A 60,948-nucleotide genomic window follows, 5' to 3' on the forward strand; every position below is an offset into this window, starting at 1 on the left:
TAATAGGGAACTTAAATATAATTGAGGGAAAATTATTTTAACACAATGCAGTTATTCAGCATTGCTTGTTCTTTTGTTTTTCTTTGTGCCGCAAATCCAAATCATTTTTTTCTTTTCCACCAAGTGAAGTTTCTTTTCCACCTAAATGATGCGGTGTAAATCCAGCATAAGAGTACATGCGCGAGAAGTCCTAAAGTGGACTTGAAGAGGCTTTCTTCCGATGGCATCATGATGTTGTGGCAGTGACCACAAAGGGGAAAAGTTCTTCTGGCTGCCGTTGCATCCTGGTTTTAATGACACACAACCAGGAGGCGACTCAGAGACGCACCAAACCTAAAGTTGAGCCAAATAACTGACCCGTCTAGAAACCCAACCCACTCTTTCATGTGTCCAAAACGGAACCGTGACGGCACAATTTCCATTCCAGATGCCACCCTGCGCTCAGATAATTAGATGACATCAGCGTCTGGTGTGATGTAAAATATACTTCGCTCTTGAAAGTGACAATTGCATTCAACGCAACGTAGCCAAACAATATCATGTGTTGAACTCGATAACCCTGTCCTGGCCTTACACGTCCACCTCCAAGTTTGTCATGTGCAATCGGAAGTTTGGACGAGGTCAATGTTCAGAGGTGGAAAGGCTATCGAGGTTTGGGGTTTCATTTCATTCTGGAAAGTTCAGCCAAAAGCCAAATATCCTTAGCTTTTTAAGACCAGTGGAGGCTAATCCAAACAGTCGCTTAACTTCACACGAGTGTACACGCGCACATGATCGCGGGCGAGTGCAATGGTAAGAATAGAAGCGCTCTCTGAGCGTAACGTGCAATTATACGCTGATGCCGCCAGACTTGTTTACTGCATTCGGTGGAGACGACAACAAAAAATGGACATTGCCTTTGGCTGCATTTTGGAGAAGTTTAGTTCGAGTAGGTGCGGTCGTACCCGTGATACCTGCCATGCCCCACTGCCAATGACTCCGTGTGTGCGTGTGTGTCACCTTATTCCATGCGACATAGAATGCAGTGGACTCTTTTGTGGATTACAGTATTTTTATTTTTTCTGTTTATTTCTATTCTGCAAAGTGGCACTAGTGATTTTAACTACCGTACGAAAGAAGTGATCATATTTATTATAACGATGCTTTAGTGACACGACCAAGCATGCTGTGGGCTCTTTTTTTTTTTGTTGTTTTTTTACTTTCTGGATCATTTCTAGCCATTATTTCTATTGCTTCTCAACCGTAACTGGCTAGAGAAACAATCGCATGATTTATTCGCCATTTCTTTTGCATGAAACAACTGAGTGCAACGTGAAATATCTCTATTATTTTATTCTTTACTATTTCAAGCTGTTCTTTTCATTTCTATTGGGTAAATTGGTGGTTATTGTGAAGGGAGAGAAACCTCTGCATTCGTCACACGTACACGGTGGTACAATGCGCTTTGAACATTCTACTTTTACTCTGTGGATTAATTGTAGTTTGTACATGTTCTGTTCATCTTTCTTTTGTGCAAGCGGTAGTTTGAATTACTAAATCGTGGCAGCAGCAATCGCATTTATTCTGACAAACAAATGATTGTAACCAAGAGCGCCAACTTGGAGGGGTGGCTTTTTTGAGTTAGTGGGTCACTTCTAGCCATTCTGTTGAATTTTAGTGTGCACTGATCTTGAATAAATGGTGAAGAGATCAACGCCATTGATCATGTGATGGGTTCACTGTGAGGCTTTTTTAGATGTCACCAAATTTGGACTGTGGATTAATTCTATTTCTCCCGTTTATTTCCGTCGTATTGTGTAAAATGGATGAGTTAAGGGGGCGACGACACATTTCCTTGTGCCATTAATTTTTTTTGGAGGTGATTGTGCCATGGACTTTTTTTTTTTTTTTGTCCTTAATTCTATTGTACAAGATAGTATTTATCGTCAACAACTGCCGGGAGGAGCAATCAGATTAATTATGTGAATTGTATCTTGCAAGACCTTTTGAGATATGACTCAGCATTGCATGGACTTTTTTTTTTTTAAACACTGTGGATTACTGCAGGTCTTTGTGTTTATTTCGATTGTGCAAGGTGGCGGTTGTCATAACTAATTGGAAAGTGTCATGATTCGGTTTGGGACCAACAGGTGGCACTGTAGGGCTCCACCTGCAGCTGCACACCCGTTGGTCATTCGCTAATTAGTGCTTTAAAAGGACTCCCAGCCCGACCACTCATTGTTGGGTCATTGTTGCTGTTTGCTCTTGGCTACTGTCATGTTTGTTTGTTCCTGTCAGGTTTGTTTCGGTCATGTTTCTGTTATTGAGGTTTTAGCTTCCGCCATGGATTTGTTTGTTACTTTGGATTCGTTTTGTTCTTGGGACTTTGTTTTGGATTTCGTTTTCTCTATATTTTAATACAATTCATCCAGTGCAACTTGCTCCTCCCTCCTGCCTGCTCTTTGGGGTCCACCACCACCTTGCATACGTGACAGAAAGAGGACAGATTGCAAGAAGAATGCATTCATTCTGTCATGTACTGTACATTGCACAACCCTTTGAGACGTAAGGGCGCTGAGGTTCATTTTTGTGGATTATTTCGACTCTTTGTTTATTTCGAATGCTTTTGCTCACTTTTGCGCACTGAGCGAGCGAGTTAATCATAGCAGATGCAAATGGGAATAAAAATGGATTTATTCTTTCGCTTTGAGTATTATTTCTAATTGTTGTGTTTATTTCTAATGTACGAGGTGGTGCTCATCGTGACTCATGTGGTCTATGTGTTATGACCCCTTTATTTACATGAGTGAAAAAAGATGTCATGCCAAAATTCAGCAACATCAGCTGCAAAAATCATCAAGTCAAATCTCCGAAGCACCCTGGCCAAAACTCAACTATGTCATTAAAAAAAAAGTCAAGTGTAAACAAAATAATCCACCTTGGATGTCATGTGACATCTCATCTCGATAATTGTCTTCCTGCATCAGAGAAGATCGTTGTTTCTTCTTCACCGTTCTCCATCTGTCCCCGGGCACCGTCACGCCTACCCCTTTGATTCAATGAACACACGGCGTGTGTGTGTGTGTGAGAGAGACACAGAGAGAGGGAGAGAGAAGGGTTTTATCCTGAGATGAACTCTGCAGCAGTGGAGCTGAAGTCTGCCTGAGAGACAGGAAGGAAGAGAAAGAGTCCACATAAACAAAAACATCAGAAAAGTAGCACAAAAAAAAAATGTTATGAGTGAGCTCCAAAGACAGGAAAGTGACGGACGTGATGAATGAGGGAAAGGAGGACGGAAAGGATGGAGAGATCCATCAACATCAAGGCCAGGACAGGAAATAGCAAAGTATTTTAGGGGTCTCGAAACCCCCGCCCCTCCAAATTCACTCAGTAGCACCTCCTGGAAATTTTGAATTCGGCTGGAAGTCAGCCATTTTGGTTTGAAGGACCAAAAGTCATTTCTCACTCCGTAGCATCCTTAGAAAATTGAAAAAAATATAGATACACCTGACACAAGTTTGTCCAATTGACACAAAATTGGGTTGTTTAGTATCAGTGGCCCGGTGGCCCAGTGGTTAGCGCATCAACCTCACAGGGCAGAAGTCGTGGGTTCGATCCCCGCTCCGGCCTTCCTGTGGAGTTTGCATGTTCTCCCTGGGCCTGCGTGGGTTTTCTGCGGGTAATCTGGCTTCCTCCCACATTCCAAAAACATGCATGGCAGCTGATTGAACACTCGAAATTGTCCTTTAGGTGTGAGTGTGTGCGTGGATGGTTGTTCGTCTCTGTGTGCCCTGCGATTGGCTGGCAACCGGTTCGGGGTGTCCGCCGCCTACTGCCCGAATACGGCTGGGATCGGCTCCGGCACACCCCGCGGCCCTTGTGAGGATAAAGCGGATCATGAAAGATGTTTATCATCACAGAAGCACAAAAAAAGTCTTGAGGACACATGCACGGAATTTGACAGCAAGTCAGCCATCTGCAGTTGAAGTGGCATTTTCTCACTCAGTGGTACCTCCAAGAAAATTTGGAAAAAAAAATAAATAAATCAGTCCCCAGAACCAGTTTGATTCCTATGATAACATGGCACATGAAAACATCTTAAAAACTAACGCAGAAAATTGAACAGCAAGTTGAAATAGGCAATCGTCACTCAGTAGCGGCACCGAAACTTTTTTCTTTTTTTAATCAGCATTTCACCAAGTGACATAAAATTGGGTGGACGCGCCTTTCATGCACCCTGTAACCCGATAACACGAAAAGCTGTAGTAACCGCTGTCCCTGAAAGGGTGAAGAGGACAAATAGAAAAAGTCTCAAGGAATCACAGCTCCGAATGTGCACAAAGAGTGAAATGAATACATTCGAAATGAACCCCGAAAGCTCATCTGTGATCTCAATTGACAAAGATAAAAACAAAGATTTTGCCTGGAGTTATTCGTTATTTTTATAAACACAAGATGCCATTTCAGTTACTTTTGGATCTTCCAAACGCTTTTTGTTTCATTAACGAAAAGGTTTTTGTAATTTTATTTGATTAGTTTTCATCAACCTTGACTCCAACTAAAGAATCCAGCCAAATGATCTCAAACCTGTCAGTTTATGACCCTAACTCAACAATGGTTTGGATACCAGAAATTCAGGCTCAGACAAAATGCGATAACAAAAACATTTACAACAGAAAACCGCACCGACAAAGCACAAACTGAAAACTCCGGTCACAAAGGAGCCAGGAAAAAATAACTCGTTAAACAAAAAGCACTTGCAAAGGCAAGGGACGAGAGAACACAGAATACGCAAGCAAAAGAAGTCTAATAACACGAAACCAAAGATCAAGATTGATAAAAAGGAAGAATGAAAAGACTTATAAAGTTCAATGACAAAACGAGAGCACCTATGAAAGCTGTCGAGAGGTCTAGAAAACAACACTTGAAGCACGACAGCGAGCAAGGTCAATAATCTGCCAAGAGACTTGGCAACTTGGCAGTCCTTAAATATTTGGCAAGGCTAGATGGGGAAACGCAAAACAGGTGCGCCTGCTGAAGAGAAAAGCTCTTCACTCCAGCTGGAGCTGAAACAATCAAAACAGACAGCACATGACAAATCCGGTATCCTTGACTTGTGTTGTTCTCTTAACAGCTCTTGCTGAGGCTGTTCCTTCTTTTGGAATAAATGACATTTGGGGGGGGGGAACGTTTTTGTGCTCCTTTAGTGGTGGGGCCATGGTACGCAAAGTGCTAGGAACTCATTCGGTATCCACAACAACAACACGAGCAATAAGGGCATACTGGGTGGAGAAGAAGCAGATGTGGCCGCTGGCACCAAACGGAAGACATGACATCACTTCCAGATGGTTTACATGTTAATAGCGCCACAATGCAAAAAATATATATAAAAAAAATACAGTGCTGAAAATTCTGACAAAATGACTTTCGCAGTCACATGGACGGCAACGCCACAATGCCTGATTTTATTCGCCAATTTGAATTTTATTGGGTGTACGGTGGTAAAATTAACTCATTCACTCCCAAAGACGTTTTTAAACGTCTTTTCAGACTTGGTCTAGAATTGGCTGGTACTGAATGAGTTAAGCACCAAAAGTGTCACGATTCGGGTTTGCGCAGCAATAAAAATGGAGGGAAAAGCGTTTCTTTGTGAGTGTTCAGAGTGAATGAAATCACTAATCGAATTCATCCAAATTACCCATGACGGCGTTCATTCTGTTGGCATGTATGACTCTTGGCTTTGTGATTTTGCTGTCATTGGTTGGCTTTTTGGTGACGCTCGACATGTACTTGGATGAAACAAGAATCGGTCAGTTTAGAACATCCACCCGGTTTGGAATTCTGTTTGACACACATCATGTCGGTTAAGATTAGATTTTTTTAGCCAGTAACTGATGATTTTGAACTATGATTTTTTTTTTTTTTACCTCTGACGTGATACAGACAAAGAGTGTGTTTAATATGGTGCAAAATATTCCAAATTAATAAAACAAATAAAATTAAAAAATCTATTTAATAAAATAAAATTATACTACATCTAAGTTAGCTGGAAAAATACTGAAATTAAGAGCAAATAAATTATGTTGGAATTATTCATTACTATACTCATATACTAATCATATTAAAATGACTTTAAATTACATGATGTTGAAATTACTCAACTAAAGTTACATTCATATTAAATTCAGTTGTCAAATGCCATGAATAATATTAAATTTACTGAAATTATATGAACTAAATAATATGAATTACCCCATATTGAAATGTAAAATGCCATTGTTACATGGAATTGCAAAAATTAAATCAATTTTGTTAAAATTCCTTCACCAAAACCACATTGATTATATGAAATCACTTCAATGACATGATATTCCAATTATTGACTAGAATGAAATTGTTTTATACCATTTCATATTAAATGAAGTAACAATTACATTAGTCATATGAAAAATGCTTGACTAAAATGGCATTGTATGAAATGTATTAACTAAAAGTGAATGCTATTAATATGCTCAGAATTTTTAATGGCACTTGGGCATTGTTGTCTTTTTAAAGGCCATCAGAGGATTGGAGTACAGTTGAGTAGAATTTTATTTTATTTTTTTACATTTTACCTTTGTACTCAAAGGTACATTTCAGTTCAATGCAGTTCAGTTCTAGTACTTTTACCCATCTGTTTTAAAATACAACTACCTTCTACCTTAGGTGTTGCACGTGAGGTCTTCTTCCACCTCTGTTGCTAAGTACCTTGCAGCAAAGAGTCCTGCAGCGCTGGAGCTTAATCCACTCTTAGCGGTTGGCCAAGGTGGAACAAAAAGTGCCGCATGACGCATCGTTTTGTGTATGTGTGTGCGCGCGCACGTCCCCACACACAGCCGGGATACAGAATGGTGGGGGGCTGATTCACCTCGCCTTCTAATCAGAAATTGGAACACCAGAGGGAAAAAAAATGGGTCGACGTGAAGGACACATTAGCTCCATGTCTTCGGACCATCCGCATTAGAAATTAGTAACACCGTCATTCGCAGTTCAACCATTTTATTTTTTTTTAAAAAAGTCACACAAAAATGCAACGTTCCGCTTCTGAACGAGACTAGTCTGGTGAGCATCAAAAGGAGTCGCAGTTACAATGCTGTGCAGTACTTTTTTCTGGGTATAGAAACAATTGGCTATATTAAAAGGTAGCTAGCCTAATAGCATCATTGTCAATGCCATTTTAAACTTATTTTCACAATCAAATATCAATGAAAAAAAATCCTAATGTGCAGCTAGCTCATCCTTTTGTGTAGATTGTCAGTCATCCACATCAAGGCAATCTCCAAAAAGTTAAATCAAGGCAACTGTTTTGCCTCTTCTTCGTTGAATTTCTCGTTATATATCCAGTATGAACAATTATGGTGAGTCAAAAAGGCTGTTTTTATTATTATTTTTTAAATAAAGTACTGTATTGTTAAAATCAGTTATTTTTGTTTGAAGCAGAATTGTTTGCATCTGCTGAAAGTAATTAAGTAACCTGTAATCTCATTTTGTTCCTGTTAAAATCCAGTAATCAGTAAAGTAAGTTATTTATGGCAACACTACATATGATTAAGGTCTTTGAGAGCACATTTATAGTCAATTTTTCCAAAACCGTTTGTGCCGTATGTTCTTTTAACAGTTTTCGTAAATTCACTTTAATCGCTTTGCTTTGTTAAATTCCTCAGTTTTTATTTTTAATCTTTCATAACTATGAGAAACACTTGTGTATTAAATGTGCCGTAGAACTGAAGCTGCCTTGCCGAATGTAATTTAAAAATCATTTTATCACATTAGCCTTAAAATGGCAAAATGTGCTTGCGGCGACTTCCGCTAACGACCGAGCCGTTAGCGTCTGAGTACCCGAAGTTGTTTTTTCTCATCAGGTGAACAAAGAAGACAAGAAGTGTTTTTTTTTTTTCAGCAGTAAAGCAAATATGTTTATTAAGCATTTTTAATATACATGGGTGGAAAAAAAAAATCACTTCATATATGATGCAGGAAGTAAATAAATGAATGTACATAGTGAGATATTTACAGTCCCGGCCACCCCAAGACAGTAGAGAAAACACTGAGCTGTTGAAGTGATAAGATTGCAAACTTTTTGTTTTGTTTTCCTAGTGGACTGATGGTGTTTGCACATGCGATAGGTCGCCATCATTGTCGTCCCTGGTAAAAAAAAAAAAGCATTACATGATGCAAAAATATGACACAGCCTGTAACTGTAGACTTAATGAAAAACATGTTTTTTTTTCCTTTTTTCCTGTCCCATTTTGATTGACTGACTATTTTTTTCCAACGTTGGCTTTCAAGAGTAAAATCCGAACTCTCTTTTCAGCCATTCCTGTGTCTCTCGCATTTGATTCCTTGACAGTGTTACACACAACAGGACTGAGTTTAGTTTAGCACCAAACCAATGCGGACAATAACACCGTGGATATATTTAAATATTCTGATGCAGTTGCAAAAAAAAAAAAAAAAAAAAAGATGCAAAAACACAACTGAAAAGAAATCCCATGGGGACAAAATTTACCTTTGTTACCCTTTTTGTCTTGAAACAACAAAAATAGCTGCAGGCAACTTGTCCAGAACACAACAGCACCATGGTAGAGCGGAACGCAACAAAAAGTGGCTTTTTTCCAAAATAAATATGCCTGCAAATTTCCAGGACTGCTTTGAACACGGAACGGAAAAGAATATTTGGAGAAAGGCGGCCTATTGATACAATGTCCTGGTGTTCATATGCAACACACACCCATGAAACAATGAAAAAGAATAGTCACAGACTGCCAATAAAATAAGGATGGGCTTCCAGAGTAAATAAAAGAAAAGCACATCTGTCATTTGACTTTTTCCAAAGTGCATACACTTATTTTTTTTCATTAAATAGCATTATATTAAATTATAATGATAGTTTCGCACAGAGAAGGCTGTAACAGAATGTAGGCACATTGCGTATCAGTCCACAGAAAGCCTTGAGGAAGCAACCGATCAACGCCCTTGTAAGGTTTCTACTTTTTGAGATCTTCCCAACGTAGTTGCTTTGGCACGTTTGTGGCCGCCGGCATTCAGGAAGAATTCCCGTGTTTCTCAGGGAGGCAACAGTCCAGCTGGAGAACATTCTTCGTGCAATCCAGCACTGACAAAAAAAAAAAAAAAAGAGTCGTCGTGAATGTGCTGACTGCCTGTTTGTGACACCGACTATAAAGGGGTTTCCTTTTTGTAGTTGAAGCCGGGTTCCGATCCTTCAATCTGCAGTCTGAGAGCTTGTTTAAGGCTTAGCTCCGTGTCGCCAACGGGGTAGCTCTCTAGGATGTCCTGGTGGTGGCCTCGACTCTGTGGGGCGCAGGGAACTGACACCCGCCCCAAGAAGACCTGGTGACCCTGTAGGTGATAGTTGGGGTTGGTCATGATGCCATTGCGTTTCTTCTCAATGCAGCTCTGTTTGTGGATGAAGAGCTGGTCTTGCTGGGCCGAGCTGCCGATAACCACCTTGCAATGGGGGTCCGTGGCGACTGATTTATTGAAAGCAAGGCGTTTGTCCATTTGAGTCATCTCGTACTCGAGTACCTGGCCTTGCGTGGAGCCGCCATTCTTGGATTTTTTCTTGTCCGGACCTCCTTTGCTGTTTGCGGTGCCGTTTACGATCTTGGTTCCCTTTGTCGATTTCAGACCGGGTTTCAGCAGCGACCAGTCAAATTCGTTGGACGGCGATGGCGGTGGCTGCTGACCAGTGGATTTTGTGGTGGAGGAAGGCGAGACGATGGACTGCCTACTGCGGCTGCGGGGCAACGAGTGCTGCTGGATTTGTTCGGTGAAGGTCATGCCGTGGAAGCTATCGATGGGAACCGTCTGTGCCGTGGCTGTGGACGAAGTGGTCCTCAGAGATGAGTTCTTGGAGCTCTTGAGCGAATTGTTGGACAGCGATGATTTCTGTCTATCCACAGTAGAGTCAGGGGATTCCGATGGGGAACTGAATGCGTGGACGGGCCCGTTGGTGGGACCGCGTCCCAATGACTGCAGATCTCCCGCACCAGTGCTGCCGGAACTGCTGGATTTTATGGTGAGCGACTGCATTTTACCCGTCATTTTGTCATCCATGGTGTGCACAGGTGACGGATTACTGCCATTTAAAGTTGTGGCTCCATATTTTTCCAAGAGTTTGATAATAGCGGAGTGGCCGCCTTTGGCCGCCACCCTCATTGCCGTGCGTCCAAACTGGTCAGCGTGGTTTGGGTCGGCACCGTTTTCAAGAAGTATCTGGACTACTTCGATGTGACCCTCCTGGGCGGCAATGCCCAAGGCCGTTGCACCCTGGTTGCATGTGTGGTCGACCCGTGTGCCGTTTTCTATCAGGAACTGCACAACTTTGGTGTGGCCTTGCCAGGCGGCCGACTGGAGGGCAGAGCGCTTCTCATTGTCACAGGCGTTGACATCAGCATGGTAGTTGATGAGCAGCCGCACAGTTTCCAAGTGGCCCTGCCAGCAGGACACGTGGAGGGCTGTCCTGCCTTCTGTGTCACACGCTTCCACGTTGGCGCCATTCTCTAGGAAGTACTCTGACATTGCCAGTTGGTTTTCCAGCGCCAGTATGTAGAGCGTCGGTCGTCCGTCGGCGTCCTTGTGGTCAATGTCGGCACCGTGGCTCAGCAGTAGCTCCACAACGTCGCGATGACCTTCCAGCGCCGCCACTCTGAGAGCATTCCTCCCGTCGTACCCTCGCTGGTCTATACACGCCTTGTTGTCCAGGAGGATTTGGACGCAGTCGTAGTGTCCCTCTTGTGCGGCCAGTATCAGCTGTATCCTGCCGTCGTTGTCCACCTCCGTGCAACGAGCGCCTTGCTCGATCAGGGCTTCGCACACTAGCCTGTGTCCTTCGAAGGATGCCATGTGCAGTGGCGTCCAGCCTGCGTCATCCCGGTGGTTTTCATCCAGACCTCTGTCCAGCAAAGTCCGAACCACCTCCACGTTGCCCTGCGCAGATGCGATGCTCAGCACCGTTCTTCCCTCGCTGTCAATGCTGTCTACCGCTGCGCCCCAGAATAGCAATGTGTTGACAACAGATGCATGGCCCATGGATGCAGCCGCGAGGAGCGGGGTACGTCCGTTATTGTCTGTGTGGTCTACGTCGGCACCGCCCTCCAGAAGCAGATCTACGACATCTACGTGTCCTTCATAGCCAGCCACCAGGAGAGGAGTCATGCAGTCTTTGTCGCAGTGGTCTACCTCTGCCCCCCTGTCAATGAGAAGACTCACAACAGAGGCGTGGCCTTTACTGGCGGGGATGCAGAGAGCTGCGACCGAAAGGGCGGTCCGACCATCCATGTCCTCATGATTGACTTCTGCCCCATGGTCTAGGAGGTGCTCCACTATCTCCCTGTGTCCCATATACGCAGCGGCGATGAGGGCTGTTCTTCCTTCATTATCGGCCTTGTTGACTTCAGCACCGTGCTGAAGAAGGTTCAGCACGATGTCCTCATGCCCCCCCCAAGCGGCTGCCCTCAAAGCTGTCCTGCCATCGGCATCAGCGCAGTCCACTTTGGCGCCGGCATACAGCAAAGCGGACACCACCTCCGAGTGTCCGCCCCATGCGGCCGAGCGCAGCGCTGTCCAGCCGTCGTGATCCGTGTGGTTGATGTTGGCCTCGCAGCCAATGAGGCAGTTGACCACTTTGGTGTGACCCTGCCTGGCGGCGAGAGTGAGCGCCGTTTGTCCATTGTTGTCCTCCAGCTCCATGTTTGCCCCTCTGGAGATGAGCAAGGTGACAACATCAAGGTTGCCGCTGTACGCCGCGCTGGAGAGCAGAGTTCTGGCGCTTGAGTCGTACTGGTTGACAGAGGCCCCATTGTCCAATAAAGTCCGTATGGAGTCCTCTCTTTCCAGGGCCTGTTGTACGATACATGAAGCGTGGTCATCTTCGTTGTTCACGTGGGCGCCGGCTTTGACTAGAAGTTGCAAAACCTCCTGTTCCCTCGGTATGGAGGTGGTCAGAGAGTCTTTGGCAGGTGTCCCATTCCAGACCATCCAAAGTGCCAGATTGAACGGCTCCATCTGCAAATTGGAATTCACTAGGTGAAGTGCGAATTCTTGCACTTCGCGAGGTTTGAGCTGCTTTGCCCGGCAGGTGTAACTCATAGCCAGCATCCGGTGTCCTTCTGCAGCATTGCACAGGTATTTTTGTGTACAATGCTTCACGTCCAGCAGCCACTCTGCAAAACTGTAGTGGAAAAGGATTTTGGTGCTGCCGAAACCATCCACTAACAACTTGGAGAGGATGTCCATCTTTTTCTGAAACTCTTCCATTGTCAGGGTGGTATTTTTGGTCCAGACTGCGTGGTACAGTTCCTTGACTGTGAGGGGCCTGCACGTGGCCAGGATAACGTTGAGGATGGGTTGGACTTTGGCAAACTGTTTCCTGACAAACAGTCTCTGGCAGAGCCAGAGGTAGAGGCCATTCAGCGTGCCGGGGATGTCGCGGATCTCACGTAGCATGATAAAGTTCTCAACCACGCCGTCCAGCACTCGCTCCAAATAGAGGAAACACCCGCTGCTCTTGATGTGGAGCTGGTTGAGCATCTCTGCCGTCTCTTTGGTGAGATGCTGCCTTAGGGCCTCCTCCTGATCCAGGCGGTGGAGGATGTACTGTTGCACATCCTTGACGATGTAGGCCTTACGCAGATCATCCAGGCTGATTTTCCGGAATCCTAAGTGTAAGAAAAAAAGTACATTAAGATTAATGGAAAAGAGTATTTTGCCATGAAAGCTTTTTCGTCCAGCTTGAACCCTGGTGGTTTAAATGGATATGGAAGTTATTAGGATTTTCTCAATCCCGGGAGTGTCACGTTTTTATTAGCTTGTTTTTAATTTACCAAAATCATACTGTTCAGGAAATTTTCAATAATCTCCATGTTTTATGTGTTACCCATTCACGTTTTTGAATGAAATCTGGACATGTTGACGCATTCGAAATAGTACATCAGATCACATCTGCACCCCATCATCTTGGCAAAAATGCTACGTAGTGGAGTCTTCAAATTAAGGGTGATCCACCTGACATGGAAAAGGGCAGCTTTTGTTTTTGTTTTTTATTTGTATGTGCAGTTTTTAGCCAGTGGACTCGTGCTTATCACGTCTGCCTCACAGTTCTGAGGTTTGGTGTTTGAATCTCTGCTTCAGCCATCCTGTATGTTCATACTGCGCTTGCGTGGTGTTCCGTCATTTCCCAAGTTAATTGAAGACTCGAAATTTTCCATCGGTGTGAATGTGAATGGTTATTTCTCTTTGTGTGTCTGCCAGTTGACTGGCAACCAGTCCGGGGTGTACCCTGGCATACATTCCAGCTGACATGCGACCCCAACGAGGACAAGCACTACAGAAAATGGATGGACGGATGCATCGTGGCTTATTAATCAGTGATCTTAATAAACCAACAGTTACGGTATTTTAAGGCTAACTTTAAAATCTTATCCTGTACTGAGCCTTTGATTTTGTACTTTTCGGATAATTAGGCTCAGCTAATCTTAAATTTCCTAAGGCTTCCTAAGACTAAAACACATCCTTTCGGAGGAAATGAGCGTGTCATCCCTCTGGCTGCTGGCAGGATAGACCATCAAACAGCAGTTAGCTTTGAACTCGGCAATAAGCAGTGAAGGGAAAACAAATCTGGGCCGAGTAAACTCAGAGTACTCTTACTGTGGAGGTTTATTTTTTTTATTTATTTTAAACAGCAGCACGCACATACGTGACAGTTGAAATGTCGACTCCAGTGAAAGAATGACCACAAGGATGCCATAAAACGTGAGAAATGTGTCTGGCCGAAACAAAAAGCACGCCAACAGATACACATAGACATATGAAGTAAGAAGACTGATGGGAAGCAATAAGTATCCCCTGCTAAAAGAAAACATGTCATTTGACTCAAGAGCCTCACATTTGGTGGTGCAAAGGTTAAGAGCAGGACATGAGCTGTGGCGAGGAGCTGACGTACAGTATGAGCAAGGGGTGGGAGAAACATCCCATCGCCTCGCTAATTGCGCTCGACGCACTTCTCTCGCGGGCCATCTGCTCAGAGAGAGATGAGGCCTAATGAATGTCTGTTGGAATAATTACTTTCTGGAGAGGTAAAGAGCCACACAACGGCCTCCTCCAAGATGCACTTTCTTGCATGTTTAAGCCATCTTTGAGGAGTTCCCTTTGGAGAGCATTTCTGCGTTCCTTCCTTGACAATTCTCACGCTGTTGAGGGCCACTAGGACCGGAAGAACTGACTGGGGGATGGAGTGTGTTCCATAAACATTGTGGAAGAGAACGTTTTCCCATGTACAAATATCCAAATTTAAATTGGGGATCCAGTGATCCAATATCGAATCGCGTAAATATCCTTCTATGCAGTTTGCAGTATGGAAATTCATGTCTTCACTTTGTTTGTGCTCTTTCTAAGATTCCACAGGATTGCACCAAAGTCCTGGCGAACAGGAAAGTAGTTATTGGTATGCAGTCGGCTTTACGCTTTACAAAGTTTTTTATAAGTCAATCAGCGATCAGAATATTTGGGGGTTGAAAAGAAAAAAGAAACCGATACTCTGTCACCAATTCAATCAGAAGATGGAGCAAAATCTGTAGTTCAACAATTTGCATATTTACTTTACACTTGACCCGCCATTTTGAAAATGCATTGGAAAAAAGAATTTAAACACAAAATATTCAATATAACGTAATGTTTACATTTGCATGAACATCATCAGTCATTTAGTTGGCCAGGGCTTTTGCGAAATCTATTTTGATCTTGGTTCACTAGCTGTAAACGAGTCCTTACACTAATTTAGCAGCAGCGCCAAGTAGCCTACGCCTGCTCCTTTTTGGCTTGCATTGGAAGCTGGCTGTCTTGTACAAGTCCTGGTGCCCACAGACTGCAATTATTATTTTGTCCTACATTGTTTGTCCACTTTTTACCAGGCGTGTATGAGCCCTCTATGCCGTTTGGCTCTGGTGTAACTGTACAAATTTGCCTCTATCGAGGCAGACTGTATTGACTTTTTATGTAATTGCGTCACGAGAATAGCTCAGCTCATGAGGTTATGAATTGGGCACGACAAACTAATGTGCGCAAAGGTGTAAAAACTAGAGCTGTCAGTTTAGCGCGTTTTTATTGGCACTAATTTAAATAATTTTTTTCTCGCGAGATTAAAGCGGCACACGTCACAGCGGATGTTACGTTGCTCTATAAATAAACCAGAAACAAAACAACAAGCGCGCTGCACAGGTCCACACACGTTTATTTTGCCAGCCGCGGCAGCGCGAGACACCGAAAACGGATACTTAAAGAGTTTATGAATGGAAAGTTTACTTTTAAAAAGTTGCCCGATTGTTCCACTGACAAGACCAAAGTTACCTGTATGTTTTGCAGTCGTAAACTGAGCTATCATCATAGCACGTCGAGTCTGAAATACCACTTAATGGCCAAGCACACAGCCGATGTGAATACTCCGCCCCCTCGTCTCAGACAGACAGCTATGGATCATTTCACAGCGAAGAAAATGGATGACACGACGAAGAACAAATTTGCTGAAGCCATCGCTAAATGTATGGCTCCTGCATGCAAGCTTGTCAACATTGTCCACAGCTCGACTCAAGCTGAAATCATTGGCATTGCTTCGAACGACTCCACAACGGATTGCCAGCGAGAGCCTCCATTACAATGCTATGTATAGCGAGTTCAGCGGTGCAGTCGTAGCGACCATACTGAAAATAAAACGTCTCCGGTGTTGTCATCGAACCAAGTGTCGTCATCCTAAATGATGTCTACACAACTTCTTGCGTGGAAGAGAGACTTCGATGACTTAGACTTAGATGTGCACTTTATAATGTTATATTGCTCTGTTTTGATTCCATAAAAAGAGCTGTTAAAGCAGCTGTTGTGTGACAAAATATTTTTTTCACTGTTGTTGATGGACAGTAATATTGTGTGAGAGATTATGTGTGAATAACTGCTCCAAGTGAAAAATGTTCATGTAAAATTGAAAATCGAAATTGTTATTTCAGTAAATATTTGCATTTTGCGCATAGAAAACTGATTCATGATTCCATGTTGATGAGAGCATTAAAATGGGGAAAAATAGGACAAAAAAATATAAAAGGAAATTCAGAAACGATAAAAAATGCGTGAGTAATCACGATTAATTTTTAGTGAATTTGAGTTAATTATGACAGTTGCATTTTTAATTACATTACATATTTTAATCGTTTGACAGCTTTAGTAAAAACATATCATGTGGCCCAATGAGGCACGTTCAATCACCGCTGTACTTCATTTTTTATTTTGTTATTTTTTCAATTCATTCAAACCAGAAGTGTTTCTCAAAGAAATATTTACTGTAAATTTGACTAGACAGTCGATATTTCTAATGAAACTCGGGTTATGTTGCCACAGAGGCCCCCTGTAAGTGGGTATTGAATGAACATTTCAATTCATCATCATCTGTATATTTGATTGCTTTTAACTGGTAATCTAGCCCAAACGGGAGATGCAGCGTGAATCAAACATCTGCCAAAGTTGAGACTGCTGTTTGGATAGCGGTGGACTTGTGGAATTTTACTCCCACGGGTCCAGTGAACCCACACCTGGAGGATGGATAGCAAAAACGAGGAGCAAAGCGGCAGTTCCCACGCATGTAGTCATATTCAGGACAAGCAATCCGAGATGATGTGCTCTTGTCTCCTCTTGAGACCATTTCAGTTCATGGACAGAAAAAAAACCTAATATTTGAGTTCTTGTGTTATGCTTGAGTGTATGCGAAAATGGAACTGACACATTTCCATGATACCATTCACAACCTTCCCCACACTCAGCAGTGAGTGTTCATGACAACAAAAACCCGATGACCCTAACCCACTTTCAGCTCATTGTTGCACTGCACTATGCGCCTCTTCCTCCCGGCCGACCCCTCCTTTTCTTTTCCTCATCCGCATGACTTTTTGCTCCAGTTCCAACTCCAAAATCAATCCCATCACAACAGCGAGAAATACGGAAAAATGCATGACCGAAAAACAGTTGCAGATTGCGTTGTTGTGATTGTTCAAGTGTTGGCACATGTGGGAGATTGCTGACTTGGCATTTGTCTTTTTAGCTTTCATCAGAAATAGTTGAGACTATCACAGTTGATCTACTGTACTTTTGTTCAGACATTTCAGGATTTTGAGGTTCTGTGAGGTGAGACTCGTGGTGTACTGTGTTGAGGATGCCCATCCCACGGGAACTTAGTCCGACGGTGAGACTCTGACATGACTGACTCTCTGGACCGTAGCCTTCTACGAACACTCTTGGTTTGTGCCAGCTGGGACAGCCACAAGCTAAGCCGAGGGAAAGAGGCCATTAAGGGGCTCAGATGAAAAGGTAATGTTTTGCCTTGAAGTGGATTTTAATTGGTTTTATTCACCGAGGGATCCCGTGTGAGCATACTGCCTGCTATGGAGCCACGCTGAGATATCTCCTCGGTGAAACAAAATAAAATTGCCTTTCTGCCGCAGACAAAACATTTCGTGGTCACTGACGCACCACTTAAGAGGATTGTCTCTTGGAGACGGGCGGAGGAGGTGGGAGTTTGCAACCGCTGTGAAGTCAAGCCACTGCTATATATTTTAAGTACAAAAATTGCATTTTCATCAAGTTATATTACACCGCATCAATTCTTAAACCATGAAAGTTGACCGGCACTATACATGGTTGTCTTTTCTGTGAAGATTTAGTTTCTGCTGCAATCTGCAACATCAAGTTTCCCCACACCTTTGCAGCTCAGTACCCAATTTAGAAATGTGTTGGTTTTTTTTCCCCAATGGGTCAAGATTTCACGGTTTAGTTTTAAACTAATTTTGAAAGATCATAAAGAACATTACAAAAACGAAAGCCGTTGAAAATTTGTGAATAGTATTATGGCACGTGCCTGACACCGTTTAAAAAATAAAATCCTGGCACACATTCAGTTGTATTCGTTCAAAAAGAACCTTTGCCAGTTAAAACAGGTGCAAAAGAATTGTGCGTTGGTTTCAGAAAGTACTGAGGATTTCTGTGGGCTGGTGGTTCTCGGTTTACAACCTAGTTCCATTCTATAGCAGCGACATAACCCAAATTTGTACGCAAGTCAGAATGTGCTTTTGTCTTTCACACATCCATAATGCATGCTAACAGGAGCAAAGTCATGTACAGTAAATAATTGAATGGAAAACAGATCTGGGCCAGAAATATAAAACAAATGAAGAAACAGTCGGAATGGTAGAAATTTAATTCGTTGCACACTGTTCCCAACTTTTTATGCCAGAACCTGCAAAAAAACGAGGACCAAAGAAAATGTGGATGAGTCTGAACATTCTACTCAAACGGTGACTCATTTTCGGTAGGAAACCCTCCATTAGCTTCTGCCAGTCCAGACTATATTTCTGACCGAATCTCACTTAAACAGTTTCCAGGAATGCAGCGCACAGCTTGGCTGAAGAAGCCTTCCAAAAACTTCATCTTGTTCAGTCAAGAAAGCCTCAACTGTAGTAGTTGTGTGGTCGGTTTTAGGTCCGAACAATAGTGGCAGCGAAACAAGCAACAAATGCCACATTCATCAGTGTGAGAGCTGCAGCGCCAGAGTAAAAAGGCCTCTTCGCCAGCTGCTGCTTGTTACAGAACTGGATGCCAGCCACGGGAGACACAGCTCCAAATACAAAGGAGCAACTGTTTGCATTGAAGATTATTATTAAAAAAGATTTCTCCAGATTTACAAATGAGGCCGAGGGCATGTGTGCGTCGGAGTAACTGGTGGCATGAGCACATTGGCACAGTGTCTTAAGAAGAGGTGCAGCGTCTCGAATCGTCCGCATTCCTTTTTGTGGGAAGGCTTCTTAGGTCAGTGGATCAGCAAAGAAAACAGAAACCTAAGCCCGCCTGCCCTCAGATGCACCGGCAAAGCCGTGCGCGACAGCGTCTGCTCGACAGCTGCGCCGCTCAGGGCTCCAGCAAACACCAGAGCGCCAAACTCTTCGACACAAGTATGAGGACCACAAGGGACTGCCGAGAAGTGCGGTTAGTTCAACTGAGAGCGATATTGCTTTGTTTGCCAAGCTCTCTGCGGCTGATTAGGCAGAGACGATTGGAGAAATCCTTTTTAGTGCCACTGCGTCAAAATCGTTCCACTTAATGAATTACGTTGCGTTGGAGGCGACATTCATGCTCAAACATGCCCTGTGCAAAATTGCAAGCCCGTTTCCAGTCATACCTGTTGTGGGGTAACTGAACAGTTCTGAGGAGGGAAATGGGGGTAACGGGAGGGTTGGGTTGTTCCACAAAGTACAACACACAGTTCAGCTGCCGGACCTGCGACTTTTGAGTGACGGGAGCTCATTTACGATGCAACGGGACGCGGATCTGTAAGGCGGGTGCACCTGGTCAATCCGACGTATTGCAAAGTTATCGTCGTATCTCACAGTTTCTTTCAACAGCACAGCTGAGCAAGTGGACAAGTACTCAAATAACCTACGAGGCCAATAAGTCTTGCTCCGCTGGAAAGCTTTCATGAATTGCAAATGCACGTTCACTAGAAACGATTGATGAGACTGGTGCGACAGGATGGATGCATTGCAAATGTTAAATTTCCATTTGAACGTGCAATCTGAGACTGGAATTGTGCCAAGGCAAATTTTTGATTGTCGAGCTAGATGTTCTTAGAGAATGGAAATTTTCATCTTGGATACAATTACCTTGAAGAGTTGCTTGATGGTTGATGAAAAGGAGTGCCGCACTGGATTCGTTTAAGGTGCCGTTTATTCGGTTAAAACTAATTTGCGTTGAATAAGAACAACATGGGAGCAGCTCTGGATAGTTGAATTTGACCTTTGCTGATCAATCTATTCGCTACTGTTCAAAAATCTAATGGTCGCTTTTTTAATTTGAAGTGAAAACCACCGCTCCATTCGGAATTTCTACTGTGGACTATTTCGGATGAATTATAACAGGGCTTTTCCCTAAGAAAATATGTGGAGCTTTCAAAATGACCCCAAACCTTTGAACAGTAGCACGTATCACGAACACATTTGGCCATTTTCGATAACACTTGTTCGCTAGGGTTGTGGTTGAATGCAGCGCCTCCTAGCTCCCTCTGAGCAGGAGAAGGGCTTCCACCCTTAGTAGCGTATTTTCCGCACTATAAGGCGCACTCAAAAGCAAACAGTGTGCCTTATAATCCGATGCGCCTTATATATCGGTTAATATTCAGATTTCTTGGACGTAGTATTTTAAATGTTCTGTAAAGCTCTTTGTTACAGCTGCAGCGGTTGTGAAATATGCAATCTAGATAAAGCTGTATTGTATTGTACTGTATTCCCTTTAACAAAGCTCCTTCTGATGCATAACTCAAACTCAGCCACTATTGTAGCTTCCATTCTATGCCCCATATATGAAAACAGTTTTAAAATAGGAGCGCCTTATATTCCTTAGTGCGGAAAATACGGTAATATTCAGAATTGATCCATAAAATATTGTCAAATGCCCATCCTTCCAATTGGACCTATTGAATTAAATGCTTGTGCACCCTATTAGGCAGCTAAAACTAAAAATCGATACACAGTAAGTGGTGTTATTTTGGCCTCTTACGAATACGATTGTGGAAATTGGTTGTCGGTGTCTTTCCGGCTTGCTGTAATTACGGATTAACCTTGCATTCTGTATGTGACACCTCTCACCAAAATCTCTGTCTTTTACTGGCTGTTCTGGCATAATCTGCAACGGGTTTCTTGTTGAAAGTAAACACGCATTTTCCAATATCAATAAACTTGTCGCTATTGTTGATTTGAAATTTCACTCCGAGATCTGACAGATGAAGAGCTCTCAAAGTCAAAGGCAAATCATCGATGTAGAACGTATTGATAGTTTGTTTTGAGTTCATTGCGAACCATTCCAGATGTTGTACGTCGGCACCATTGAACTAAAATAACAGAACCAGTTCAATCGTCAATGTGTAACAATATCCTGACTAAACCCAGCGACCATAAATACAAGCGGCTAATAACCAAAGGAATCTAACATAAGATGTCTATGTAGCATTTACTTGCAACGTGCAACTTTCCTACTCGAGGTGTGACAAAGCTGCGAGTGCTGCAAGTTTCAACCCCATGTGACACAGGATCGTATTTCCTCGCGCTTGGCCTTGTGTTTTTGTTCATAAATACACTCGCTGACTTCCCGGCAAACTGGTTTCAAGCGTTCTTCCGCGTTTTCTGACAATGGCAGAACCAATGCGCGCATTGCATATTATTCATCCTATCCAGCCAAACCAGCGCCAGGAAGATCTGGAAGCGTTTTAATGTTTAATGGGGAATCTATCCAGACAAAAAAATTAATTAATAATAACAATAATAGTAGCGGCAGCAAGGCAAATATCAGCGCAATGTTATCATTAGCAGGCAGGTCATAAGGCAAAAGATAGCTACCTAAAAGCAACGACAACGGGAACAGACAGAAGGTGCCAGCAATTCCCTCTGTATTTATCTGTACTAAAGTCTAATTAAGACCTAATTATAACACCCTTTAATTAAAGCATAATATGACAAGTCTACCTATTAGTGCTTCAGAAACATTAAAAAAAACGCTCTGCCTAAGTGCTTGGTAGAGATATGCCACATACCACAGGGCATTACACCGATTCGTCTGCCATGTCACTGCAGTGGCGTTGGTGGACCTGTAATTTAACCAGGCGTCAGACTGCGTGCCGGTGAAATTACTGTATTCAGCCAAGATTACGGTCTTGGGCGCATCTCGCAGCCTTGAAAAGGACATCTCATGCATGAATGCTGGATGCTTTTTGGATTCCGTTTGTCACTATGATGACATTTTGGGGACTGCATTATCATGCCTGGAAAATGTTCAGAAACTCCTTCGATCGTAATCAAACAATCTCTTTGTTGAATTTGCGATTTCCATTTCTGAAATGTACGGCATTTTCACTGTAAAGCAAGGTCCACACACACACACAGACCAATAATTGGGCCCAATTCAAGCACGTTTCCTGCTTGTGATCCCTTGAACATTATCTCAAGTGATTATTATGTGCTGTGGGGTGTGGTAAGTGAATTTTCTCCTTCTGATCTGCTTGGAAAATAGTCAAGGGCAACAGTCATAAATATTAAATTCTATCAAAAGTCACACTCACAAATCCTTTATGGGGTGTGGCTAACGGCAAGTTGGGATGACCCACGGATTCATGATTGTGACATGTTAACGAAATGATATCCAATAAGGAAGTGCTGCGCTACTGCCGGACACAACTGGTCGTATTGAGTGCTGGTTATCAAATCGGGACCAGGGTTATTATGGTTTTGGAATTGGAATTATAGTTGGTTTTATTTCATTTTGTGTTTTGTTTGTTTGTTTGTTTTAATTTAGTTCATTTTAATTAGTTCTCAGGTCAGATTTGTTAGTTTTTGTTCACTTTAGTTTTTTTCAAAAACACATCATTTTTGTGTTAGCCATTTTACTTGTGTGCAAGAAAAAGAACCAGCATACTAAGTCTTGTGCCATTAAAATTCAACAATATTTTGAAACATTTTGTACATTACAATACAGGGTACAGTTTAACAGTCCACGGACTTTAAATTACAATAAGTGCAGTGCACAACACCGCTTCTAAAGTTAGATGCATGGATACTAACTAAATCAAGCTAGGATGTCTCATTTGCCAAGTTGCCAACTCGTAAACTGGATTTGTGGCTTGAATTCTTGGCGAGAAGTAATAAACCCGGTTGAACAGTGTACTTTTTTTTTTTTTTTGTATGTTGTACTTTTTTCATGTATGAAACAAAAAAGGAAAGCATTGCGTTTCGGACCGAGTTAAAAGACAAAAGCACGGGAGCCAATTGAGCCAAAATCACACACAAACTCATCTCCGAGGAGTGAAGTGAACTGGTGGCTACTTTTTTGTTGGCTGCTGCTTGATGATGTCACTTTTGTGCGGCACACATTAAGAGGACTACAACTCCCAGACAAGCTTTTGACCTTCTCTTCCTCCGATGAATGGCCATACAGTAATATCGAAAGAAATTTTGAAAGCATTTTTATTTTATTTCCATCCATCCATCCATTTCCTGACCCGCTTATCCTCACAAGGGTCGCGGGGGGTGCCTGAGCCTATCCCAGCCGTCTTCGGGCAGTCGGCGGGGGACACCCTGAATCGGGAGCCTGCCAATTGCAGGGCGCACACAGACGAACAACTATCCATGCTCACACGCACGCCTAGGGCCAATTTACAGCGTTCCATTAACCTGCCGTGCGTACAATTGGAATGTGGGAGGAAAGTGGAGTACCTATAGAAAACCCACGCAGGCACGGGGAGAATATGCAAACTCCACAACAGGAAGGCTGGAGCTGGAATCCAACCCTGCACCTCTGCACTATGATGTGGATTTGATTTCATTAACAACAAAAAAAACAAAAAAAAATGGGTTAAAACGTTCAAATTCTGTATGTGCGTGCACTGCTTAAAGCAGATAGGGAAGTCAGCCTTCCAAGACTATTTTCCAAGAGGATTTTCTTTTGGTTTCTAAACAATAAAGACACATTCACAGATAATTTTCCTAATTCATGAGGTCTGTGCAATCCCTGATGAAGTGCTCGATTAATTTAGTTACGGTCAGTCTTTCGCGGTGGTACATCTCCATCACCTAAATAAGTCATTTAGGGATGATTCAAAGGTATCTTTGTCTCCTGGGGGAGCATTCCTGCAGTCGAGAAGAAGTAAAACAATCTAGCTGCTTTACGACTATTTGTGTTGTCAGCGTGCCAGCAGCTCTAGCCGTGACCTCCAAATGAGGCAGTCTAAAATAAATAAATAAAGAAATCGCAAACAAGAATGTATCTACAGGGAAATGTTAAAAATGACGTTGACCTTTTTGCAGCAGCACGGAGTTGAGATTCCGCTGCGGGCCTCGATGACAAAGGACATCTTTGAGAGATAAAGTGACGCTTTAAGCAGTTTATACTGCTTTGTGATTGTCTGCAATAAATCTGTTGTGTCTCTTGGCAGCTTGGGCTAAAAGGACGCACCATTCACAGCAGCGGGCACGGCGAGGTGAGGGCCGTGATTCACGCTGGTTCCAGGGTGGGCTAAACAAGCTGCGAGGAGGCCGAGGTCTGAGTCATACGTCGTTTTTTGTTTTTTTTTTCAACTGTACAATAGATAGGAACTTATTATGGCTCCTCCCAGGGATGACTGAAGAGTTTTAAAACGTGCAAGACCACCTGATTAGTTTTGGGTCATACGGCCCTCAACTGTGTCATCTGAGGAACCTCCTACCCAGCCGACATACCTCACAAGATGAGTGGCGGCTGCACGCTCTTAGTATCATTCCCCAGCCAGAGCCTGGAATATCGCAGAGTTAATTACAGCTGTGATTCATTACGGCAGGGGGGAGTTGGTCGGAGTGGGGGGATTTAATGCGAGTATGAATGTGTGGCTAGTTCAAAGTTTATGGAGGGATCAAAATGGCGTAACAAAAGGAAATGATGGATGCCGTGATTGGGGAAATGAAACTCAGTGAACTCGCCCTAACAGCGCAAAGCTGGAATAACCTCATGTAAAGAGAGTCAGGGAGGATTCTTATTCCCAGCACCAGTTGCACTTCATCTCTGGATGATGGATTATAACTGCAGTCAACAAATATTCGTACTTCACTGGTCTGAAACAGTTGATTGGTTTGATTATAAAGTATCCAGTCAATGGAGTAGGCTGCAGTGCACCGGCTAGCAAAGTGTAAAGATTGTAATTGCTGGTTTTGCCTGTACACCGGCCACTTGCAGTTACATTGCTATCTTGTTGTATTCATCCATTTGCCATTCACATCACTTTTACGACCATACCAGGTCACAGTGTGTAACGTGGTGGCTGAAATAGGTTCAACTACCGTTACAGAGACAAAGGAACCAGGCATGCAAACGAGAGATCAATCAAAGGTGAATGAGAAAGATGAGTAAAAATTAAATCGGTCCTTCATGTGAGAAAAGATGCGCTCTAAGACTGAAACAATATTGTTCTTAAAGAACATCCACTAGGTTTAAAGAGATCACAGACTGACGGGTGCTACGTTGCAGGGAATGGAACACGTTGCACCAATATTTCAACGTGGGGAAGAAGCTGAATAGCTGCAGTGCATTCTGCTCACTCAGTTTGATGCCTTATCATTTTCTATCTACCCCGTCTCTTCAGTACCTGAAAGCAAGGCTTGGTTCTCGGAAAACATGAAGAGTTTTCATCAAAGGTTTCATGTCCTCCTCTTTTTAATAACTGCAGAAAGTCAGATACATTTTCCAGATGATGATACCCTTGGGCTCTTTCTATCCAGCAAACAGAAAATTGACAAGGACAACGGTTGAGGAATGGGATTTTTCTGCCTTCAACTGAGGATGTTTCAAGTCATGGAGACTCAAAGAAAATTCCAACAGTTGGGAGGAGCCCAAGTAATTGGACTGTGTTCACTATTCTTTTTTTTTATTTTTAAATCTCACACCCACATAGTTTGAAGGATCTATAATTCAAAAAACGGTCTCATTTGCAAGGCCGACTTGCAATTCTGCGCCTTCTCCTTTGCTTTGCCTTCTGCCCTCGAGGCTCTGCAAAACTGCCGTGCACTCCATTCAGCTCCTGACCAAAATTGCCACCTAAGTGTTTCCACTCCACTGCCCCTATAGAGGCTGTACAGTAGCACTGTACTCAGTTGAGGGGGAGGTGCTGGAAAAGCAGCATGTTCACTCGCCATAGATTTGTTACATACTGTTTTTTTTTTTTTCCACATTCAGTCTGGAAATTCCAAGCACGACCCGGAGGAAGTCTGGGGATTCATCATAAATGAGTGGTCATAACACGCAAGTACCCGGGAGATCCAGATTTGCACCCTGACCGTCACAAACAGAGGCGTCTTTGTTTGCAAGGCGAACAGATGCAAGCGGGGCATTCTACTGCATGACTCAGAAAAGCCTCCTTCTTCCTGCTCTGTTCTCAGAGGTGTTGAAAAGTTCCCAGAGCGCATTCCAAAGTGTGAGATGGACGCAGGGAATCACAGTTGAGCTAAGGAAGAAGAATCCAGAGTTGTGCTCCCTGAGAGGATTGCGAGTGGGGGGGGTCAATGATATCAGGAAAAGTCAATTCCAACTCACGCTTGATGGTATGTGTCAGACTCCCAGACACAACTGCGCTTTCTGCTCCTCACAAGAATTCTTATGTATATGGTCCTGTGGTTCAGAGTTTTATGCAAACCTTATCCACAAAACCCCAAACCATCGCCAAACCAGAATTAGTGGACAACATATTTTGGAGGGTACACTCAAAGGTGCAAAGGACTTCAAATGTGGACCATTTCGAGTCTCAACCAACATGCTCAATGAAAATACACCATAAATGTCAACCAAATCAAACGTCGGCCAGCTAACTGAATGAGTTATGCTTGATCTTGGAGATAGCACTGAACAGGCGTCACTGGTTTACAGTCGTTGCAACCTACAACATAGTCAGCAACAGAATGCGTTTGCATCCCTTCCGGTGTGCAATCCAACCACAACAGTCAAGGAACTCTTGTGGTGTACTGCTTTTAATGTGGTTTTACATTTATGGCCAAGAAATGACTTTGTTTTAGCAACAGAGATGTGTGTTTCAACTTAGTAGATACAAAATTGGGTCATGTCCATGTTGTAGGAACACCACTCTGTTGTAAACAAAAAAAAAAAAGAATGGAGGTCGGCCACAGAAAACGGATTCCGCTGTTTTGTTTGTGCGTACGCCTTCAAGAAGTAAAGTCATTATTATTATTGTAGTCAACTCAGAGCGGAAGACTGAATCCAGACAAAACAAAAAGCGCCGCTAAAAGCATCCGTAGAGCAGGAAAGCCAAGGCTATTATAAGCTCTGCCCGTGCACAAACTCAATAAGGAAATAAATGAGGTGCTATAACACATTCTGAAGCGAATGTTCACATTGCAACACGTGCAAGAAAGAAGGGTGATACTAAAATCTATGGCCTTAGTTCATTTCAAAATGGTGGAATCGCATGTGATGGGTAAATTCCTGTGTTCAAAAGGAGCCCATCCAGCAGAATGTTTACAGCCATTTGCTGGGCAATTTGAAACAGAGCTTGACGAAGGCCCAGCCGTCATCAAAGAGCCCCTGAAAAGCAAGAGTGAAACCAGGGGGTCGAGAACGACGGAGGAGTAAGATAACAGCTGTTTATCGCATTTTTCCAAGATGAGAAAGACCCCTCCAAAACGGCAACAGGCGGCCAGCGATTTTGAGTCCTACTCAGTAGTCTGCGGTCGCTGCCATATTTAAAGGACACAACCCGAGATATTTGATGCGGTCCTCACACACCGGAAAGTGTGACTCAAAATGCCCAATTAAAGACACAAAATCGAATCCAAAACCATCTTAGAAAATGAGAGAGATTTCTTTGCACTGTGATGGCCATCCAGAATCGAATCTAGCCTGGACATCTACAGTTTCGTGGAAGGGTGTGTGTGTGTGTGTTGTGTGCATAAATTTAGCCTGGACATCTACAGTTTCGTGGAAGGGTGTGTGTGTGTGTGTTGTGTGCATAAATTCAGACAAGGGCATCCATTTTTCAGTATATGCACAATTAAAAAAAAAAGATGTGCTGCTTGTAGAAACAAAGGAGAACCCTTGTTTACGAATATGACTGTCATGGCAGAGGGGCCAAAGGTGTGTCAAATGGAGCTACAAAGTAGTAAGACAAAAGACAAAATGTCTCCTCCACTTCCTTTGAACAGCTCGTCACCCTATTGTTCCGTCTGACACAATGCACTGCAAATTCTCACCTTGAAAACACGTGGTATATTTCCAAACACATTTTCACAATGCCTCACTTTGGGCTGGAAACCAAAATAAAATATGCAAAACAGCACCATAATGTCAGGTTATGACTGCAGTTAATTCAGTTTCATTGTACAAAGACGACCTGGGCGCTGGAAAGCTCTTGCGCATTGATGAATGGGATGGCGGCTGGCCTGACAAGATAACAGCGGCTGGTGTCACAAGACGTCAGGCAAGCACCGCACTGGTGACACAGTGACTGATGTCATTCAAGCAAGTCGAGATGCTCGAGATGCTACCTGAACATCCTTGGCAACAAATGAGGTTTCAGGTGGAAAGTATCAAGACTAACAAGTGTTATGTGAAGGTATGTTTTTTTGTTGTTGTTTTTGCCCCCCCACCAAATACCTGTGAAGAGTTTTGTAATGGACTTGTTCTGTCTCCGAGAAGAGCAGATGAGCAGAAGCCACGGCGGCAGGAACTCGTGATGGCTGGCGAGGAGCTCGGCGATGGTCCTGGGGGAGCCCGGTGGTGACCTCTGGTCCGCCTCGCCCAGTTGGCCACCCTCGTCCACGGAATCCACCAGCAGGTAGAGAGCCTGTGGCGGCGGCTTGGCACTCAGGAGAGGCAAGAGCACGCATCTGAGACAGGATGCAGGAAAATGGTTTAGTACGTGAGCAGAACTTTTCGAGATACGACGTGCCCTGCCAATGTGTTTACTTCGACTTGTTAGCAAAAAATTGAGATACAAGCTGTGTGGTGGCAGTGAACCAAATTGAACTCACTTCACATCCAACAGTTTGGAAGACAGTAAACACTTCTTCAAAGAGAAGGACTGAAGCTGTTTAATGCCACTCCCAGTTGACGTTAACTGTCAAACTAAACAAAACATGTTGTGTATTTCAAACCACCACATAAATTGCCTTGAAGTCCGCTAGCTTAATGCTAACACATAAAGGGCAATGCCACAGAAGGGTGAACAAATATAATTGCTAACACAAGAAGATTTAAGATAAAACAACTGAAATGGAAATAGAAGGTTATGAAATGTTTGCAACTAATAGGGAAAACAAAAAAGGAGGGGGGGTTGCAATATATGTAGACAAAGCACTTAAATGCAGTAAAATCGAGAGATTGACAAACACAATAGAAAACCTAATGGAATGTCTAACCATTGAAATACATAGTAAAAAGGCATCAAATATCATCATATGTTGCATCTATAGGACACCAGGATCATGTATTGACACATTCAATAAAAAACTAACAGATATGCTCAGTTACAACAACGATAAGAAAACACGAATAATATGTGGTGACTTTAACATTGACTTATTAAACCCAAATGGACACAAAAAAACAACCGACTTCATAAATACTATGTACAGCAACAGCTTTTTCCCAGTAATCCTGAAACCTAGCAGAATAACAGTGGACACGGCCACATTAATAGATAACATATTTATAAATAAGATTGATCATAAAATGGAAAGTGGACTTCTCATTAATGACATAAGTGACCACCTACCGGTTTTTGCAGTTTTTCATCATTATTTTGATAGAAAAGCTAAGTCAACAACTCACATAACAGAAATAAGACTAAGAACCCAACGCTCCACCGACGCCTTTAAGCAAGACCTAGAAAAACAAAACTGGACCGAGGTCTACTCAAACGAAGACCCAAATACAGCGTTTGAAGTATTTCAGTCTACCATAATCTCCTTATATGATAAACATTTTCCATTAACTAAAGTCTCCAAAAAGTATAAAGACCCAAGTAAGCCATGGATAACGAAAGGCATAGAAAACGCATGTAAAAAGAAAAACAATTTATATAAATTGTTTTTAAAATTGAGAACTGAAGAAGCGGAAAGAAAATATAAGACCTATAAAAATAAACTAGTAAATATTATAAGAACCGGTAAAAGAGATCATTATCATGCACTATTAGAGCAGAAGAAAAGTAACACACAAGAAATGTGGAAGATACTTAACCAAGTAATCAGAAATAGTCCTAAAAAAAGGGATTATCCAGAGTATTTTATCAAAGGCAAAAATACTATTTTGGAAAAAACTGCAGAAATAGCAACTGAATTTAATGAGTATTTTGTCAACATCGGCAGTGACCTAGCAAAACAAATTCCTGATCCAACAAACTTGTTTGAAATAGATAGATACGTAGAAAAAAACTCCTCCACGATGTTCCTTACTGCTGTAAAACAAGAAGAAGTATCAAATATTATAAAAACTTTTAAAAATAAAAAGTCAACTGATTGCTTTAATATTGATATGACAATAATAAAGCAGATTATAGAATATGTAGTGCGACCTTTCACGCACATATTCAAAGCCGGTATCTTTCCATCAAAAATGAAAATTGCTAAAGTTATTCCAATCTATAAAAGTGGAGAAAGACATCGGTTTACAAATTATAGACCAATATCACTACTACCACAATTTTCAAAAATATTAGAAAAACTATGTTCTCGCAGACTTGATAGCTTTATACAAAAGCATGCGCTGTTAAGCGAGAATCAATATGGCTTCAGGGAAAAACGGACCACTTCAATGGCAGTTATGGAGTTTGCGGAAGCAATAGCCACTAATATAGACAACAAAGAATTTACTGTTGGGGTTTTCCTAGATCTAAAAAAAGCTTTTGACACAATAGATCACAGTATATTATTGAAAAAACTAGAAAGATATGGCATTAGAGGTGTAGCTTATAAATGGATAAAAAGTTATTTAGAAAACAGATATCAGTACGTGCAGCTCAACAATAAAAAAAACGAATCAACTGAAAATCACTCACGGAGTTCCTCAGGGGTCAGTGCTTGGTCCAAAACTATTCATCTTATATATAAATGATATCTGCAAGGTCTCAAAACAATTTAAATGTGTCCTATTTGCTGATGATACAACTTTCTACTGTTCTGGAATAAATCTGAAACAGCTCCTGACAACCGTAGAAAACGAATTCAACAAATTAAAAAACTGGTTCGACAGAAATAAATTGTCACTTAACCTGAAAAAATCGAAGTTAATTGTTTTTGGCACAAGACCAATCAAACACCAAGCTAAAATGATGGTAAACTCAATTGAGATAGAAAGAGCGTATGAAACCAAGTTTCTCGGATTAGTAATAGACTCAAAACTATGTCGGAAGCCACACATCGATAACGTAAAAAGAAAAATAGCCAAAACCGTCGGGATCCTCTACAAAACCAAGGAAGTGCTAAATAAGAGATCTTTGTACACATTATACACTTCATTATTATGACCATATATGACCTACTGTGTGGAAATATGGGGAAATGCCTGCAAAACAAACACACTCCCTATTCTCAACCTACAAAAAAAAGCAATTCGAATTATTAATAGATCAAAATATACGGAACCCACAAATCCACTATTTATCAAATTAAATACGATGAAATTTTATGACCTGGTTGACTTTAAAATCGCCCAATTAATAGTTGATAAATAGAGAAAGGTATATAAATATCCATTATGAATACAAGAGAAAATTGACACAAGAGTGTCAGGGTGTGGAAGTATATAATCCCGATACAAACCAAAAGTTGTAATAATATCACGGTTAAGGGTAAAGTATGAGCCTTAATGGAGACTTCTTTCTTTCTTCTTACTTTTTTCTTTTCTGATTGATATAAAAATGATTTATTAGATATAATCACATAACGGGGTAGGACTAGATACGTTTTTTACTTCTTCCTACTCCCTTGAACATAATAACGGTGTTGAATGAAGATTGATTTCTTTCTTTTTACTTTTTTTATCTACCTTATTTTCTGTCAAATTATTACTGTATATATGTTTTATGTTCAATAAACAAAAAAAAGAAAAAAAAAAGAAGCCACAATGAATGAATCATGCACAAATTATTAAATAGAATGTAATGGATGAAACATGTGTTGTGTTTTTAGAAAGTACACCATTATTGTGCTATTTTCCTTACAAAAAAAAAAGTGACAAAAATGTGTCTTGTTTTGGGCAAGGCTAGATCAATGGCCTTTTCATTCTTTTCAATTGGGAAAAATGATTGCTGACTGTAATTCTATATTATATCTATACATAACTAGCATGTGCTAGTTATGTAGAATTGGCATTAGGATTATACAGTTGACGAAACATTTCTTCCCTGGACGCAAAAAGTTTTGGAAACCTCCGTCCAACCTTTAATGATTACCTGACTGAAGCAAGTGACGACTGTGTGAAGAAGAAGAAAAGAAGAAAACCTTTATTAGTCCCGCAATGGAGAAATTCCCAATTCACAGCAGCAACGTTATGAAAGGAAGAAGTAGAACAACGAAATATAGGAGCTGCTGGAAAGGCAGCCACTCTCGCGGCGCCATTTTGAAGTCAAAATAACAAAAACAACACGACACAACACATAGGACACAGACAGCCGTGCAATCTTCACCCCTTTTCTGCATACACTTTGTTGTCTGAAGCGGTTCTAGATGAAAGAGGAGAGGATCAAAGTGTCCTTTCACCAGTGGATCAGAGACGTCATGCTGAAAATGTGCACACGTCTGCTACAAGCTAAGTTTTGAAAGCAAACAGGAAGCTGTAGCGTCCATTGACGAAAAGAGATGAGTTCACTTCTCCCGTCCCACGTAATCCGCTTCAAACTCCAAGCCGCGACTCCCAGTTCCAAATCCGCATCGGCGCTCCGCGCTAACGCTCCTTTCTTCTCATCGTCGGCTCCTCAAGACTTACATCCATCCGGCCGCAGCCCGTTCAACAGCACCGATCTCTCCGCTGAACAAAGCGGGGCTGTGAAAAATGCTGCCCATTACAGGCGCAAGACACAAGCACCCCGGGACTGTCCAGCAACAACGGTCAAATGGCGCCGGCATTCCTCCCAGTCAAAAACGGTGCTGGTATACCCATGCTGCCGAGAAGGCGCAACCACCAAGCACAGAGTCTCCTTCTTGATGAATGTCGTGGCCAAAAAATGCTGAAAAAAGTCCACATCAGGTCCACGCGACGTAACAACATACACAAAGTGACAAAACAAACACAAAAACAAAAAAAAATAGCAAGGCTCATGAGAGCACTCGCCGACGGCTGCCTACTCGGGCGCCATCTTGACTTCAAAGTAAGAAGCATGACACAGCTCTGATTTGAAGGACAAAACTTCCCGAGTGGGCTTTCAGTACGCACCCATTCAATCCACTGCACATTATTTCAGCTTGCAGCAGATGCATTTATAATTCATTGGACCTTTTTGTACCGACCTGTGAACTAATGTCTTGAGATGCTTTGTAATGTTATACCGGAGACAAATTCCTTGTGCGTTCTACATACTTGGCCAATAAAGATGATTCTGATTCTGATATTACATTTTACCGCAGCAGTAGCACTGATTGCCGACCGTGAATTAAAACCATCCTGGATGACATCTCACGCTGAAACAAACATGACGTACAGCATTCAGAATTAGACGTCACATCACAAGTTGGCTGTTTAAACGCTACATTAACCATTCCAGCAACGCCAAGCTGCTAGCCAGACATGGAATCTGTAAGCTCCGCTGCTAATGTCGCACATGAATGCTAAGTGAACCGCAGCGGTCAACAAACGCAGTCGAGCTCTGCTTTGAGCTCCTCTGTTTCTGTGTGAATGCCGCGGGCGTAAAACGGGCAAAATGTCATTTCCCGAGACTCATTAAATTACTTCTAGCTCAACAGCCAGCAATAAATGATTTGAGGGGTTCAGGTTGGTGACATTTTAATCGGGGCTCACGTTAATCAAGCATTTGAAAATAGGATTTAATAAATGAATTAATGAATACAAAAACGTGAACACGGGCGAAGCTTTGGTTGCTTCAATTTTATTCCTCACAAAGCAGCCATTGCACAGATAAATTCAGTCACCTTCCCAGGTAACGAGTGCTGTTTGGGATGTGACATTGCTTGCAAAGCTTCATCACGAAACAAGAGAATAGAACTTGTTCCAAAGCCATTAACAGTAAAACATGGGCTAGTTTCCCCCCAAAACGACAGTTTCTGAACAAAAAGTGGAGAAACAAGCTTTTTGTGAGGAGCGACATACCAGGCAGAACAGTGACTTGGACACTAATATTGTCACTTCATGGCTTGTGTGTGGCTTTTCTACATTTCATTTTGCCATTTGCTCTATCTTTTCGCAAGATCACGACGCACACCATCTACTACGCAGGTGTCAAAGTCAAGGCCCGGGGGCCAGATCTGGGCCGCCACATCATTTTATGTGGCCCGCGAAGGCAAATCAAGCATGTCAAATTCCATGATGCTTGCTAATGTCTGAACCAAAATTTCAAATTGTCATATGTTTTCCCCAACAACAGCAGTTATTCTTGACTTCTGATTTTAAAACTAGTTATCCATCAATTTGCTGTGCGGTGTGCATGTAATATGCGGAGGTGATTAAACATTTATATGGTTTCCCAAAAGTCATAACGGCCCTCCCAAGGGAAACTGAGTTTGACACCCCTGATCTACTAAGTACAACACAGCACACGCTGCGTTTTTACCATATACAACCACTACACATTTGTTTTAGAGTAGAGTGCCGAAACGTGTCCGACTTCTTATGTGGTCAGGATTGATGGTTACAATAAGCATGTTTAGGCAGTGCACAACTTCTCCAGGGGCTTATCAGCATGATTGAGGTGTCATGTCTTAAAGTGGCGCCTTGATTTATTTGGCTTCATGCTATCCGCTGCCAGCATTTTTCGACACAGTCAACACGTCCTCGGCTTTACTGTAGTCACAGTGAAGCCAAGCGCTACATACGCTCCCCACAGTTCCTCGACTTAGCTTTCGGGTCACTTTCTTTTGTTTCATTATCTTCATCTCTCTCTGCCTTTTTCATTTCTGTTAAAAAAAAAAAAATCATATGGTCTCCTGAGGCTTTGTTTACTGCACTTTATATTGCCTGCTCAGTGCAAAAACAAAGAAAAATGAGGGTGCCACTGCCAACTGCTGGAGTGGATGTGCAATTACACTTTATTCTATTATTTTCTTGAGCAAAAAAACGCATGTTCCCCAGAGTCAAAGACGCGCACCCCAGCTGGCATACCGCACAGTTTGAGAAGCACCGCATTAAAAATAGACGCTTTCTTGGAGATCGTAATTATTCTTTATTCTGCCGCTCTGCCGGCCTAACTTGGCTCCCATTACCGACTGTTCACTCAACCAATCCCCGCATTACAGCATACCTGCTTGGGCTACAGCAAGTGATGAGGGACCAGTACACTTTGCATTTTCAAATGCAACAAAAATATTGCAGACAAACACACCCAGCCCAACCACATCACCAAAATGGACAAGGTGCCGCTCACTTTCGACATCCTGGTGAACCACACCATTGAGCCAGAAGGGGACTAGCACAGTCGCGATGCGCCCAACAGGGCGCATGAAGTCTGCTTTTATTGTTGTGCTTAAGTTGCAAGCGGTGTGGGAGTGATGGCGAGCACAGCTTTACTAAGACTGGGAGGCAGCCCTTGGGCGAGTTACGGGACAATTCGTCAACGGATTCTGAGCGCTTAGACTAACATTGCACTGTTGTTCTCGCTTACACAAAAGGATTTCTGAGGAGCCGCACGGCAACGATACTGAGCGTGACAATGGCGTGAGGGAACCTGGCGTGTTTAATTGTGAACCTGCCCAGCCAATCATTTCAGATACAGAAGATAAGGAGTTTGATGGATTTGAGGATTGATCAAAAGAATAACATGAGTACATTGTCAAATACAGTCATACCTTGGTTCTTGACCATAATCCGTCCCAGAAGGCTGTTCGAAAACCGAAACCACACTCTTTAAAAAAAAAAAAAAAAAAAGAATCTTTATTGATCACGTCTGCTCACAATGGAAAGCTACACAAGGAAGCGTCACTTCCTCGTCTACCCGAGGAAGCGTCACTTCCTCGTGTAAGGAAGGCGAGAGGAATCAAGTGGTGCATTCAAGCGTGCTCAGTTTGGTCAAGAACCGATTTTCGGTCGTAATCCGAGGCATAAAAAACACAAAATTTTGGGTCGAAAACCGATTTGGTCAAGAACAGAGACGTTCGAAAACCGAGGTTTGACTGTACTTCAATAAAGTACAACCAAACTCAGTTTTGCTGCCGCTGCCTTTTTAAAAACATGCGCTGGCATGCATACTTGCTGCTGTATTTCTTAAGCTAGCACATGTTTTGCCGTGCTTGGGTCCAATAATACAATGTGCCTTGTGTATGTGTTAAATACAGAAATAGCACACGTAACTGACATTGCACCTCTTAATACAGTCATGTTGTATGATCGTGAAAATACGCTTAAGTCTATTTTGGAGTAAAGTGAGATGGATCTTTTTTTCTTTTTTTTTTTTTTGCGTATTGCTAATATTTTTTTCACACATTTCTTTCCGATACTATATACTCCACACGTGTCGGTGCTATTTGCACAAATGATTGTCCAATCTAAAGTGTTGAAAACAGCTTTGTCTCTTTGACGATAAAATGAACAAACATACAATTTGGGGGGACTCCAGCAAAGTGATGATTTGGGATGTATGAGGATTCCGCCTGATGGCTTTTTATACTTACCTAAATGATACATCTATCTCCTTGGTGCACGTTTTTTTTGCAAATCAGTTTAACAGCCCTAAGACGATTTTCCCTGCTTCATTGTGCTCTTATGCGGGCTTCCTCGGCTAATCTCTCCTGATGGCTGCAGCCCGCAGAGAACCTGCAGTGCCATCTGGGAGCGGTGCCAAAAGGAATGTCCACGCACGGGGATGACTGGGCGTGAATAGCCGTGTCTGTGTTGCCTACCGAGACAATCAAATCCACAGTGACAGCAAGTGGGCCGGACAAAGGACTATTGTTCTTGCGCAATTCAGCTACTTTTGGGCCGTCAAAGAGTCAAAAGACAAGAGCGGCAAACAAAAAGACAACTCTGCGGGATTTTAGGGCAAAGTAAGCGCAACAAAAGCCACTTTGCCGACCGCGTCCGAATGTGCGCCTCTCGCTGGAGTCCTTGACATATGTCTGAGATGCTGTACAGAAGACACGGCGTGAAAGACATTCAATGCACTCACCATCTGCCATGTTGCACTCGCACGCTGTTAAGGCAGCGTCAAGCAACAAGACAACTCCCTAGAAAGGGGGCTGCTAAAATGAAATTACAAGGACGAACCTGACCAGGAGCTACTGTATGTTACAGATGGGAGGGGGTGAGGGGGAAATATCCAGGTAATCGCCAGGATGATGTTGTAGTACTGGGCTTCCTCGCTTTATGACCGAGTTCTGTTACTACGGCAGCGGAACACAAATTTCTTCGTAAATCTTATCGCGTTGTAGGCTATAACTAATCGAATGCATTTTATAACCTCACAACGTCATATGCCGCCACAGTTGTAAACCGAGAATCCCGGTGTATAAGACCTTAGTCTCCATTTATTCTATTTCCCTCATCTTTTTGCAGACTTCTTCATATTGATTTATACATGCCTCGACTTGCTTTTGCACTTGCCTCAACTCCTCCGTGTCCATCTTTTCTTGGGTTATTGTGATCTTGACTACAAGGCATTTCCATGGTAGCGTTTTTTGTTCAGACGGCTTGACAAAAACAAGTGACAACTACTATTCTGACGTGCGTATTATGGTGTCGTCAGTGTCCATTTGAAAAGAAACTTGATCTGCATATTTTCGGAATAGTCCTGATAATTTGATGCATATAACTAACGCAACCCCAATAGGACTGTACAATACAGTATATCATTTTTGTTTGAAGCTCTCACAATTGTTGACCCCTAACATGCTTGCTCACGACCGCCGTTTGACTAACACTCATATATCGAGGGACTGGGGACAGAGCATTCAGCGATTATTAGGTAATTGATTCAACCTTAGCACGGAGGAACTTTCGACAGTCCTTATGTCGTCGAGGAGACACAGTACAACACCTGCTGACTCATCCCTCATCTTATCCAGAGGGAGTCAATCATCTCGGTTTCTTTTATTGTTTATTTTTACATGGAACACCATCACAACAGTGCTGTCACTGTATTCTTCACAGATATCTTGTTTTCCCTCGAACAGATCATATGCTTTCTCGAATTAGACCTAAAATAGTTCAACATGAAGGTCTGGTTTCCCATGATTGGCCCTCACAAAAATAAATAGTTTTAAAAAGGCAAATTGACCATCCTTCATCAAGGCCGGGTGATCTTCAAAGATGAAGTCTCAGAATGTCTTTAATTGCTCAGCCATGGGATCCGTCACATAGAGGAGACATATTGTGTTTGTTTTTATTTCTGTGGAGATAACATGGTGCGCTGCATGTGGAATGGTGTCCATCCCCAAATTAGAAACCAACAGCGAAAGTAGGTCAAACTGGAGTCGCATGCGAAACGCTGACAAATTGCTCCAGTAAAAAGTTTGACGTTGTTACTTTGCTTATTTATCGGTCACATTATATATTACACTGATGAATGATTTCCAAATGTATACATGAGACTTTGTACCAATATAATTGCGTGGATCGAAAATTGGTCGATAGTTTGCATTTTTTGCCATATCGGTGATCAACTGCAATGCCATAATTTGCGCGATCTGTCAGTGACGTCATTGATCGCATCCGCGAAATAAGACAACACATTAAACGCAGCTTCATTCAGTCCGGAGGGGTGCACGCATGCCTTAGATAACTACTGCAAATCCCTCAAACTCTTCCCAGTCCAAGCGAGGTGCGCATTCCTGATGAGCTATCCAATGCTGCTCACGGAATCTGAAACCCCCCCCCACCTCTGTCCGCTTCCCTGTCGACACTGTGGCCGGGGGGAATCACTGCAAACCCGACACACACGTTTGAGAGGCCGGGAAAGTTTCCTGCCACGTCTGGAGTATCCTTCAAGATTTAGTCCAGGTCAACGACTCTATCAGCACCAATGTCATCAAAGGGACTTGTTTGAAACCTTAGTTTGCGAACATGAAACAAACTCAAACCAACTTGAGCCAATTCAACTTTCTTTCTTCTTTTTTAAAAGTTGGTTTGCCGTTTGAAGCCACGCAATATGAGGAGGACTGAACTCGGCTGTACACTCGTTTCTGAGTTTTATTTATTATACACTCACATAATATCCGCCAGTGATGTTGAGACAGTGGCAAGCCACAGAGTGCCGAGTCATCGTTGCACCGTTGCTGCTGCCGTTTCTTCTATTCTGCTCCACTGGAGTTGATGCGTCACAAGAAAGGGGGTGTGCGGGTTGATGGGAGTGGGAAAGTGGGAGCTTTTCTTTTGGCTTGCTAAAACATGGTCCGAAATTTTAGCAAATATTCCGCTGCAGTGCACCACATTGCTTAAACCTCAAAACCTAGTGCCGCCCAGTCAAGGAGTCAACACACGAGTGGAAAACCGTCCATGCCTAGCCATTAGAGCCTGTAATGCTTTAGTTGAGTTGAAACAAAAATGTGCTCAGCTTTGAATTCTGTATCGAATCGACAATAAAACACGTGACATGGCCAATTTGCTCAATATGGCAAGAGGAAACATGTCAGATGTTTTTTTTTTACCTCTACGTCTTTGTTACCGATTTGCTTTACTGTTTGTTGTATATGTTAATTGCTCCATGTACAGCACTTTGTACGCAGCGATGGCTGTTTGAAAGTGCTCGAGAAATACAGTTGAGTTGAGTTTTCTGGCTTTTTGGCCCTCAAGAGTCTTGCTCCCATGAGCTGAAAACTTCCCTGTTCTGATAAATGTTATTGAGAGACTACCGAGCCATTGTCAATTGACACAATATCACAGCTCATTTAGAACAAAGGAGCTTGTTAGTGTCTGATGTATTTGTCAAAAATAAAATAAATAATAAACCGATTTACTTAAAGTATATAATCATAACTGTGGCGTCTATTTCTCACATGGTCAATGGTGTAAAACATTTGGTTCAATACTTAAATCTCTGGCAATTCATCATAGGGACTGCGGCAGAAGCTGAACTGGGCCCAAACGCGGAGGCAGATAAGGTCACACCTACTAAACTAAACACTTTTGTGCCATCAGCAAAAAACAAAAGTGCTGGAATTCATTGGGTCCACATGACTGCGTTAATTCGCCCTACCCCCCATTTGAAGCCAGTTCTTTTGTCCTGAAGGAAAAGGCATGTTAGGAGGGCCGGTAGCTGAACATGATTCTGACTGACACAATCCAGTCAAATCGCTGGAGTGACTAGTTTGGGAATTGATTTCAAGAATGAAAGCTTGATCATAGTTTAGTTTGAAATCTACAATATGGTGATGTTATATTCTGTGTAGAAATCTGTCAACATTTCCAGGCAGATGCCCTTCCTGGAACTGGCGCGGTACAAAACTCAGCACAAAAACCTGGCGCGGAATTATTTAATTTGCTGAGTGGCTGACAAAAATTAAGATGGCAGGTGAGCTGGAGCCTATCCCAGCAGACTTTGGGTACACCGCACGCTGGTTGCCAGCCAGTCGCAGGGCACGTTACCTAAACATGACATGACTGTCTCAGAATGAGTCATAATTGTCTAAATGTTTCACTAAAGACTATGACTACCTGAGCTACAGCTGCAAAAATGACTGGAAACACTGTAAGGTACACTGTGAGATGCCCTCGGACGTCACAAGATGGTGACAAAGTCCCCGCTGAGAGGAAAGTAGTAATTGATGCCCAGGAATAGATAGTTGAAGTGATACATCTTGCTCTTTGTGTCGGGGAGGAGCGAGGAGCTATTCAGTCTGCTTTGTTAGTGGACATTAGGGAGAGTATCGTAGGCGTTTGTAATTTGCACTTGTGGTGCATTGGTTTTTTTTTTTTCTTTAATAGGAATCAAATAATTTGTCATCCTAGGCCATTTCCAAGCTCGTTAGGCTCAGTCCCCGCGCGCCATGAATAGCAGTGGTGTACGGTGTTCGTTGAAGTAGCGCAACGCCACAGCTCATGGTCGTGTCTTGTAGTTGTGATCTGCCATTGTTTTTTACCATCGTGGCTGTGACAATCTGATTTTAAAAATAAATAAATAAAAGGACACCGAAAACCGGCTCAAAAGTGCTGTTGTCATGCAAACAATCAACACAAGTCCTACGGTTTATCAACTTTTTTTTTTTTAGTTAAGGTCTCATCCCGATTGTTTTTTTTGTTTATCCAAATGTTAGGTTTAGGTTTTGTCTTGAGCCTCTCATCACTCCTTCGAATGATCGGTTCGTACACCACTTCAAAAGGAAGACTGTTAACGTAAAGGTCTTGTGGCAACGCAGCACGACAACAGCTGAACAAACGTCTGCACCACAATGTGAAGCCCTGCCGGACTGTCGTAGGAAATTTGAAAAACACTCCGCAAAAGGGATCAGTTTTAAACATGCCATATTTAAGGCCTCGTTCACTCCCAATACCAATGATCAATATTGGCTCAGTGTTTCAACATTATGACGAAGGTTGGTAAGAATTTTTGCTTTTGATTTCTGTTACGCAAAAGAGCAAAATATTCAAATTGATCAGAAATGGCAAAAAGATTTCCAAACACATCGGTGACACTTTTACTGCATTTAAACATCACATTTAGCCGTTGCTAACATTCCTAAGGATAAGTATGGCCTTTCAAAAAGTAAAATGGAAGATGTTTTAAGGATTTCAGTGCTATAATAATCCCCTCAATGAGTGATTGATTTAGTTTTTATTTTTGTACCAGAGTTTTTTTACACAATGTGACTCAATGTGATTTTAATTTGACTTGTAGCAACTCATCATTTGGACACAAAGTGATGAGCAAATAGGCCTTCAAAGAGCAATTATCCTGTCACAAGATCCCGCTTGTCCCCCATGCTATTCATTCATTTGGTTTTTATTCTTTGAAATGACATGACTGTGACAACTTTTCCAGCCATTTTCCCTTGTTTGATGGATTGTGAATCAGCACTTCAGTAACCAACTTGTGCAACTGCACAAACCTGTCAGGCAAACCATCAAACCAGCAGCTCCGTTGGAGCAAGCGTTCCTGCGAGTGCCTCGTTGAAATCGCATAGCAAGAATATGACATTTCCAAGAGAAATGTGCAGGTACATTGCAAATGGGTACAGACTGGACAAACAAACCGTTCAAATCGGTGATAAAAATGCCTCAAGTCTGACTTGCCCGCAGTCGCACATAGTGGGAAAAGCAGGGATCGGTTTGTACGCCGCGGACGTCAACCCATGTCTGAACCAGTTTCGCTGCATTAACACGCGACTGGCGATTACTATCAACAAACCGACTTGTTTGCCTTTGACTAGGCCAAAGAATTTGGCAGGGGCCTCTCGCATGCACTCACTGGCTGAAAATCACAGCTGGATGGGGGTTGGTGGAGGCTAAACGCTCCTTAAAAGAAGAAGAAAAAAAAACCTCACTGTTTAACAACACCCTTAACTAAATGCAACCTGTTTAACTTTTTCCTGAGTAGCCTTGGAAGTGTGCGGTCAAAACAAGCGCACACCCTTGCGAATTCAAATCCCAAGGCTTGTCACGCTGAAGTAACGATCAAGTTTTACTGCCGTCCATTTCTTTTTTTATTCTTTCGACAAATAGAGCCAACAACCCTGACACCCCGAAACCAGACAGCACATATGACACCAGGGCGAACGATCAGATCATTTACTGTATGTATAATGATCCTAATTGGTGTTCATATTCAAGTACTTAAGGGGATCCTGGGTTAATAGGAGTCCCATTCATGCTGCCAAGCCAGGCAATCAGAATTACAGTAAGTATTAAAAAAAAACAAAAAAAAAAACTTCCAGGTCATGCATATAAAACAATCGAATGAAACCGCAAGTAGGGCAGTAAGTGAGTGGGCCTTCTTGTGCCGTGTGATGACACAATACTCTTACGCCGCTGCATAATCTAGTTTATTGCATGTAGTTTGCAAGTTTTGTGTGGACCGTCGTAAACCGAGGACCCTCTGTACTTGGCTCAAAGACAAAACAGAAAAACTGTGATGGCTGCCCTTGCAACGTGACACTATTTTGTGACACATCAAGACTGGTGTTGTGAAGGACGACAAAACCGGAAAGACAGAGCCCCAAAGACATTTTTAAAAAAAAATTGAAAGGAAGAAAGACAGAAAGAAACGTTTGTCAAAGTCCATGTTTTTGAAAACTAAACGCTGAGTGAGTGTGGTGGTCTGCAAAAAAGGGCTTATAGGTGTTGAGTTTGTGTTTCTACTTAAGTTTCTTAAACAGGTAGCAACTATGACACTAAGTAGACGGATCATAGTATTTATGTATGGCAATGTACATCCAATATTACTAAATGAAGTGCATATTTCACTCAAAAACAAAACAATCTTGTTATAGGGTTTTATTTTAAACTGAAAAATGTGCCGTTTCCGTTTTTTCGTTTTCATGACAAAGGTGAGCCTGAAAAGACAAACACTCTCAAAGCTTCTCATGTTTTTTATAAGGACACAGTTATCCTTTGTGAAATGGAGGGCTGCGAAAATGAGGGTCGTTCTAGCTCTGCGCTCAGTTTGGGTATGTACAACTTCTGTGCATCACAGGATAATAATGGATCCAAAGTAGAGCTAAGATCGGTCCTAAAAAAATTGAGCCCGACCCGAACCGGCCCGAGGGTATTTAAGCCCGACCCGGCCCGAGCCCGATCACTTCGCTTGATTTGCAGGCCCGAGCCCGAAGCAAACCCGACATTTCATATTTTATTTGTGAGGACTCAGGAGGAGGAGGAGGGGTGATTTCTGATAACAAAGCCTGTCTTTTGGAATGAAATCTAAGTTAAACGAGACTGTATAAACATTGACATCTTTTATATTTCTGAAGAGGTTACATTAACCGACAATTTTCTATCATTGACGGATTTCTTTTGAGAGTGGACGGGGAAAATTTAAGGCCGTCCGTCATTTTGACGGGTTGAAAATTGGGCCGTAAACCACCGCAGCAGTACGTCCTTAAGAATCTAGCGCGGCACTATAAGAGAGAGAAGCAGAGAGACAAAAAAGAATAATGATGGGTGGATCATAGAGACAGGAAGGAGTTCTTTGAATTGTCATTGCAAGAGTTTAGTACGTGTTGTGATGAGGCCACTTCTGTTTTTTTGCGAACCACGGTCTCTCGTGGCCAAAACTATTGACGGCCTCAAAAAAAAAAAAAAGTCAGCGAGAGAGAAGCCCGACCCGAACCCGAAGCAATGATTGACATTTTAAGGCCCCGACCCGAATTATTTTACCTCTAATCCAAAGCACTGCAGTTATTATGTGTTCTATACAACGTTGCTACTTTCACAAAGTGTACACTTTTGCAAAGCACTAATGTGCCCAATTGGAGTTGCATTATATACATACATTAAGTTGTAATCCACATAAACACCAGCAAGGGTTAATCAAAAGAGGGCTAATGTTTTATTACAACTAAACAGTGCCAACTACAGGCATGTCATGCATATTATCAGTCATTTATTGTGGGTCTGTCTTAGTTAACCTGACACTGAAACTGTTGTTTTACTTTCAATGAATACCGGCCCCAAGTAGCACATCCTGCTTGGCTTCAAACTTTTTTTTTCAACTGGGAGGTCAATTTAGAGTCACGGTCGTGGGTAAACCGAGTCTTCATGATTAGGACCAGATGACAAGTGCTTCCCTGGGAACAGGGGCGGCAGGTGTGGGTGGGGGAGAAAAAGGTGAGTTGACTCTGGTGAGCGTTTAAAAAAAAAAAAAAAAGGTTTACCTTGCCGTGACCTACTTTTTCACCCGGTGTGTGTGCTAGATGTTTCGAGGGTGCAACTAGCGGCAGCAGATGGCTAGACAAGAAACGTGAGTGTTCAGTGCGCACACGCACGCACACAAAACACTGCTCAACCTGCAGTAAACAAACTCATGTAGTGATCCATTGCGAGACCTCATCTGGACGTGCAATCACTGATCTAGTTGTCAATCGGGTCAGCCCACGAGTCTGTTAGCAGAGCCTCATCCAAATGACACACAAATATCAGTCCAATCCAGCCCGCAATGTCAAACCCTGGAAGAAAACCTTCGCAGGCATGACATGTAATGCGGCTGCTGAGGTGAAGCTGTGTAATAAGTGTGAGTGGCAGTAGTAAAAAATAAAATAAAAATGGAGGAGAGGTTATCAGGGTCAGGAGGTGGCAGGGGGAAGGGTTGTCTTTGCAATTGTACATTTGGAGCTACAAAAATAAATCAATCAATCAAAAATCACACTTACACTAGAAACACCAGAAGGGGGAGAAGAAAATCCCCAACTTCTCCACTCTGTTGTCATGATAGTTGAATGATAAATAGCATAGATGTGTTTACATTGTTGTCATCCGATTTATGATTTGCCGACTTCCGTTCATGCCATACTTTTTGGGGAGAATTTTGTTCAGTTGTCATCGTGAACATGTGTTATGTCTTTCATTACCGTTTGAATGCCTCGGTCGGGTTCCTCTCACACTCCCCAGGCTTCAGCGCGCTTTGCACGGCCGGGTCGCGCACCTTCTCCTCGTATCCCAGCACCAACCCGCTGCGGCAGATCTGCGCCACCAGGCCGCGGATGAAGCCGGCGACGCACAGTGTGTCCGAGTCATCCGCCCGGCAGAAGTGGAAGGCAAGGCCCTGTTGGTGCAGGCCTCGCTGGGCTCCCTGCGTCGACGTGGGCCACAGCAGCTCGGTGCACAGTGCCGTTTTCCCGCTGCCGGGACCGCCGACCAGTAACACCCCCCAGGAGTTCCCGCTTTTCCCTGAGCCTGACGTCAGGCTGCTTGGGTTGGCCACGCCTCCGCCAGGGGGTTGCTTACTTGGGGTCACCCCACTCAGGTTGCTGCTTTTCTCCTGGAGGCAATGCTGGATCTTATGGAAGACCCATTCCCGGCAATAAAAGCGCTTCCCCTGCAGCAAACTGGCGTGGGCCATTGTGCTCTGCTGGTTCCAGCTAGTGCTCCTTCTCTTCATACAACTTCCATCCTTCTGCCGCTCACATCCTCACTACGCCAGGCTGTGAATTCCATCCATTATTATTCACAGAAAAGTCGGTTGCATTTAGATGTGATTGGCCGAAAAGTAAGTGCCTTGGAGAAGTATCTAGGTCAAAATAATAAAAAGCTGGGGATCACAAACGAGGTGAAAAAACAAGATTTTCCACCAACTTTTTCCAGCGTTTTCCCTCTGCGTGAACAGAGCGCTCCTGGTTGTTATTCTCGCACCGCTTTAGCATGGCGGTCCTGAGCGTATCGGCTGACAGGCTCAACACGATTAGCCATGCGAGCTGCTTGCGTATTTCCACAGAGGCATGGCAATGGCCACTAAACGTCGTGTTTCCATTACTTTAGCATGGACCAGGCTGCCAGCACATTTTATACGTTGGTGTCTGCAAAAAAAAAACACAGAAGCACATGCTTTCTTAATATCGTACCGTGGGGATTATTTTGTTTGTTAATATACACACCTGTGTAACACTCCTGTGGCAGCTAAGCTGTCAGTGGTGGGCTAACGGGAGAAGCTAACAAAACAGTCTACATTTTCATTCAACTGTCAAACATTGTCACTGAAGAGCCAAATCAGACCTATTTTCATAAAAGTCCTCTCAAATGTACATGAATGAGAAATAAAAAGCTCCAAAAATAAAACTAGTAAAAATGCAAAATGCAACCTAACAGAAGCCACACTTCATACTGGGCGGCTAACTAGTCAGCGAATATCAAAATTATTAATAGGGTAAAATTCTATCCAACAAAACAAGCACTTCTGCTCAGTCATCCGCCTGGCAAGTGGCTAGCTTGTAAACAAAAAAGCATTTTTTACAAAGTTTGGCTGAGAGTCCATTCAATGATGAGCAAGTGGCTAGCACAGGAAGCTAACAGAAATCTACACCTCAACTCAGTTCACCTTCATCTAAAACGGCGCAAAAAGATTCAAATGTGTGACACTTGCCACGGAAGATCCAAATCAGGCCTTTGCTCATAAAAAGCTGGTTGTTGAGTAATAGCTCTCAATGCGACCTAAATGCCAACACAACCAATTCTTATGTTCAGTTGTTTTCCGAACTGTGCTCCTTGTCAAACGGTACAAACAGATTCAACTACACAAAACCTGTCACAGAAGATCAAAAGTCCAATTTTCCCAAAAACCCGATCGATGCTGGCTTTGGCCGAGAATCCTATCAAGCCGGCTCACAAGAGACGCGAATATAAGTAGCAGTTAACACCAAGGGAAGATGAATTGGATATGGCACCTTTATGTTTAATGCACTTATCCTGGCGTGTTGTATGACCAAAAGACAACACAGCAGTTTAAACATGACTAAGTGCGATGCTTGCTGTTAGTGTCTTTAACCACCCCCCGCCCACCCTCTTCCACTGCAAACATCCACGCCTGGCTCGCAACAAGCTGAATTCTTGGCAAGAACCCCTTGCAGTTTCTCCCGTCCACGTCCACCATGATTCCACCGCCCCCCTTTCCTTCCTATGCGCCTTTAAATCCCAAACAGCTCGCATCCGCACTCAGCTGCAGAGTCCAAAATGGGGAAAACCCGTTTGTGTACTTAACCTGCGAACATGTGCTTGTTTAGGAATGAAATTGTCTTCATGGTTATTCTGCCTAATAAGAAATGTTGCATTTCAGGGTAGCTGCAGCTTCACCCATTCTCAATTTAAGACCACTTTGGGCTCATTTTTATGTCACAAACATTACAGACATTTTGCTCTGGGTAGATTTACTAGCTGTTTGCGAAAAATCGAATTCTAGACTTTTATTTTGACACTCGCGGAGACTTTGCACTATCCAGAAAATACCTGTAAGTATAAAACACACACACACACACATTAAGGTTCATTTAAATTTAGGGCGAACAACAAATAATGATCTCGAACTGCATGGCGGCTTCAACGCTCTTCCACATATTCACATACACGGCCCACGGGCCATACGTTGCCCACCACTTTAATAAAAGATAACCAACTCACTGCAGACTAAATGATCAGATGTATTAAGTGGGTTAAAGACTAAAGAAGACCTCTTGAGTCGAAAGGGAGTCTTTTGTTTGGCCACCAATGCAAACCTCACACATTCATAGCCACATTTTTACACCTCGTTTTTGGTGGAACAAGCTACGTACTGCCGACAGTCAGTTAAAATAAAATCTGGTGCAGATGTTCGATATCCGTCGTGCGAACTTCAACAAAGCCAGATGTGGGGTTTCCAACAACGTCCCTCCCTCCTCGTCCCCCGGCTGCTGTTTTACCCCAGAATCGGTCGCTCACCTCTCGCCGACGTCTCTCTCTGCCGTGTTTTTGTCCCTAGTCAACACCCAGTCTGTCCATGTTTTAAGCGACAAACTTCACACGAGCCTTTCGACCGTTGCCACTCTGATTTCTTCATCCGCACAGCGTTCGCGTCTTTCTTTCAATTGGGTCTCTTTCCGCACCCCCTTGCTCTCTTTTCTTGTCGTCTTTTCTTCGCTCACTCCGGTCGGTGCGGGCTCCTCCTGCTGCCCGGCCAACACACACAGTCATACAGCTCCCGGGTGAGCCGACTGTGACTCTCCGCCTCACAAACGCTCTTGTAGGTTTTCAGTCCACCGCATGCAAAACACACGCCGGCCGCGGGTCATGACGGGAGATGGAGTCTTTTCGGCTTGGTTTGTGTTGCTTCGGTTATAGCGTTGTTTTTAACCTCAAAACATCGGAATGGTGTCAAATGCAACGTTTTACATTATTTTAATGTTGAAAGAGTTAAATGTTCATACATATTTTCAAATAGATTCCAAATGTAGATTTGGAATACATGTTTTTTCGTGTTAATTTTGTTATTATTATGGATTTTTTTCTAAGCCAACCCTTGCTAATACGATTTTTTTTTTAAGCCAACCTTTGCGAATACGAATATGATCCTTCCGCAACAGGGTTGGTCCAGTTAATTTGAAAATGTATGGCTAACTGTTATTTGAAGATGTTTTGTTTTGTAACATGATTCTATGTATCAACAGATAGGATGGTGCACGCAAGTGACTTGGAAATTGAAACATTGAAAACAAATCCAACTAAGGTACCAGACTTTTTAGCATTTGAATTCATAAAATTATGAGTAATATGATATAAATTGTCCCCCGCCTACTGCCCGGAGACAGCTGGGATAGGCTCCAGCACCCCCCGCGACCCTAGTGAGGATCAAGCGGTTCGGAAGATCAATGAATGATATAAATTGTTTTCCAGCTAAAGTAAGACAAGAACAACGCTTCATTTATTGGTCAGTGTTAATACAGTATGTTAATCTACTCATATCGAATAAATAGATTATGCTAAACTGGCGTAATTAGCATAACCGTACCTCAACAGTGTCAGGGTACTTACTAGCCGAGCTATACATTTCTACGGTCATTAAATATATATGTTATTGTAATATGTATGATATTGAATTGAATTGAATACATTTATTGTCAAATGTGCTGTAATCTTATCTAAATGTATACTGTAGCAAGGTAGGATGACGCTAGCTACCATAAGCATTCTGGGATCTGTAGCATCACCATTCAAATGTTGTCAGTTATAGAAGTAATATTTTACAATTTATTGTCATTTTAAAGAAATCTATTAAATTAGGTATGATGTTATTAAACAACATATTGTATATTTTGAGACATGTATGGATACAGTAGATAGGGTATTGCTGCCAACCATAGATTGCGGGCCTTATAGCTGGAGAGCTACTTGGCCTATTTCAAAATTGTAAAAGGTGAGTTACCACACCAATAAAAATACAACGTTTTGCAAAAAAAACAAAGAAAATATCCCTTAACAGTTAATAAATTAGTCAAAATGAATAACATTTATTTTTTGGACACGTACTCATGCTGCATGGGACAAGGGCAGCTGACAGGCAGAGAAGCCTTAAAAATACATGTGTTATTATTTTTTCATTCAATTGTGATTGCCTGCGGTGGTCATGTAAATACATTCTCCCGTTCTCCAGCAGTCGGGGGTTGAATTTTAAAGTCTGTTTTCTTGGCAATTCGCAGCGCACTCAGCAAATCGCGGCTTCTCCACTAGCTGCCCGGCCGCTCATCTGTCAGCACAAGCCAACTTACGAGCACATTCCTCCCTGCGGGAACGATGCAGCGATGCATATTGCTGCTTATTCTGACTTTTTCACACTGTGCACCATGTGTGAATACAATCTGCCCACTTCACATAATTACCGCAAATTTTTCTTTGTCATGCTGGCTGAAATACTTGGTCTCGTGCAAAAGTGTTCTCTATGAGGCACTGAAGTACATTGAGCAGCTTTTTATGAACATGGGAATTCTATTCAAATCCTTTGTGAATGGTCTGAAATGTGATGAAATTGTTTTGCGATCATAGACTTATGGTGTTTATTATTAAAGACAATTCAAAACATTTTTCAGGAGGGTGTCATTAGTCAAAATTTTTGTTAAGATTCACGGCAACACTCCTGGCCCGACTGTTCTTTAATTTAATATGAATGTAAATATTGCGATCGTTCGAAAGACTTTGGATTGTGTTTCTATTGATAAACGCAGTAAATGACTGACTATTCTGGTGTCAAAGGTGTGTGTGCATATGTGGTGCCTGATGGCGACTGGTTTGTGGAGGGGGAGGGGTGCATTGCTCTTCCCAGCGTCACACCGTGTCTCATTATAGAATGACTTCTACGCAATGACAATCAAAAACAAAACAACAAAAAAGAAAAGAAAAAAATCAATATTCCAGCAGCCACAATGATAATGGAGTAATAATAAGCAACGAGGACTCCGGCTGATAAAGCGCTGCTCCGCACGCCAACGGAGGCCGAGCATAATTGGTAATCATGGAACTGCACTGCCACGGGCCGGCAGGCGCTTGTTTTTTTGCAATCATGAGACGCCACTGGTTGCGCCTCAACAATCTGAGTATGTCGAGTGTCTCGCTTGTGAGAATTCCCCTCCAAAAATTCCCTTTCGAGTGACGATAAATTGCGGGGAAACAGATGAAACCTGGCAGCTCAGCTTTTCACCTACTTAAAAAAAAAAAACACTGGTTTCAAATGACTGACTTTATCATTTTCAGGTGAAATGTAAGCTATTGTGGTCCCTATCATGAGATGTTTATGAAAAAGATGTAGTTGAACACACTAAATTGTGAGTGTGAGTGCGCATGGTTGTTCGTCTGTGTGTGCCCTGCAACCGGTTCAGGGTGCCCCCCGCCTACTGCCCGATGACGGCTGGGATAGGCTCCGGCACCCCCCCCCCCCCCCGCGACCCTAGTGAGGATTAAGCGGGTCAGAAAATGGATGGATGGATGGATGTAGTTGGTTGACACAAGCTTTAAAACTTCCTATCGATGCCACAAGATGTGAGCACGGCATTTTTTTCCGATTAGACGAGGCTCTGGCCGGAATGAATGAAGCTCGTTCCTTCACTTAAACATAATCATAAATAATAATACATTTTATTTATAAGCACCTTTCAAAACACCTTACAATCAAAAAAGAGCAATAAAACCACAGATACACATACCGTAGTTCCTGTGCACCAAGATGCCGCAAAGAGTCTTAACATGTCGGTGAGACACTTTTGTCAAAATACCGCAAGGATCAGGAATTATTGACCCCGTTTTGATCCTCTTTTCAAGCCTCACTAAATGAATCACGTTTTTTAGGGAGTAGTCACTGCTTAATTTAATGGTACTTTTTATGTTATACCCTCAAATCAAAGCATATTCGATCTGTTGTATCTGTCGGGATTATACTGCTAACCCAGCGGCTTAGGCGCACACACCAGTAGGCCGATTGAATTTATGCATAAAATCAGGATGCAAAAACTTCTAAACTTCAATAATGTTGAGCGCTTGTCTCATTAAAAAAGGTTGGAACACATTATTTGCATTGTCATTCATTTTAATAGTGACAAATGATTTGAATGTTTTATATGTTTAAATATGAGTATTAAGATAAAAAATTGAACGCCAAAAGCCACGCAGGGTTGGGAGGGTGCGTCATCTCTGTCGGGATGATGAAAGGGCCGCATGGCTTTAAAAGCGTGGGAAAGACAACTTTGGGATTTTTTTTTCTTCTTCTAAAGTCTATGACGAGTCGTGACACGAGCCGAAGCTATTTGGTTGCCTGGCTTGTGCAAATTTCCAAATTGCAGAGAGCCCAAAGTTCTGCAGTTTTCTTTATATTTGTTGCTCGTGTCATATTTGACAAGCTCTCGCTCTTCGGTGTCCTCAGGACAAAAGAGGAGCATTGATCCGACAAAAAGTGCGGAATTTCAGTGCATGGAACGTGATGCCAGGCAAAAACCTGTAAGAAACTGGAGATCCTCTTCATTGAATTTTGGACACTTTAATGGCTCTTTGACAAATGGCATTGCTGTAGCAACTGTCTTCCCTTTCTTCAAACTCCCTTTTTTCAAACTCAAACGCTCTCTTATTTTTCTTGATGGATTGTTCCCGTCCGCCTAATCGATGAATGGATCATTTTCATTTTCGGTTGTCAGCGCTTGACGCCCGGATCAAATGAAATGTCGCAACAAACAAATCACAAGGGCTCACATCGTGACTGTTTGTCACCAACTGTGTAACTTTTGGATGCATTTACACCGCAAGTCTAAACACCCACGTAATTCTGTGCACATGATGTTTTATACATCTCTAATACAATTGATACATATCTAATAATATTGAGTGTTCGATACAACTGTAATGCACCATATCGACATCAAATGTTTTATACAACTCAACAATATAAGATAATTCGATCCTATCTAATGTTCTACACAGTTCTAAGGCACCGATAGCTATATCACCTTCTGTAATAGACCAAATTGACATCATAATTAAATATGCTCTCCATATTGTGCCATATTTCCATCTCATTCAATGCTATATAGCATTCCCTCTCCCTACCCAGCGTTTTCCTTTCTGAATTCTGATTGTAATTTCCCCATTGCGGGACAAATAAAGGATATCTTAATCTTAATCTTAATATACAACTAGAATGTGCAATTTCCACATCATATGCCCATTACAACATTACAATACAACTCTATAAACAGCACATGGATGAAATGTTTCATATTAAAATCTGCTCCGTCTTTCCAACTCCAGTATACCAAATTTACATCATATTTAAGGTTTTATACCCCTCTAATGTACCCTATGTTGATCTCAGAGAAATCTAACATGCCATATTTCCATCTCCTTTTATATGACAACTATAATGCACGACATCAACATCGCATGTTCCATACAACTCTAATTCACATCTACAACATATGCTCTTTCCAACTTTTATAGCTCCATGTCTACATCTTACATTCAATACAACTCTGAGATGCACCTTATTTATTGTTCTACGCACCTCTACTACACCATATCAACATCATCCTTGATGGTCTATACCAGGGGTGGCCAACCGGTCAGAGACTAAGAGCCAGTTTTTTTACTGCGTTACTGCAAAGACCCACATCGCGCACATGCACGTGAGCGCATGCACACACACACACACACACACACACACACACACACAGGCACGCACAAACACCGAGAGACGGAACTTCACTGAACACGAACGAAATCGAAACGCACAGACATACGCCCCCAACCCTCATTTCCTCTTCCCAACACTTGCGCTCGACTTGAGACCAGTCCGCTGGCTCCGGGTCGATCGCGATTGACGTATTGGGCACCCCTATCTTTAAAGCTGACTATCTTAGCGCTTAGCGTTGAGCACCATTGTTTGCGCATGAGCGGTGATTCAGTTGTCATTTGATTGGTTGCCCTGTATGACAATCAAGTAACGGAATTGATGATAGGCGGATGTAGTTAGTTCTGTGTATTTAGAGCCGTTGTTTGAATCGCGGCGCCACGGTGGAGGCGTTTTCGACGCTTGTCATGTGAAAGCCCATGAGCCGCGTTAAACCAGCCAAAGAGCCGCATGCAGCTCACGAGTCGCTGGTTGGCCACCCGTGTTCTATACAAGGCAAATTTCACAAATGAAATCATACTTGGTCTGTGTCCCTTCAATGTAGCCTACTTAAATCATAATCTCATGTTATGTATTCTAACTCCAATCTACCCAATTTTCGTCAAGGATTGGACAAGATGGTTCAAATGTATAATTAGCATCCATCCAACCATTTTCTGGTTAGCTTTTCCTCACAAAGGTCATGCATGGCGCATGCTGGAACTCATTCCGGCTGTCTTCGGGCAGTAGGCGGGGGACGTCCTGATCTGGTTGAGAGCCAATCTCAGGGCACATAGACGAACAAACATCCGTGCTCACACTCACACCTCGGGATGATTTAGATTGTACCATTAACTTGCCGCGCAGGGCCGCTGCTGGATCCGGCCCGCGGGCCGTATTTTGGCGATCGCTGATTTAGAGTGTTGAATCAGCCTGCCGCACATGTTTTCGGAATGTGGGAGGAAACTGGAGTACCCGGAGAAAACCCACGCAAGCACGGGAAGAACATGCAAATTCCACACAGGAAGGCCTGAGGCGGAATCAAACCCTGCACCTCTGCACTGTGAGGCTGACGCGGTAACCAGTCATCTACTGGGCTGCCTGTATAATTACGGTACCATTATTTATTATTTACATTTTCATTTGTAGGGTGGCCCGGTGGTCCAGTGGTTAGCGCGTTGACCTCACAGTGCAGAGGTACCGGTTTCAATTCCAGCCTCCCTGTGTGGAATTTGCGTGTTCTCCGTTTTTTTAATTCAAATTTTTTTATTGATTCATTTATTTTTTTTTGAACACCTTGTGATGGGAAGATAAATACTGGCGTAGGTGTGCATTTCGAGTTCAAAATGCCCCTGGGAGCATCATGTTGATATTTTTAGAGGATGAATAACAAGGTTAGCGTGCAAACATGTACCCGCAGATTCAACACAGAAGTCAGATCAGTTTCAAGTATTTAGTCTTAACAAGTTGTGAACTTATGACATTGTAGTCCGGAAGGTGTTGTTTGTTGTTCCGCTGCAGGCTTGTTGAAAGCCAGCAGACTGGAACTAACAACAACTCTGAAATATTTATGTCCCATGAGGTGTTGCATGCATGTGTGCGTGTGTGTGTGTGTGTGTGTGTGTGCAGAGGTGATAAAAGCATTCACACTCTGTACACTGTTTTGTTTGTTTTCTTGACAAAAGTAAAGATTTATTTAATATGATATTGTGGAAACATTATGGCATTAAATTTGTTATTTTTTTTACCAAATAATTACTTTACCAGAATCAAATTGGAAAATGACTCTCCAACCGTCACGTTGCGTGCTGGTGGACCCCAAAGAGCAGGCAGGAGGGAGGAGCAGGGTGTACTTGATGTATTGTATTTAAAACAAAGAAAACTAAATCCAAAACAAACAAAGTGCTAACAACCAAAACTAATCCAAAGTAGCAAAACAAAACCATGACTGTGGCAAAAAACTGACAGGAACAGAACCATGACAGAAACAAACATGACAGCAGCAAAGGAGCAGTAAACAAACGAGCGTGACAGTAGCAAGAAGCAAACAATGAGCCGACACCGAGTCTTCGGGCTGGGAGTCCTTTTAAAGGCCTGATTACCGATGACCAACAGGTGTGCAGCTGCCGGGGGGAGCCCTACAGTGCCACCTGTTGGTCCCTAAACCCAGTCATGACACCAACTCTCCGAATTTTTAAGCAGAAAATAACCAATTTTAAGAGGAATAAAAACCGAAGACATAATATCACAAGGGGGGAAAAAAGTCATAATTTTACAAGAATAACTGCATTTTCTGTTGTTTTAGTATCAAAAGAGAAACCGATTTGACAAAGCTTGTGATGTCCATGAATAAAAATGTTGACTTTCTTTCTCATGTTGTTGCTTCTTCAGCATTATAGGGGGGTTTTTTCCCCCTCAAAATAGCCTCACCATTATCGTAATATTGCAACTTTCCCGTGAGTGGTTCCTTAAATCTCATTCAAAATTTCTGCACAAACCACACATTTGCGCTTTACTCCATTTTAAGAATTGTATTTTATTTTTCTTCTGTAATTTTTGGAGGGTAGTGTTTGTTTTTCGCATTTGCGGAGTCGCAGTCATCGTTGCTTCCTTTTTGTTTGGGAGGCAGAGCTCCCTTTGGTGCTTTTATGGCCAAGAAGCTTGTTTAAGAACACAACAACTCAGCTGAGGACACACTTTGTGTTTGCACGGGCCATAAAGTCAACGAGGGCCATGTCCATCCTCCCTGCAGCTCTGACTTCCTCTGAGTGGGGTCTCCCTGCTGCATTATTCATGCCCACCTTCTTCAGTCAACATGGTATCACTTGTTGCCCCAAAATCTCAAGTGACCAAGAAACACGTGAAGACATTCAAAAGAGAAGTACAGTACAAGTGTCTTGAACATATTGTCACAATAAATCTAGTTTCCTAATTGAAAGGAAAGGAGATGCTATTAATCGGTTTCAGTCCCGCCAAATATCCCTACAAAATTGTGAAATACTATAGTTCTCTAAAATGTTTACTTTACAAATCATATAGAGGGTGGGACGGTGGGCATATGGTGAGCACGTCGGCCTCACAGTGCAGAGGTGCAGGCTTCGATTCCAGCTCCGGCCATCCTTTATGGAGTTTGCATGTTCTCCCCGTGCCTGCTTGGGTTTTCTCCGGGTACTCCGGTTTCCTCCCACATTCCAAAAATATAAACAGTATGTCGATTGGACACTCGATTGTCCTTAGGTGCGAGTGTGAGTGCGGATGGTTGTTCGTCCATGTGTGCCCTGCGATTGGCTGGCGACCGGTTCAGGGTGTACCCCTGCCTACTGGCCAAAGACAGCTGGGCTAGGCTCCGTGAGGATAAGCGCAATAGAAAACGGGTGTATGGATGGATGGAAAACATGTAGAAATAACATAACTAAATAGAATTTTATATTATTTAAGAATATTTTGTTGTTCTACTTCTTCCTTTCATAACTTTGCTGCTGTGAATTGGGAATTTCTCCATTGCGAGACTAATAAAGGTTTTCTTATCTTCTTATCTCATCTTAAACAATTACACTGTTTGCGCATTATTGTTCTTGCAATGTGACTTCTTCTAGTATGCACAACTCGGCCACTGGGGGGCAATATAAGACAGTCTTGAAGACAAAAAAAGAAGACTTTTACAACTATTGTAATCGACTTGGTAAACTACAGTAACTCGGAGTATAATGAAAATCAATTTGAATCATACAATTATGTTGGGTTTGAAAGATCGAATCAGACCAATCGAATCGTTCCACTTTAAAATGAGCCATCCTTGGATCGTATCACACCCCATTTGTCGAGATACCTATAGAATTGTCTTTTACAGGAGAGATGCACACTCTTAACCTGACCATTAGTTGTTTTTCACAAAGGACGATACAAATACACCTGTAAGTCTTGTTATAGTCTATCTGTGTTGATGCACCATTTGTGTTTGTAGAGCTATTACTCAAACGGCGATAACATTGTGCCTATTGATGCTGGTTTTCCGATTCCTGTCTGGCATTTTCCATTGTACGGTATGTTAGTGTTACACTTCTCTTTGTTTCATGTTTAGTTTGTCAGTAAACGACTGTATCAGGATTAGTTACTATTCAGAGAAAAAAAACACATATAGCCATATTAACCATTGCAGCATATAAATCAAATAATTACAGGAAATTAAATAATGCAGAGGTAAAATGAACAGTTGTTCACAAAATAAGTGAATACATGATGAAATAAACTATGAATTATTTAAGAATTAAAAACCATTCGTGTCAAAAATAAATTGCCCATAGAATGAATGAATAAATGAAATTGGCCAAGGAATAAAAAATGTTGGTTTATAGGTGCTGAATTCCTAAATCATAATTATTTGGAAATAAAGAAAATCACTGGTCAATTAACTTCATGAATTGGTCAATTAAATTAACCTAAATAACTAAAATAGGTTCAATCCAGTTACTTCAGATTATATATTTCAGTTTTTTTATTAATTAATTCATGTACAATTTGCATTCATTCTCATTTTAATTATGCAATTATTTTTTATTTGATTTATTTGTAGTTTATTGTTTTATTTCATTCCATTATTTCTATTTCAAATATTCATTTCACATGATGAAAAGCACCAATAGAAAATAATAATTTAAACTTTATGACACGTTTTTGTTAGTTGAATTTTGAACAGATTTTCATGAACAAAAACGTTTTTGTTGTCATTTACTGATGATGACTCTCTAAATGTAGCTTTTAAGCTCATTACCGAAAAAAGATGCACACACTTTTCGTCATTCTCCTTTAAACAAAGCAGAATATGAAAATAGTGTTAAAATCGAGCCTTTGTTGCCATCATCCCCCTGGTGCATTGGATTTTTTGGGGGGCAAGGGGGGCTGTTGCTGGTTCTTTGCGTGACCTTGCCACAAATGGTCCAATTATGCGAGGTACAGCGGCGGGCTGCACGCATTCTTTGCTTAACCTTTCAGGCTGACTCACCCCCCCCCCCCCTCCCCAACACACACACACACGCACTTAGTCAAGCGTGCACTGGCAGGGGGGGGGGGTCAAAGTTCACTGCACACTGTGCTGGGTCTGTTAATTTTTTTTTCTCCAATTTGGTGGCTTAACGATCGCCGCGGGGGTGAAAAGACGGCTAAGCACTCAGCTCAGCGTACAGGTGCCGTAAAAATGCATCATAAAGCTTCGTTTTGCACAACAGTGAATCCAGACAAAAGCAACATGGCGCAAAAATCTGTTGCATCAACCCAGCCTCAGGAATGTTTGACAAAGCTGAGTTGTTCATGATTATGCTGTCTTGCATTTGTGCCTCTCTACTCTGCTCTGACGTATTTGTGTTCACGGGTCGCTGTTCGTCTATGTGTGCCCTGCGATTGGCTGGCGGTAACCGGTTCAGGGTGTCCCCCGCCTACTGCCCAAAGACGGCCGGGTTAGGCTCCAGCGCCCCTTGCGACCCTTGTAAGGATAAAACGGATCGGAAAATGGATGGATGGATGATTCCAGTTCTTATTTTCATGCGGACACTATTGTAAAACTTAAAAAATAGGCAATACCCCGTTTATATGACAATCAAATGCAGAACGACAAACAAACAACTGCAGACCTCAGTGGCCTCAAATAAGGTCAGCGTTTATGACTTATGAGACAAAAGTCTTAAAAAAGGGACGTCTTGAAATTGGATTGCTGATTGGAAACATTTATGTGTCTGCTAGAAACAAATCAGGAAGAGTAAATTTATATTTTCACAGCACTGTAAATGTTTATAGCAAGCAAATGAAAAGCCCTCAAGAGACTGCCGTGTTCAGAGCTGAAAATGGAATGGTTTGCTCAAGATTTATATGATGTTTTTATAAAGTCTCTCCCACCAAGCCGAGCACAACTGATGGCTAACATTCACTTTTTGTGATTCAATATAGCTCGACTGTGCCTTAAAAGAAGCAGTTTAGGAGTTGTTTACCACGGCAACTGGGCTAACATCGGACACAGTCCCTGACACATCTTTTTTAGTTAGTTAGTTCCGCCCGCTCCTATTTGGAACATTGGGCGACGAGCCTCCTCCATTTGTTCCGGTCACTGGCGACCTTTCTTGCTCCATGCCAGCTGACACCCATCTCACCGAGGTCTTCTTTGGCAGTCTGTCGCCACGTCTTCTTTGGCCTACCTCTCTTCCTCTTTCCACCCTCTGGCATCCAGTCCATGGCCACACTTGCCGGTCTCTCTCTTGGCAGCCGGAGTACGTGGCCGATCATTTTCCTTCTCCTTTCAGAGACAATGTCTGACATCTTTTACTATTCAAAATAGTCATATTGAAATTGTCCAAATCTATGTCAGAATGCTTGGTTGGATGGGGTCAAAGGTTAAATAACGCAGGGTATTCCCGAGTATACTTTTTTTTTTCGTCTGACGATCTCGCCTTTACTGACATTCACTTTTAACTCAGACCACACCAAACAATAATCTGTCACGATCAGGCTTCCGAGAAATACATTAGGATAATCTACCAGGGTTGTCTTTCAGATGAATCTGTCATTTGGGCCTTTGTTGATTTTGACCAAAGAAATGACTCTTAACACAAGCCTGCCAGAGGATAGTCACTCAGGATAATCTTTTAGACACATCCAACCATCGGGCCATTACTGACTCACTCTTAATACATCCCACACCAAAGGAAAATATTTTCGAGTACCGTAATCTTTCCAAGACATCCATCATTTAAAATGACCCTTTCTGCTCTACCAAAAGATATTCACTCAGGATAATCTTTCGGAGACATCCATCAATCTGGCCTTTATTGACTTTTATCGGAAAAATTACTCTTAACACCACGTCACACCAAACGATAATTGCTTAAAATAATCTCTGAGCGACATCTGATAATCGGGCCTTTGCTTTAATCTTGAAACAATATTTATATTCTTCACACACCCCACATCATATTATAATCACTCAGGATAATGTTCCCAATATATCTCTCAGTAAGACCTTTATTTCTTTTAATCAGAAATAAATCTTTACATACTCCGCACCGGAGGGTAGAATCAGGCTTAAAATCACCCCTAATTGTTGGTATATGTGGAAAAACTCACACCCCTTACCACACGATCCGTGCTAAATAAATCATTCAAAGACATCAATCATGCCTTTCCTGACTTTGATCACGAAAAACATTTCTTGAGATATCCCACACCACACAATCATCGCTCGCGATAATCTTTCCAAGACATCCATCACTCAAGCCTTTTGCTAAAATACTGGCCGCTGGTATCGGTACAGGATGTGTGTGCACCCCACTTAATTGAGTGTGCCAACTGCAGAGACCTTTATAAAATATATATATATATATATCGCCAATACCTTTCTTATGGTGTCAAGACTCAGCATTATTGTAATCATAAATGCATTAAGATGGATTGACACATGCATGAGGATTTACTCGGGTGGAAAAGGTTGGAAGGCGGGCATGGAAGTTCAGGAAGAGCTGTCACCTCCAAACACCATCTGCTGGCGTGTGTGTGTGAATGTGCGCGCGAGTGTGTGTGTGTGTGTGTGTGTGCAGGAGGAGGCAGAAGCGTGACATATGGCCTGTGAACCTTCTCGCAGAACAAGATGGGGGCAGTGTTAGTGGGGCTGGCAGTGTTGA

General features: G+C 42.4%; 1 protein-coding gene across 1 annotated transcript; it reads right to left on the reverse strand.

Moving 5' to 3' along the window:
* Positions 1-7,912: 7,912 nt before the first annotated feature.
* ankrd50 (ankyrin repeat domain 50) lies at positions 7,913-48,363 on the reverse strand. Its single transcript, XM_086105893.1, has 4 exons — positions 48,085-48,363; positions 45,249-46,193; positions 28,243-28,475; positions 7,913-12,698 (listed from the first exon to the last, which is right to left on the reverse strand). Exons 2-4 carry the CDS (start codon positions 45,776-45,778, stop codon positions 9,196-9,198), a joined length of 4,266 nt encoding a protein of 1,421 aa, XP_085962019.1. The 5' UTR covers positions 45,779-46,193; positions 48,085-48,363; the 3' UTR covers positions 7,913-9,195.
* Positions 48,364-60,948: the final 12,585 nt, after the last annotated feature.

The sequence above is a fragment of the Hippocampus guttulatus genome, chromosome 2, assembly GCF_054856545.1.
Source record: "Hippocampus guttulatus isolate MCC_2025c chromosome 2, RoL_Hgut_1.0, whole genome shotgun sequence".
Lineage (NCBI taxonomy): Eukaryota > Metazoa > Chordata > Actinopteri > Syngnathiformes > Syngnathidae > Hippocampus > Hippocampus guttulatus.

Excerpts from the sequence above, each read along its gene's own strand:
- ankrd50 (XM_086105893.1), bottom strand. The coding sequence starts at position 45,778 with ATGAAGAGAAGGAGCACTAGCTGGAACCAGCAGAGCACAATGGCCCAC. Across the intron at positions 28,476-45,248 it reads CCGACCGAGGCATTCAAACG|ATGCGTGCTCTTGCCTCTCC; the intron begins GTAATGAAAGAC and ends ATCCTGTCTCAG. Across the intron at positions 12,699-28,242 it reads CATTACAAAACTCTTCACAG|GATTCCGGAAAATCAGCCTG; the intron begins GTATTTGGTGGG and ends TCTTACACTTAG.